At 37.1% G+C, this 72,089-nt stretch overlaps 1 protein-coding gene across 2 annotated transcripts; it reads left to right on the top strand.

Annotated features, from left to right (window-relative positions):
* The first annotated feature begins 37,085 nt into the window (after positions 1-37,085).
* Positions 37,086-62,200, top strand: LOC127789161 (uncharacterized). Of its 2 annotated transcripts, XR_008020509.1 has the most exons (25): positions 37,086-37,694; positions 37,775-37,846; positions 38,623-38,666; positions 38,746-38,857; positions 38,951-39,022; positions 39,946-40,008; positions 40,348-40,425; positions 40,524-40,616; positions 41,039-41,158; positions 43,003-43,089; positions 43,745-43,954; positions 44,048-44,095; positions 44,887-45,132; positions 45,633-45,739; positions 46,260-46,504; positions 48,344-48,412; positions 48,488-48,552; positions 57,153-57,322; positions 57,420-57,498; positions 58,627-58,882; positions 59,124-59,169; positions 59,973-60,081; positions 60,861-60,923; positions 61,104-61,398; positions 61,589-62,200. XR_008020509.1 is itself a non-coding variant. In XM_052317963.1 (24 exons), exons 1-24 carry the CDS (start codon positions 37,371-37,373, stop codon positions 61,194-61,196), a joined length of 2,871 nt encoding a protein of 956 aa, XP_052173923.1. In that variant the 5' UTR covers positions 37,086-37,370; the 3' UTR covers positions 61,197-61,440. The 2 variants fall into 2 exon arrangements, 1 of the variants encoding a protein (XP_052173923.1); XM_052317963.1 differs by lacking the exon at positions 61,589-62,200 and having other exon boundaries at positions 61,104-61,440.
* The last annotated feature ends 9,889 nt before the right edge of the window (positions 62,201-72,089 follow it).

Below are 72,089 nucleotides of genomic sequence, written 5' to 3'. Positions count from 1 at the left end.
ACTCGCAAGCTCGAGTGGGGCAGAGCAGCAGCAGCAAGCTGCGACGGTGTGCGGATGCGGGGCTGAGGCAACCTTGTGCGGTGGCGCGCGGTGGTGGTGGAGCAGCTGGAGGGGTCAATCATGGCCGGCTGGAGGCGGCTAAGGCAGCAACCGAGTTGCTGTTGCAGAGGCAGAGGAGCGAGGGCCACGAGCAACGGGTCACGGCGAAATGGGGCAGTCGGAGGTGGTCGTTGGGGCGACCGGTGGCGAGCAACCACGGTAGTAGGCGACGGCAAGACCGGCTGCTCGCAGGCAGAGGTAGCTGGTACGCGTTGTGCGCGCATGGCAGCAAGCCGCGTGCAAGAAGGAGAAGGAGAAGGGAAGAAGGAGAAGAAAGGAGAGGGAAGAAGAAAAGAGAAGGAAGAAGAAGAAGAGAAGGAAAAAGAAAAAGAGAAGAAAAAGAAGAAAGAAGGAGAAGAAGGAAGAAGAAGAAGAAGTTGCAGGCGCAGTAGGCGGGAAAATGAGGAAGAAGAAGAAGGGAGGAGAAAAGAAAAGAAGAAAGAAAAATTAGGAAAAATAGAACAAAAAATGTTAAAAAAATTTCAGAAAAATTATAGAAAATAGGGAATTATGTTTCGGTGATATCCCGGAGATTTTGGTGAGAAAAACAGTCCGGGCACACGTTTCAAGGATAGGGCACGCATACCGAGGAAATTCGAGATGCTAAGTTAAGGTGAGTAAAATTTCTTAGAAAATTTCATAGATTCAAGAATATTATTTTATGAATTGTCGTAGTGAAATATTTGAGAAAATATTTTTAGAAATATTTGAAATTATGGAGGAAAAATAGGAAGAAATAGAGATAAAATTATAGAAAATGTTAGAAATTATGGAAAAATAGGTTTTAATGTTTATTTAAATAATTGTGGTGATTAGGATATTTTGAGGGTGCAGTTGAAGAGACTGGTACAAATTTTGAGGTTGGCAAGCAAATCGAGGCAAGGCACGGATATCGAGGTAGCCCGATAAGATTGAGAAGGTAAGTGGTACTCCCCAATTAAAGTTAGTTTTATGGAAAATGCTTGGTTTATGTTCCTCGAAAATGTTTACATCATATTGACATACCCTGATATGTATCCAACACGTAGACTGCATCCATGACATGACTATGAAATGCATAAATACACATTGATATCATTGATCACTCGCATTTGAGGCCGTAGGGAGTACAAACTAGCACCGCTACTTTACCAAGGGTGCACCCATACACCTCGGCTTCGAAAGAAGGGGGCCGCTAAAATGGTAGGTAGCATAAGGGGTGCAGTTGACACCTATGAGGTAAGACATTGCATACACACATGACATAGCATTATGTACCCTTACTTAGATGATTCATCATCTAATTTGGGTTTTGCCCTGGAATATTCAAACGTTCCAGGTGAAGATTGTAGCAGATTCAAGGATAAATGAGGCACGAAACGGCACTTAGTAGGGTGCATGAAGAATGAAATGTATGTAGCTCATGTATTCTGAACGTTTTGAGAAATGTTGAAGATGTAAGAATTTATTTATGATTTATGTTAAGATATCAGGTTTCGATCTTTGCTTCCGCATTTGATGTGTATAGTGATTCTCTTTCGAGATCAAAGTATGGGAATTCTAGGGCGAATTTGAGAAATGATGCGGTTTAGCTTTAGTGTTTGAAAGAAAAAAAAAATTATTGTCCCGGAATTGTCTCAATTTATAACGCGCCGGAGAAGCGGGGCGTTACAGTTGGTATCAGAGCTTATGATTATTGGAAGCCCTAAGTAACTCGGATGCAGTTGAAATCAAGAGTTAAACCCTATTTGGAGATTAGGGAATAGCGATTTGGAGACTTAAGTGGATCCGATATTGTCAGAACCAGTTAGTAGGATCCCTAAGTAAAGGCTTAAGGGAAAGAAATTCATAGTTCGTAAAACGAGATCCCTATTTGAAAATTTGGGGATTGTCGGTTGAAGGCTTAGAGATTACTGGATTTCAGTGTTGAGTAGTGGAAGTACATGTCTAGGCAAGTTCTGGCTAAGGAAAGACTTGGTATTTAAGTGTGTCCATTTGTGACCCACCTCTCTTTTCTGGGAACTTACCTGGTATACTATTCACGTACAGACACCATTCCGGTATACGATTACTATTCTCGGTGAATAGTAAAAGCCTGATAGGAGCTAGTACAATAATCTAGCTATTGAAGTTAGGATCCAATGAGATGATTCGAGTGTGAGGTTGACTCGGTAACCATGATTATAGATCCGAGAGATTCAGAGACTGTTGATTTGAGGTCATTAGTCGAAATCAAAGATAGGATAGCTGGTAGTTATCATAAATAATTAAGTCATAGATGATTAGTCTGATATGACATAGCCTAGATGTTGAGTTAGGATCAAATGATAAGTATTTCGAGGACCATTTAGTATCTCGGAAATAAGATGAGTAGATCAGGGATCCAACGAATTGGGTCAAGCAAGAGATCGAAGATGGCCAAGTGATGGCGTATGAGTTAAGTCAATTGATGAGGTGACGGTGGTACAATCGATGTGACTCACAAAGACGGGATAAGAACCCTAGCAACGTGATGACACTACTGGTTCGGTGTTCGCAGTGACATGTCTGGATCTAGGGACCCACGTGCAGATGGTTGATGGATGGCTTGCGATAAGGTACAGGAAGCCTGTCGATCGAAGCATCGTAGCAAACTGCCTGGGAGACGATTAGATGCTGAAGATCTGGGACAGCCCAGTAGGGTCTGTACCTTGTAAGGGTTTAAGTCCCAATGGTCTAGGAGCGAGGTGTACCACTAGCTGTGATTGATCGAGGCCGGAGAATCAACCCGAAATGAAAGGGATTGAGTATGGACTGAGAGTCCTATTTAAAAGAATTGTATCGGGGTTCGCGGTCATCTTGGGAGTGGGTGACACGACGAACAATGAGAAGCTTAAGGACTAGAATACTCGGTATCTAGTGAGATCATGATAGTCAACTGGATCTAAAAAACGAAATACGAGGGTCAGTGGATTCTCGATAAATGAGATTTCAGGTAATGGAGCATGGCTAGTCTAAAACTTTGACGATGAGTAGTGAGATGGAAACCTCGGTTCAAAGTAGAGTTTTGGTACCCCAAAAAAAAAAAAAAAAAAGAAAGTTGCCTGATAGGTTATATTGACCCTAAAAGAACGATGTCAACAGAGGTTGTAACTACGATTTCGTGTGCCAAGTGGGCTTGAGGATTCGAAAGTCTGTAAGAGAAGACTTGTGAATAAGTTATGCATTGTGCATCGGTATGGAGACCTGAATCGTTATTTGAGGTTTAAAGTATCCTTCGATAAAGAGTCCTTGGAGTTTGAGGTTCGGTTGTTTTTAGGAAATAATTGGAACCAGGTAACGTGATTTAGGGTTTTCGAGGAATTTCCCTAAGGATTGGAGTACCGTAGGTGACGAAAATACCTACCCACTGTAGCTAGCAGTATAATTATGGATTGCTATCTTGAACATTATGCAAATCTTGGACGTGATCAAGAGAATCAAGTAATGGCAGATGTGCTAGGATAACGGATTGCAATAGGAAATGCTATAGGCCTAGATCGATTTGAAATCCAAGATTTCGATTTTGAAAAATGAAACCCTCGTATGACTAGACAGTTAGTCTAGATAGCCCTGGTAGGCAAATTAGGAGATATATAGCTGAGTGATGTCAACAAGTTATAAGGAGTCTGTTGATTTGTGGTACCGGCAATTGCGACCAGTGAAAAGCCGTAAGAAAAAAATAGAAAATACCAGGAGATATTCTCAGAAGGTTTTTCAAATTTATTATTAATGATGAAATTGCCAATAATAGATTGGGGTTATTAGATGCTTAGTTATGAGTGGTTTGATTGAGGACGTAAATTATCAGGGTTTGAAAATGGTGATAATTAAGAGTCAATATCTTTACCTCGAACTTGATGAATTATTAAACAATTGCAAGAGGCTATAATACTTTCTAGGATTGATGCGCAATCAAGGAGTAGAGTAGACCCTTGTAATATTAAGGTTACGTGTGACACTCTTCATTGTGATGCTTGAGGATAAATAGTCTCGAGATTTGATTGGATAATAATGATGTCATAGATTGCGTAGACTAAGAGGTTAAAATAGTATGAATAAAGTTAATAGTGCTACTACCAAGGCAAGTAGACAATGGAGTTAATAAGCAAGTCTAGAGATTACGAGTTGGCAAGAGAACTTGTGTTACGGTTGATTGGCAGTCAAGAGAGCCGATGGTTAGATGTAAAGAAAGTAATTAGATGATTTCTTTATGATTAAAGTTAGTTGGCATGAAACGTTATTACGCGAGAATTAATTCAAACAAATTTGAGGATCAAATAATTAATCTGATGATATAAAATGTTATTTGAGGATCACGTCGAAAAGTACGAGAAGTTATGGATAAATGTTTGGCGACCAAGTAACAAAGGAGCAAGCGATACAAGGATATTAGTATTGCTAGACTTGGAAGACAACGTTAGATTCCGGTCGATATTAAAGGTTATGTTACGAAAATAATTTTTGGAGACAAATGAAATCTATTAATATTCTTTGAGGAAATAGTTACATGACATGATTAAAAGATGATTATGGGCAATAGAAGGAAACTTGAGGATATATCAGGTGATGAATACCTACGAGAATGAGGAAACAACTGTTATAGAAAACCTCGAATAGGTCGGCTCGAGTAAAGATTAAGCAATGACTAAGTTTGAGATGACCTAAGGTGAGGCATAGCTATTTTCAAGGATATATGATGACGTATATTTGTGATGTTTTTGGATCCAAGGGTACGTGAAATAGTTTGATGACATAAAAATATTTCATTGAGGATCAATTTGATAAAAGTCAAGATGTATCGAGATTAGTGACTCTTATGTTAAGGTTGGAAGATTATCAAAGCATGATTGATTAGTTCAAGATAAATGATGTCATAGGAAATCGGAATTAGAGAAGTGTCGTGATCAAGGATATCGATTGAATGACTTGGTGAAAAGCAAATTGAAAATTTAGGATGTGGATATGAGAGTTGTAGGCTCACTATGATGATGTGAGTACCGACTTAGATAGGAGCTCAAGTGGAGACTCGTGGCCCAATGACCGAGTTATGCGGTTATGATTTTTGGAAAGAGAAAAATTCGAAAGGTATGCATGGTTGACAAGTGAACTTGTCTATGAGTTGATGAGCATAGTCAGTTTAAGGGTTCGAGTTTTGATATGCGGATTGGTATTCACAAGTTTCGATCTTCTTTAGTTATTTGATCAGTCAGGTGTTAATTTCAATGATGAAATTTTGAGATTTAGGACATGTGGCAAATTTCGAGGATGAAATTTTTGTAAGGAGGGGAGAATGTAATACCCCATGTTCGTATGAGACTGCCACGTAATTTCGATAGGTTTAGAATACCAAAAAATTAATTTTATAGCAATTTTAGGTACCGAATAAACTACAGGGTATGCCTTGGAGTAAAATTGTCTAAAGAAAATTATATGGTCTCACGAGCGTTCCGAGATAAGATTTATGGTATTGAAAGAAAACGGATCGGCAATAATTTTCGGTACAACTAAAATACAGCTGTTATTTAGGCTGCTTAACCGAATCGTTGTAGGAGGCTCCCGAAAAATCAACGGAACCTTAGGGAGGCTCCGGTTTTGCGTAATAAGCAACCCTTCAGTGGTTTCGGGATGAAACAATAGCCCGGTCAGGACACTGGGATGAAATTGTCCTTTTCAACTAAGATTTAGATTATTAATTATATATTTCGGTATTAAAATGCAAATTTAATCTATATTTGAGGGCATGATTGTAATAAGAAAGTTACCCAAGTGATATTAAATGAATTATGAGAATTAAAAATGTAATTTCTCTTATATGTTGGTGTATTATATAATAGTTATATAAATATATATATGCATAGTGCGTGTGTGCAAGCTGGCTTCGCGAAGCTTCTGTGAAGCTTTAATGGCCGAAATTTGGGCTGCAAAATGGAAGATTGTGGCAGCGTGAATTGAGGAAAGAATTTGTCAAAGGTATGGAATGAGTAATGAAGCAATTAATGTGATCTAATATATATATATATATATATATAAATGAGTGGAGTAGGTGCTAAGGCAGTGAAGGCTATAAATTCGCAATGGCTCTGGCCGATTGAGGGGCATCCAAGCAACGAGAGAGAGAGGGGGAGAGGGAGAGAGATTGAGAGAGTAAGGAAGCCGGCCGATTGAAGGTGGCCTGAAGCAAGCAACCTCGGCCATGGCAGTGAGCTCCAAGCAGCCATGGCCGACGCGCAAGCTCGAGTGGGGCAGAGCAGCAGCAGCAAGCTGCGACGGTGTGCGAATGCGGGGCTGAGGCAACCTTGTGCGGTGGCGCGCGGTGGTGGTGGAGCAGCTGGAGGGGTCGATCATGGCCCACTGGAGGCGGCCAAGGTAGCAACCGACTTGTTGTTGCAGAGGCAGAGGAGCAAGGGCCGCAAGCAGTGGGTCGCGGCGGAACGGGGCAGTCGGAGGTGGTCGTTGGGGTGACCGGTGGCGAGCAACCACGGCAGTAGGCGACGGCAAGACTGGCTGCTCGCGGGCTGAGGTAGCTGGTACGCGCTGTGCGCGCATGGCAGCAAGCCGCGCGTAGGAAGGAGAAGGAGAAGGGAAGAAGGAGAAGAAATGAGAGGGAAGAAGAAAAGAGAAGGAAGAAGAAGAAGAGAAGGAAAAAGAAAAAGAGAAGAAAAAGAAGAAAGAAGGAAAAGAAGGAAGAAGAAGAAGAAGAAGTTGCAGGCGCAGTAGACGGGAAAAGGAGGAAGAAGAAGAAGAGAGGAGAAAAGAAAAGAAGAAAGAAAAATTAGGAAAAATAGAAAAAATGTTAGAAAAATTTCAGAAAAATTATAGAAAATAGGGAATTATGTTTCGGTGATATCCCGGAGATTTTGGTGAGAAAAATAGTCCGGGCACACATTTCAAGGATAGGGCACGCATACCGAGGAAATTCGAGATGCTAAGTTAATGTGAGTAAAATTTCTTAGAAAATTTCATAGATTCAAGAATATTATTTTATGAATTGTCGTAGTGAAATATTTGAGAAAATATTTTTAGAAATATTTGAAATTATGGAGGAAAAATAGGAAGAAATAGAGATAAAATTATAGAAAATGTTAGAAATTATGGAAAAATAGGTTTTAATGTTTATTTAAATAATTATGGTGATTAGGATAGTTTGAGGCTGAAGTTGAAGAGATTGGAACAAATTTTGAGGTTGGCACGCAAATCAAGGCAAGGCACGGATATCGAGGTAGCCCGATAAGATTGAGAAGGTAAGTGGTACTCCCCAATTAAAGTTAGTTTTATGGAAAATGCTTGGTTTATGTTCCTCAAAAATGTTTACATCATATTGACATGCCTTGATATGTATCCAACACGTAGACTACATCCATGACATGACTATGAAATGCATAAATACACATTGATATCATTGATCACTCGCATTTGAGGTCGTAGGGAGTACGAACTAGCACCGCTACTTTACCAAGGGTGCACCCATACACCTCGGCTTCGAAAGAAGGGGGCCGCTAAAATGGTAGGTAGCATAAGGGGTGCAGTTGACACCTACGAGGTAAGACATTGCATACACACATGACATAGCATTATGTACCCTTACTTAGATGATTTATCATCTAATTTGGGTTTTGCCCCTAGAATATTCAAACGTTCCAGGTGGAGATTGTAGCAGATTCAAGGATAAATGAGGCACGAAACGGCACTTAGCAGGGTGCATGAAGAATGAAATGTATGTAGCTCATGTATTCTGAACGTTTTGAGAAATGTTGAAGATGTAAGAATTTATTTATGATTTATGTTAAGATATCAGGTTTCGATCTTTGCTTCCGCATTTGATGTGTATAGTGATTCTCTTTCGAGATAAAAGTATCGGAATTCTAGGGCGAATTCGAGAAATGATGCGGTTTAGCTTTAGTGTTTGAAAGAAAAAAAAAATTATTGTCCCGGAATTGTCCCAATTTATAACTCGCCGGAGAAGCGGGGCGTTACACATCAAGTCAACCCCAATGGACAATTTCTTTTCCTAAAACACAGCTGGAGATGCTCCAAAAGTTAACCCGAATGCTCGTCTCTTACGACCCTTCTCGATTTGTCGGCGACCTTCGAAACCCACTTAAACCACCATGAAAACACTTCAAATTTTCCAGAATTAATCCTTTTGACACAAGGAATGAAAGCCCTCTATCCAATCCCTCAAACACACTCCCAAACTCTAGCAATTTGTGTGTTAAATCTCAGCCAAAACTCTTGCTATTTATAAGAAAAATCCAGCCATTCTTCAACCAATCATCGGTCATTGCTTCGCCCCTAAGCTTCCTAGGCCCATGCTGGCCATCCCCTAGCAAGATCCGATCATCCCATCGACGGATTTGGCTCCACATGCTATGGCAGTCAGCTACTTATTACTATGTTCACACAGTAGTTTTGGAAATTACACTACCACCCCAAGCTTCTTCCAAATGCCATTTTGGCTCTTTCCTTGAAGCTCCTGAGTTATCCAACAATTCCACTAAGCCCCATAAGTTCCAAACTCTATATTTCATCCCTGAAGATTTAGAAAAAACATCTTTTCAACCTCTCTCAAGTAAGATTAAGAAATTACACTTAGGCTCAAACGTATGTTTTGATCATAAACCCTTTTGTTTCATCCCGAAACTAGTTAAGGGTTGTTCCTTATGTTAAATATGAACCTTCTTCGGAATCCGTTGACTTGCCGAAAGTCCATTACGATCATTCGATTTTCCAGCCTGAATTATAGATGTACCAAAAACTATCTCTGATCCAATTTTTTTCTATGCTATAATTCTTGTCTCGAGATGCTCGTCGACAACATAACCTTTTTCTTAGATATCTAAGCTCCAAGGTACTCCTTGCAGTTGATTCGGTCACTTATTCAGGGTATTTTGATATCAATTTCCATGAAATTTCATATTTCCACCAAAACATTTATTCAAAAAATTTTGGGTATTACAATCTCTACTCTTGATGAGTTTCTTATCAACCGGATCATAAAACCTATACTCAAATTCATCTTGAGCATAGCCAATGAACACACACTGTTGAGACTTTACCTCAAGCTTGGACCTCTCATATTTAAGAATGTGAACAAATGCCTTACACTTAAAGACCTTTAAATGACCATACAAAACATCTTTACCTGTCCAAACCCTATCTGGAACATCACTTTGTAAAGGAAAGCTCAGTGACAAATTCAACACATGTACTACAGTGCTCAAAGCCTCGCCCCAAAACAATTTTGGTAAATTTGCATGTGAAAACAAGCACCGAATCCTCTCAACCAATGTTTTGTTCATCCTTTCTACCAACCTATTCAACTGAGGTGTCTTAGGTGGCATCTTCTAATGTCTAATACCATGCTCTCGACAATAAGTATCAAATGGTTCAGAATACTTTCCTCCATTGTCAGTTCGAATACATTTCAACTTCTTTCTCGTTTGTCTCTCAACCAATGTTTGGAATTTCTTGAAAATACTCAATTCTTGATCTTTACTCTTCATATTGTAGCCCTACACCTTTCTTGAGTGATCATTGGTATACATGACAAAATAAGATGCACTACCAAGAGACCTTGTCTTCATCGGACCACACACATCGGAATGTATCAAATCAAATATTTCTGATTTTCTTGTAAGAGAAGAAGATTTGAATGAGACCTTATGTTGTTTGCTAACCAAACAGTGACCACACTTTTTCAAGTGTACACTAGAGGTTCCTAGAATTAGCTCTTTCTTGGACAACGCAAACATTCCTTTCTCACTCATGTGACCGAGCCTCTTGTGTCATAACTCAACAGCACCATCATTCTCCATTGCATTCACAATGCCTCTAGAAAGTTTAGCCTCCATCATTGTTACCTCTAGCCACAACCATGGAACCTTTTGTAAGCTTCCATTGACCATAATTGAATGTACTGCAAAAACCCTCATCATCAACTCTCCCGACTGAAATCAAGTTCAGACGAATATCCGAAACATGCTTAACACCCTTAGGCACAAGTCTAGTACTATTACTAGTTTCTAAGTAAACATCACTTGTGCCAACAATATTGGCCATACCATCATTACCCATCTTGACAGAACCGAAATTAGCTGAGATCTATGTAGCAAAGAATTCCTGCCTTGATGTAGCATGAATAGAGGCTCCACTATTAATGACCCAACTGCTCTCATGGCATGCAAGATTCACAACATTTTCATCAAGAACAAGAAACTCTTCAGTAGTGGCTGCCACTCACGTTCCTCATTATCTCCCTAATTCTTTTCTTTTCCATTTTTGTTGTCTCTCTTCAGCTTCCAACAATTCTTTTTAATGTGCCCCTTTTTATGGCAATGGTAGCATTCTACATTGGCAAACTTGTTTAACTTTCCTCGACTCTTACTATTACTTCTTTTTGAATCCCGATTCAAACTCCTCCCCCTTGACTTAGTAACCAAAACATCATATTGTAAGGAACTAGCTTGTGATATTTTTCTCATTTTCTCATTTAAAACATTTCTCTTTGCTAAGTCCATGGAGATAACACTATTGGAGCAGAGTTAGAAAGTGACAATCTAAATGTCTCCCAAGAATCCAGTAGTGTACTAAGAAGCCATAGACCTTGAATCTCATCATCAAATTTCATTCCCATACTAGACAATTGATTGAACAATCCTTAAAATGCATTCAAGTGATCTGACATCGGTGTCCCTTCTACATATTTCAAATCAATCATCTTCTTGATCAGGAACAACTTACGATTTCCAGTCTTCCGAGCATATAATTGCTCTAGCTTCAACCACAAAGAACAAGCATGAGTCTCACTACTAACATGGTTTAACACATTATCATCCACCCATTGTCTAATCAACTCACACACTTGGCAATGTAGCAAAGTCCATTTAGTGTTAGATTTATCTGTAGGTTTCTCTTCGACAAACACAGGTAAATAGTAATCTTTCCCAAAAAGAAGATCTTCCATCTTACCTTTACATAGATGATAATTTGAACCTTTTAAACTGATCATTCAACTAGTATTTGTTTCCATAGTTTAACATAAGCAAACAGAAAAACCTGAACCAAGCTCTAATACCACTATGTTGGGATCAATATACCAAATCTCTTCTTGTGAAAACCTGTGAGAAAACAAAACAACTAGCCAAATACTAAGTGCAATCACAAAAGTAAAGAAGACAACCAATTTACGTGGAAAACCCCCTCGATATGAGTAAAAACCACGGGATCGAAGTCCACCCAAAAGTTCCACTAATATCACCAAATTCGAATTACAAAATCCTCTCAATAGTCACAAGAGGCTAGAGACAAAACTGAATCAATCTTATCTTAGATCAATAAAATAACTAAAGAGATAATGGAAGAATATACTGAACTAGGAGACAGTACAAAGACGACTTGATTTCCAAGGATCACAACCTTCAAAAAAAGATCTCCACCGTTCATATCTTAGAACCACAAGTCCATAACTTACCCTCTAAATTTCATCTCAATCAAACCAAAATAAACCGTCCGATCGCCTAGTTGATCACCGCTGCGCACGCAAAAATAGAAATCTGAGTCAAACCACAAACTAGAAAGAAAACAACTCGATTCTCAAGGATCCCAACCACCAAATAAAATGTCCACCGTCCAGATCTTAGAACAAGGAGTCTCGAACATACTCTCAAAATTTTAGATCAATCGAAGCACAAAAAATCATCTGATCGGCTATTCGATCACATCTGCATAGGCAAGAACGAAAATCTGAATTTCTCCCATAAGTTTGTTGTATTTCTTTTGTTCTTTTTTTCTATTTTCCCCACCTATTATGCACGAATTTTTATTAAAAAAAATCTTAATTCATTAAAGATATTTTAGTCCCGTGAATAAAGATATTAGTAAAAGAAATCGGGTCATTCTTTTATGAAATGCCCCAACCATTATTGGGCCATCCTCCAACTAGGAGGGAAATCTGACCCAACAGCTCCTGCACCATCCTTCATGTCAAACGGTGGTAAAAAATATAAGTATGCATATGTATTCTAAGCAATTATTTAGGGGAGTAATTGGGTGTCTTCATCACAAAATGTCGACATTCGCGTCAAAAGCCAAGGTTTATTTAAAAAAAAAAATTATCCCTATTACTCCTTATGTTTGTAGTAATGGAGAAAAATGATTACAAAAAAACTATTGCATAATTTAATTATGTCAATTGCAAGGTTTCATGAAATATTTTTGAAGTATGCATGGAAGCAAAAATGATGATTTTGCATGAGTAATTCTTTCAATTAATGCTACTGAATTTAGAGTTGATATGATAATATGAATAGTAACTTAGTTTGTGATTAATTATGCATTGATATGTTCTCGAATTTCTTGGTTTTGGCTTAGCATGAAAATAAAATTTTTATTTTTTAATTTTTTCTTTGTTTTACTTGAGTACAAGCAAAAGGTTAAGTGTGGGGATATTTGATAGGGTTTAATTTTATACATATTTTTATCTAATTTTTATCTTAATTTTGTATTATTATTCTTACTTAAAATGTGTATTTGTATGAATTTTATATTATTTTAATCTTTTTGTATGAATCTAATAAAAGATATTAATTCAAAGATTTGGAGTAAAAAGAAAAAATATTATAAATTAATATTATAATATAATATAAGACTTAATATATAATAAATTGAAAGCAAGAGGCAGCGGCATAAACTAAAGTTGAAATTGGAGATTTGGAGATGGGCATGGCATGCACCTCTCTCTCTCTCTATATGTTAAGATGGGAAGTGCAATTTAGAGAGAGCCTATGGGTTGCGTGAACACATATATAATATAATAATATTATAAAACAATTGGTAGATGCATATCTAATATATAATATATAATATTATTAAATTGAAATTTAAGGAGAATGAATTGAAGGAGATAGGGCATGCGTGTATTATATATATATATATAATATTATATTAATATGGAGGTTAGGTTGGCAAGATTGGAGGTGGCAGAGGAAGAACAGCGAAGCCGCAACACCCACGCACGTACCAAAGCGGAAGCGAACAGCAGCAAGATGGGGCAGTGTAGACCAGTTCGTGCAATGAGCAGGAAGCTCATTTTCTTCATTCAATTCAGTTTTTAATTTAATTTTAATAATGCATACATAAATTGTTTTAGCTAGAGTTTAAATGGATTTTAATTCTGATATTATATTATTATTTGTTTAATTTGATTCGAAATCCATTTATTATTTACATGAGAAATTTATATTATTATGTTTTATGTTTTAAAAAATTGATCATTTTTTAATAATTTAATGATTTATGTACGATTGATTAAAGGATTGCTATAAATTAGATCTATAAGCAATATAAATCATATGTTTGATTATAATATTGAGAGATGATAAATTCATGTGTGAGAATCAAAAAAGTTTAGGGAGTCAAATCCCATTCCAAGATTAAAAGTTTTTAAATAACTTAATGCTTATTTATTTTTTTGACATTCGCTCAAAAATTTGACAGTGAAATTAAATTAATAAATAATTAATATGATTTGAGAAAGTTTATTAATTAATTGAGAAAAATCTATCATCATATGCAAATAACTATAAAATACTGTAAGAGTAATTTTAGTTTTGAATCAGGCTGAATAGATAATTAGATAACCTAAATTAAATGAAATCTAAACCTTAGTGCATTCATTTATTAGCTTTTTCGATAAAGAATTCAGTTTTTCATTTATTTTTCTTTTTATTCATCCGATTAATTAATTAGTTTAACTTAGGTTAAATTAAAATTATTTTGGTATTGTGATATAATTCTTATAGGAGCGACATTCGTTTCATTACTATATGCATATTTGACTAGAGCACATTTGCTCGAATTAATTGTGCATAAGTCATACATCAAGATCTAAGGATCTGGTTCTTATTTATGGAAAATGATAACTTAAAGTTGAAGGTTACAGAAATTCTGATTTTCAATCAAATGTTAATGATAGAAAGCTTATATCTGGCTAAGTGTTTACTTGTAACAGATGAGTATTCAGTTGGAAGAGTTTCAAACATGATACGACTGTCGATTCCACTATAGAATCTGAGTATATTGTAGTATCAGATGCTGCAAAGGAAACTATTTGGATCAAAAAGTTTGTGACAGAAGTTGGGTGGTTCCTTCGATTGAGTCTGCCATACCCTTATTTTGCGACAACAAATGAGCTATAGCATAAGCTAGGGAACCAATGTCTCACCAAAAGTCCAAATATATTGAAAAACGTTTCCATCTCAGTAGAAAGATTGTTGGTAAAAGAGATGTAAATGTGCAGAGAATAGACACAACAAAAAATGCAATAGATACATTAATTAAGGCCATGTATGAGATACCACTTAAATAGGTGAGGTATGAGATACCACTTAAAAGGTTCTTAGTGCTAGCGGGAGATTATTGGATATGAGCCCTTAAGACTAATTCTAGTGACACACTAGGTTGCACAGAAACGGAAATGTGAAACGTTTTCAATACAAAACAAAAACGGGAAAATGACATTTTTCTAAAAAGGTAAGAAATAGAAATGCGGGGTAAACTATAAATTTTAAAAGTATAGGGTTTTTTGTAAATATAATTTTTAATATAGACAATTATAAAAAATAGTTCAAACATAATACATACAACATAAACAATAAACATAAATTTCAGAATGCATTATTCAAACAAATATAAACATAAAGTCCATAATGTATTCAAATAACCATCAAAGTTATATTATCTTTACATGACATGGTAATTAAAAATAAACAATAAATTTAAAAAATAAAATCAAATATAATACAATTTATAAAAGTTCATTCAATTCATCATTCACTGTCTCTACAGACTGATTAACATCTTCACCAAAAGAGTATAGACTCCAACTCTAGTTCATCTAGGGAGAGATTAACAAACTCAAGAACACCCACATATTTCATATTCCCAAATTCATCTCCACCTACATTCCACATCTTTGTCTTTTCATTATAATATTGGGAGGTGCTCCTTGATAAAAGACGAAGATTGTTATGAACAAAGACCAAATTCTCTACACATTTTGGAGTTAATTTATTCATTATAAATGAATGAACGAAGGAATAAGTACTCCAATTCCTTTCATAACAATAGAAAGAAGTAGATTGTCTAAACACCTTAAAAGCTAACTTTTAAAGCGAATGAGCACATGAACCATGGTATGCCCACCACTTCCTAGGTTCCGTGTCATACATGCTTTGAATAGAATCTGAATCTCCAAATCACTCACTTTTGAGAGAAAAATCAGCAAAGTCATCCTATGTAATGTCCCCCAACTTACCCATATATATATATATATATATATTTGGAGACCCGACTCTTACCAAAAACTCATGGCAACCTCTTCCTTGGAAACTTCGACCGAGGAATTCAAGGGGAAGTGTTAGATATTGGTTCTTGCCAAAGTCTTATTGAAAACATCACAGCTAGCACACACATTTCTTATAACAAAGCTTTATTATCGCCTCATACCTCATCTACCACATTCTTACACATACACCAGTCATTTACACCAAGCAACACCAATGCTAACATATAACCCTATTACAAAATATATTTAGGAAAGTGTCACTACCAGGACCTTGTAGTTGGGATCGCTCTGGACACCTCTAAACCCCCGCCTCAAGCACAGCCTAGCTTGCCATTATCCGGAGCCTTGCCTTTACCTAGGATGATGTAATCAAACATGAGTCGCAAGGCCCAACAAGCATAATAAAACAAAGGAAACAAAATGAGACTCAAAGATTATTCACCGAATCATAACTTTACACATTGGGCACATCGACTTAAGGAAGGGTTGGAAGTGACCTTCACTCACATACATCTAGGAAAGGAATCTAGCCAAGCACATTTACCATGACTCAGGTTTCTCTATCCCTCATGAGACTAGCATAGAAAAACCGTAACATATCTGATAACCATCACGGGTCAAGCATACAGCCACCTGAGCTTGCATTACTTACCACAAGTTCGACACATGGCCCACTCGAGCTTGAAACAAATACCACAAGTTCGGCACTTAGCCCACTTGAGCTTGAAACACATACCACGAGTTCGACACTTAGCCCACTTGAGCTTGAAACACATACCACGAGTCCGGCACTTAGCCCACTTGAGCTTGAAACAAATACCAGGAGTTCGGCACTTAGCCCACTTGAGCTTGAAACATATACCGCAAGTCCGACACTCAGCCCACTCGAGCTTGAAACATTTACCACGAGTCCGACACTTAGTCTACTCGAGCTTGGTAGGATATATCCCTATGGATCACTTTCGTTGCGCACAATAGAACCATGCAATGCACAAATAGAAAAGATATGGTATAGTAAGCATAAACGTGATACAAAGGCCCCCTATAAGCCATGCATCAGGGCATGCTTTGCCCATATAATACTGCACACATCTAGTGCAATGCTAATGCATGACACACCCTATACACACACATGCTATTAAACTTTAATACCTTAAACTTAGCATTTCACAAACTTGCCTATAACCCTTCATTCACATAGAAATATAACAACTAAAATACCATTCTTGTCCATTCTCATACATAGGAGCTTGTCTCCACATACATATCAATAAATATTTCTCGTACGGGTGACTAATTGTACCAGCTTTCCTGGATCATCTGCCATGTGTCATCATAGCTGATAGCCAGCGCTCATACATCCAATCATCGACAGCCACGACCCAACTGTCGATAGCCAGTAGGTTTGTACCCTATACCCTTAGACACACATAACATTTCCTTTGCAAGGAGATATAAATCATTGCATAGTCTAAACCTAACAATAACACATCATTCCTTAGAAACTTGAGGGCAATTCAAGACCCTCGTTAAGATTATGAGCATAACCCAACCGGATTTTACTTTACAGGGTAATAAATTAACTGAATCGGATTATTCAATACCATAAAGAATAGCGCAAGGAAGACTCACAATGGGAACTACACAGTAGCCAAAAGAGAGAATAGAAAAACTTAGAGTTGCACAGAGAGTAAAGAACTTGCCTTTTTAATAGTTGTTTCAACGTTTTTTGTTCACACATTGTAAAAATAATATGCACTACATAACAACATAATTCCACCAAAAAATTAATAAAACTGCATTCTAAATTAAATTTCAACTATACGATATTTTTAGTATATTCTTCCCACTTACTCAGCTACTTTAAACTTTGATTAAGCCAAATTTTTCCCCAAATTTTCTCAATTTCCTTCTCCTTCTAGCTGTTGGTTGTGCCTTCTTTTTCCACCAAATTCCTCTTTGCCTGCTACTCAAAATAGTGCCCAAAACATGCTGGAATAAGGGTTTAAATAGGCAAAAAAATGATCGGTTGTGCGTGAGCCACATGGTAGCAACAGCAACAGCACCGTCTCCCCGAAACGATGTCGTTTCAGGGGGCCCTTGCCAATAAAAATCAGCATTTACCCCCTCAGTCGCGCGCGCACCAGCCCAGCTCACGAACCCGCGACTTGTCACATACCCCCTCGCGAGGCGTACTGCTTATGCTACACGATCCCTCAACATATATATGCTCGAAATTTATTTTAAGAAGACTCGCGACCCACTTTACGAAATTGCACCAACACCCCAAAATTTTCGAAAACCAACACTCACACCCCATAATACAGTTATCCCTTATTTCACTTATACCTCAAAAATTCATAAATCAATTAATTTAATTTATTCATTTATGATTACCACTATCATTATTACCATTATTACCATTATTATTATTATTATTATTATTATTATTATTATTATTATGATTGTTGTTGTTGTTGTTGTTGTTGTTGTCATTATTATTATTATTATTATTATTATTAAGCAAAATGAACTAGCAGTTATATCACCTAAGACCCAAAATATAATGCATAGAAATTAACACCAAAATAAACTAAATCCATTATTAGGTCCTTACATCCTTAGAAAACGCACGCTAATCTTCATTAGGATAAAGTCTCCTAAAACACTTCATTCTTTCTCTGGAGACCTCTCCATCTATATGTGGAGGTATTCTACATTTTCTCTCTTAAAGTCATTTATCACTATAATATCTTCAAAAGACAAAATAAATAAATTTTTAAAAATAAAAAATAAGTAATACATAGAGTGAATTAGTAAGAAATGGAGATTAAATTTGAAATTACCTTAGGTTCAATGAATGAGTTAGGCAATGTAATGGAGTGCTATGTTTTGTCCAACGAGCGAGAAGAATACGATGAATGACATGATAAAATGATGAAAAATCACTTCGTAACTTTCCTTCATGATCATAAATAACCATCTTTATCTTTCAAATCATAGAATCGCACATCTTATAAACCAAAAGAAGGCATGGCTTGTTTCTATCCCAAATTCTAATCATGTCATAAATAAGTGTTGTGAAAGAAAGAATATAATTAATTTTTTCCCACCAATCCTCATTCACAACGAATTCACGAACAAATCGAGTTTTTCCTTGGTCATCATCTCGATATTGTGCTCATTCATCACTTATAACCATTACTTCAAGTTCACGTTTAAGAAGTTTAAATCTTTTAAGCATAACAACAATAAAAAACAAATCAAGTGTCAACAACTGCAAGCAACTTTAATGAACTAAACCAATTAAACATGATTAATCTCATTGACTGATTTATTATAAAAAAATTTATGACCAAAGCATTTCCATGCACTTTAGTAATCCAATGACACTCATCATATGTTTCTTGGAAATTCCTACCAGCATATGTATTCTTCAAAGCAAGATTGGGTGTATTGACAACCCAAAGAGTCAAATAAATATGTGGAAACACACCTTCAATGATTTTCCCAACTCCCCTGCAATTAGTAGCATTATCAGTAATGAGAAGCATTATCAATAATGATCTAGCATTATCAATAATGATCTATATAACTTTTTGGTCACCAACTTCATCTATTATCTCTTTCATCAAATTAGTAATAAATTGTTTATCTTTTAATTCTCCCGAACAATTAACAGATTTAATAAACATTGGACCACTTTCAGAAACAACCATGAAATTGATCAAGGGTATTCTTTGTGAGTCATTCCAACCATCAATAGCAATGCTGACACTTTTTTTCAACCAAGTGTTTTTAATAGGTTTCAACAGTTTTTCAACATTTGCCTTTCTTATCAAAGTAATGTGATCCTCAACTTCTTATAACCTGAAGGCACATAACCACCCAATGGATGCTTAGCAGCAAATGAAAAAGAACTCAAATAATATGGGTTTCTAACAAGATTAAAAGGCAAACCACCAGTATAAAACATTATAGCAATCTCAACATCTAATTGTGATATGCTTTGTATGTTAAAAACTCTAGCAATAGGTGAATCAATGGCTTTTCTCTTCTTTAATTGTTTTAAAACTCTTGGTTCATGTACAGACAAAGAAGGCACCAAATAAACACTATTAGTCGGAAATGAAACTTGGTTAGGTTGTAAATTTGATAGATTTTTTGCAACTTCTCCTTCAATTTTTTTCATCTCAGATAGAATTTCAGTCCTCACCTCTTTACAAGAAGCAATCCCTTTCCTACTGAGATTTAATAGATGAACCCCAACTCTTGTGTATATCCCAAATTTTTGTAAACCACAAAAGTTACAAATCCATTTCCAACAACCCTTTCCTTTTCCCATTTTCTCAATTTTAGTCACTTATTTTCATAATGGACTATCTTCTTCATTCTTATTTTTTGATGCAACACTACTGTCAGATCCTAAACTTGAAGTTGAATGAGCCATATGACCTATGAGATTTAAAAAAACACCAGATGATATGGAATTAATAAGTGCCATATCATTTATTCATCATTTTCCAACTCATGAGTTGACACCATTAAGTCAAAGTTTCCTATAAGCTGCAAAATTAATTTTATAATCTTCTCAGTTCACTATAATTTACAAATATTTGAGTTTTAGTAACAAGGTTAGTTAATTCTATCAAACTACAACTATCACATTTGATTCAATATGCAGAATTCACAAAATATATATCATTTCATGAATGAACATGAAAGGTTATCCAACAAAAAAAAAAAATTTAAAGATGTGGTTAAATGGAATTCATTGATATGTAAATATATATAAAAATATAACATATTAATATATATAAATATAACTTCATGCACTCCATTGCCATTGCCCAAATAAATAAAATAACACACACACACACACACATAGAATATTATCTCTAAAATAAATATAACTTCATGCACTCCAATTGCCATTCCGACAACTTGCCTGCCCAAATAAATAATTAGAGAATCATATGATGGGTGGAGCACTTAACATTGATTAATGCATGAACATAAAGAGATGGGGGTTACTTACAGAAGGATATGAAGGAATGACTGACTGTAACATCCTAGTAATTTGGGAATAATTAATGATTACTAATTTAATTGGGAATAGTTAATAATTGTTAAAGTAATTGGGAATAGGAAATATTTAGCAATTTAAATAAGGAATGGTTAATAATTATTAATTATTGTATTTATGGTAATTATCGAATATGTATGAGTTTAAGGGAAATATGAATTTATTTTATGTTAGAGTGGTGGGTAATTAATTGTTGAAAAATGTGGGTATAAGAGTTATTTTTATATGGGGTGTATGTGAGAACTTATGGAAGTGTGGGGGTCTAAATGTAAATCTTGGAAGTGGCTGAAGATTCCTTTAAGTTTATTTATGTGCATATGTAAACTGAAGATGCAGCCAGCTCGCGCGGTCACGCGCGCACGCATAGGAGCCGCAGGTCTGGGGATCGAGTCAAGCGCGCGAGGGAGTGGTTTTGGATGAATTAATTTAGCCATTCCTTACCCAAAATGATGCCATTTTGGGCAAGGCGATGGGGGGCTGCTAGGCAGCCACGCGACAGCTGCTAGCAGCCTTTCCTTTTGCCATTTTAAACTGCATTTTGCAGCAGAAATTGAAGAGGAATCGGGCAGCAACAGAAGGAAGAAATTGAAGAAGAAGAAACCACACACAGCAATGGAAAATTGAGAGGAAAATTTGGAGAAAAATAGGTAAAATGGAGTTCAATTAAAGTTTGAATATATAGGTAGGTTAATTAATTTATGTGAATAAATTTGTACGGTTGAAATTTTATTTTGGTTACGATTTTATTAATTTTTAGTTGAATAAATCTATTTTGCAGCGTGTATTAATCTGGCGACGTATAAGCATATAAACACTGAAATCGGTTAATTTAAGACAAGCTCTTTACTCTCTTTGTGATTCTCATTCGATTTACGAATGCTATATCCTTCCTCAACCTAATTTGGTTATAGAAATTAATTGTGAACATTATAGTTAATTATTATGCAAATTTTATTAAATTAAATTAAGTAGGAGATTTCTGGGGTTTAATTCGATAAGTGCTTACGGGGTATTGTATCGCCCTTATTTCCTCGGGAATGATGCTGAACCTGGTTTAGGTTAGGTTCTTAGTGAATCAATTGTAGTTGTGGGTACCCTCTAGGGTGAGTTGTTTTAACTGGGAGTCTTAAGGTTTTACTTGTGTGAGTCGTAGGGTGTGGGATATACAACTACTGATCGTCGATCGTTGGGTCGTGGAAATTGATGACTGGATGTATGGGCATCAGTTATCAACTGTTACGATAGACTACAGATGAGTCGGGCAAGTTGGTACTGCTAGACACCTACCCTTAGTGTTATGCCTATCATGATGTGGTTATGGTTTCCTATAGGTGTGAGTGGTAATAACAGGTGGTGTAAGTTGTCGACCGGTGAGGTAATGTGTTGACTGTTTGGTGATACTAGAGCGAATTATCATCGGGCCGAGGGCGGCTGTTGACCGGTTGTTCCTAGTCACAGATTGTCAACCGATACTTGATCACTATCGATCGGTTCTGCCATTATGTAGCATATTGCGTGACATTACAGTGTATGGGATTGGGCTTACATTTATTGGGGGTCATGCTTTGTATGTACGAGGAAGTGTGCTCATTGGCATAACCCGGTTGGCCTATTAAGTGCCAATTTGGGTACGATAGACAAGCATGTGCATTTAGAGCATTTTGCCTATGTGGGTTCTTATATGGGCGTAGCATGGCCTGATGCTTGGCTTATGGGGGCTTTGTCATCACGTTAATGATGCAAGAGCCATTGTATTTATTATATGTTGCATTGCATGGTTACCATTTGATTTAGTATATGATTGTGGTTTATGGTATGCAGTTGACCCTCGATAGTTATGAGTGTAAGCTGGTCTCTAGATAGCTATGACACGGGGACTCCGGTATGTGACTGTGATGAGAGCTTCAGGCTTGTGTGGATCGTGTTGTGAGAGCCTCGGGCTCATGGGCTTTATGCCATCCAGTTCATGGCTATGGCAGGTTTGTATGCTGGGACTTGGGTGCTAGGATGTGCATTTCTTATATGGGCCCTAAGGACTGTTATTTGTATTGTTATATTTATGCAGAGTAATGGATTCTCTGTTGCACGGTATGGCATGGCATTTTCATATGCAGCATTGCACTTTGTGCGGGAGTATTCTAGGTGAGGGATGTATTCCCAACATTGTCATTGTTATGTTGCGAGGTGTATTTCGATTGTGGTTTATTTCTGGATTAACTTTGTCTAGTGAGGCCTATGTCGAGTATGGTTATTTCTAGTTTTAGTCTGTCTTACCTGTTGATAGTGGGATGTGTTCCGGTGTGGGAGATTTGTGCCTAGCCTTACCTCCATTCTTTTATTATGCTTGCTGAGTCTTGTGGCTCATTTTGTTTTTACTATTATTCTAGGTGTGGGAGATAACGTAGTGGCTAGACCAGGAGCATTCCTTTATGAAGTGCGAGTTATAATCAGGGGCATAGTTATCGTGGTTTGTCGGATTTGATTGGTTATTGTGTTGTCTTGTATGATTGAGCCCCTGAGTGGTTTATTTCATATTCATTTAGCTTCCACTGTTATGGTGTGTTGTATGATTATTAGTGAATTGTAATTTAAATTGAAGGAAAATTTTTGGATCGTCACACTCACGTCCGATGGTGAGGAAGCTAAAACTACCGAACTAGAAACTAAAAGTGAGTGGCGCTAACGATCATCAATGAATGAACCAAAACGAGAAGTAACAGAGGTGAGAAGGAATGACTGACGACAAAACTAGAAGCGAGGGAGCAAAGGAACGGTGAGGATTTCTCCAGCAGAAAGGGAATGTCGGTGAGGAAGAAGAAAAATCGCTAGAAGAAAAAGAAAGAGGAAAGAATAAAGCAAACTAAAATCAAGAAAAAAAGGAAAAAAGAAAAAGAATAAATAAATAAGGGACTTTGAGATCCATGTGTGGGATGGCGCCAATTGCCGGAATCGCGTTTCCAACTTGATACACGTATCTAAAAAATTTGTAAATTGCAAAATGGTCCTGGAATGTTTCACAATTTACAAAAATAATCCAAAAATTGTTTCTTAACCCTTTTTTGCATTTCCAAAATGAGAAACCGTTCAGAAATGCCGAAACGGCTTCTTTGAGCCATTTTCGTGCTTTAAAGGTGACACAAAGAGACTCGTTTTTGTAATTCTTTAAATATTATTCAAATGACAAGTTTATGTTTTTATTTAAATTACAATATGATTTAAATTAAACATATATCCATTAGTATAATAAGGAGTAGATACCATTCTTAAGCATTAAGAATATAAGTAACGATTAATCCACGGTTCGTTATACTATAAACAAGTTTCTAGCCGTAGAGTTCATAATTTGGATAGTAGCAACTTGTAAATGCTAGCACATCGTCTTCCTCCTCGTTCAATATGAGATATTAAAAGTTAAGATTGATAAGTCTCGTGTCATTCTATATGAGATAGGAAGGAAGATGAGTGGGTGCTCATTAAAATAACAAGTTCACTGAACGAGACTGCTAACATTGAATCACACGGGTTCTTTCTCATTGGTCAATGATTTAGTGTTAACTGCAAATTGCAACTAGTCATTAGACTTGAGATGACATAGATATCTTTGTATTAGTGGATTAGGATATCAGTGATACTATATGGTTGTTCTAATCATGAATGATTATATGTATCTATGTGCCTAATTCAGTGGTGTATGAGGTATGTGTGCATCAGACATGGAATCTATCACCTCAAGGTTTGAGAGAAGGATATCCTATGCGATCCAATAATCACTTGACGATAAATCTTTGACCGAGATGATATGACGATGGAATGTGTGTTCCATATGTTGTATCATATTAGTCAATATTGATTTTGAATTTGGTCATATGACAAGATTAAGAGATTTTACATTATGTCCATGATCTCGTATCTTATCAAGATATAGGGTGATAGATGAACCATATTGCATGATATCATAGTAAAATGTTCACTATACCTGTTTCACATTAAATTGGGTAATCATAACATATTTTTAAATGTCACTCATGATTTACGAGAATTAATAATTGATTATTTTTGTTCTCAATTTAATTGTGAACCCAAAAAGTCTCACCAATAAGAAATCAACTTTTAAAAAGAAGAAGGATAAATTAGTAATTTTTTTGAAAATTACTAATTTTAGCACATTTATTTATTAGATAAATAAGAATAATTAAATAATTATACTATTGAATAAAATTATTTAATTATTAATAATTGAATTAGGCTTAATGTTAGCACATTAAACTCGACCCAATAGCGCTTAGGGTTTCATATGGTTTCCTATAAATAGGACCATAAACCCTAAATCAAAGTGTGTGAAAAACCATAATTCAGTTAGAAATTTTCAGAAAATTTCTACTTCTACTCTCGAGACATTCTTGGAAAGGTGGTTTTAAATGGACTAACTCGGTATCTTATAAGTGGAGGATTTAACAACGGGTGACCCAAGACAAAAATTTAATTTCGTCAATAGGTATTCTTCCATTTATACTTTGTTTTGTAAATCGTAAATTCTAAAAAATATGATATCTAAAAAATAAATTTTTATTTTGCTATGTATGATTAGATCTAAGTTTTCTAACACCTATGCCAATATCTAGAATGGTGTGATCGGATAATACATTGAAGCTCCTTTTGACATCAAAAACTCATGTCTAATCATGCGTACCCTGTCTCGGAGTTTTCCAATCACAACCAATCAAGACCGCATAGGATGTTCACCTAACGTTGGATGTTAATGGATTTAATTAGCGAACATTTGTCTCCATACACCATTGCATAGAGACCACACAGAGTGTTGTTTTTCTTTTTTAATTTTTTTTTATGATGAAAAACCTCATTTGATATTATATGTCTTCATCTTTTAATGATTCTAAATTATCTTATTAAGCACTAAATTATTTTATTATAAGTGCAACCAAATTATTTTATTAAGAACCATACTGAAGTTATACAATGCCAAAATATGTTTCCAATATCCTTGATGGCATTTGAAAAAATAAGTTTTTATTGTCAAAAAAATATTTTATATTTGATATATCAAATTTGGTCATATAGCACTTGAATATCAAAACCATGTTTTTAAAATTGAAGGCCAAACTATAGATCATTTCTTGTAAACCAGTCGACCGTTTGTTCTTGAGATGTTGATTGGCTTTCCAGGCCTGTGAACTGGTCTTATGTAGGCTCTCAACCAACTCTAGTCGTCCACTACTACATAAAAATTGATCAACTATTTTTGTCCATGTTGACCATTTTTCTCCCTCATGTTGATCATTTCTTGAGATTTTTCTCTAATTGGTTGACCATTTCTTTGAACCTGTTGACCATTTTCATCGCAAATGTCTTTAATGACTAGTTTTGCAGATCATTAAATGCAACTAATGGCTAATAAATTGAAAGGCTAAGAGAAACTCATAAATAGCAGCATGATGGTGCATTTGGTTGTGACATATTTTTTTATTAATGAGATAATGTGTTTGATGAAAAATCAAAATTAGAACCAAAAATTCAATATGTTGAAATCATGTTTCGAAACCTATGGAAAACCCAAATATGGTTTTGGTTTGAAAATTCAAAAGTTTGAAAAAATCTAAAGTTTGTGCATTATATTTAGAAACTTATGTTCTATATTTTGAAACTTCTCTTAATTATGTTTATGTGAATGTTTCGAAATTCAATTTGATAAGATTTCAGATGTTTCTTTGAATATGTATGTCATGTTTCAAAACCTTAACATTATGTTTCAAAAATTCTATAAATTGCATGTGTTTCGAAATGAGATTTTGGTTTATAAGTGCACATATTTCGAAACATATATGCTAGATTTTGAAACCTCTATCGTTTTTGACAGCAAGAGTAAGAAAATTTGAAATATATTTTTGTGGAATTTTGTTAAGTTGTATCTAAAAGCAATCAAATCTCTAAATTCTATTTTGGTGAAAGAAAATTCAAATTTGAATCTGTAATCATTGCAAATATTGATTAATAAATGTTATTACTTTGTATTAAATGTTATCCTCAGTCTGCAAGGCCAGCTGTAATGGTTAGATGTTTTGAAACATGGGGTATATTTCGAAACATCAGTGCAAATTGGGATGTTTCAAAACCCGATTAGTTGTGTTTTGAAACTTATTTTAAAATTTCGTGAAATCTTGTCTCTAACGGCTAGAAACGGCCAAAATTTTATATCTTCATATAAATTGTAACGACCCACCTCTTGGAATCTCCACGCGCATAGAAGATCCGTGAGAGAGTCATTATTTGAATGATACCGAACAATAACACAAACTAAACTCACACACAACCCTTTTAGAAATCATAACTTTTCACATCACATGACATTTCATAATCGTTCTTACATAAGCATTCACACCGTGAGCCCACCCGGCTTCCATAAAATACATCCATTTCAAACATATAAAACGTTACTTTAACACAATCACAAAGACACCTAGGACTTAGTCTCGAGAGGACTCTGCACTGGTTATCGTCTGGATCCAAACTCCACTGAACGAATCTGACAACTCAGATAAATCCCTAACCTGGATTGATGGAAAGCAAACGTGAGTCACAAGACTCAGGAAACTCTAGAAATGAAGGTTGTAGGTTAAAGACAAAACTCTTCCCATAACACCCTATGCAATTCATGTCAATGCAATGTCATACCATGCCATGTCCAATACCTACCTTATCTCTAGATGCATAAACATATAGTAAAATTCACATAAACAGTCATTGGGGCCCACATCAAACACACACTAGCGCCCAAGTCCAACATACAAACCTGTTAGTAGCCCACAATAGGCTACCATAACATCAATCATAACTTGTTTTTACCCAGTTATTCATCCATTGGCTTTTCATGTCATACCATGCCTTTTCCTGTCACTCATCGTAACATAACATCATATCATGCCCTTTTTTCCTGTTACTCATCATAACCTGATGTGGTCGTGGGCCACTTTCACGGCATACGTTCCGTGGTAGGCGCCACCCATCACCCATACTCATCATTTAAAACATCACATTCTCACCATGTAATGCAACAAATAGGAAATGCAATGTCTTTTGTAGCATAAACATGATGACAAGACCCCCATAGACCAAGCATCAAGCCATGCTACGCCCATATAAGAATTCACACATGTGATATGTTCTAAATGCACCAGCTCACCTATAGTACCCAAGTTGGCTCTTAGACCAACCAAGTCATGCAAATGCTCACACATCTCATTACACACAAAGCATGTCCCCTAAATGAATGCAACCCAACCCTTGCAGCACACACATCATGATATGCACAAAATCAGGGCGGGAATCTGGCAGTACTAGCTCTTCTGACCGGTCTAACGCTTATCGTAACAGCCGATGACTGGATCTCATACATCCAGCGATCAACTGCTACGATCCACGGTCAACAGTCAATGACTTTGTACCCCATACCCTTAAGACACACATACTTATCATTAAACTCAACATTTCATAGACTTTCCTCATGACTCATCATGCACTTGCGACACAATCATCAATATATCGCTCTTCTTCTCATCTATTATCATGTTAATGAAACATTCACTTTTCTCATTAAACCCTTTAACATAACCCCGTACTCCATACTAACTCTTCTAAGAACCTAACCCATCGGGTTCAACATCATTCCTAAGGAGGGCGGAGCAATACGAAGCCCCGTGACGAACAAAAGGAACAACACCAATATATCACTGCTTAACTTATTCCATTAACAATAAACCCATTAATAAAATATAAGCCATAGGGTGGTTGCCACGCGGATTATTATTATTAATACGTGGAACCGAGTCACGGTGAGGGAATGAATAAAATACGAGAAACCACAGAGACTTTCACAGGGGATAAAAGGCGTGAGGAAAGGGTTAGCAGGTTGCCTTTATTTAGCTGATTCCTGCCTTTTCTGCGCTCCCGCTATGAAGTAAAATGTTCTACAAAAAATAACAAGATTGTGGCTCAAATTAATTAAATCTAACTGCGTAGAATTTATAATTTAAATGTATAACGTTTCTACTAATTTTTACCCACACACCTGGTCACTTTTCATGCTAAAACAATCCCCAAACCCCTTTATTTTTCTCATTTTTTTTTTCTTTTTCTTTTTCTTTTTCTTTTTTTTCTTATCTTTTCTTTTCTTCTTCTTCTTCTTCGCTGCGTCTTCTCCCCTACGCGCACACTGGCAGCCACCCGCTATCGCCTAACTCCACCGGCCGCCGCCTCTTGCTAGCAACACCATCAACCACCCCCAATCGCTGAGCCACCACCGTCCGGGGTCTCCGCCATGAGCACTACCGCTCGCGCTCTCGCAGTGGCCTGTGCGCAACCAACCACAGCTGCCACCAATGGCCTACTCCAGTCACGGTGACTTCCCATGCCGTCGCTGAAGCTTCTTCAGGCTGCTGGAACTGCCGCTCCACGCCGCTACAAGGCCACCGCTATTGGCTGCCTCCCATGCAAGCTGCTACCTTACTCTATGTCGGTCATGGCCGCTCGTGATCGCACTAGCACGCTGCCACCACCGCCTCGCGCTGCAACCGGTCACCTCCGGCCAGCTCTCGGCCACCAGTTCTTTCTCGATCTCTCACTCCCTCCATCACTTAGTCGAGCTCTCTCCCTCTCCCAATCTCTCGGCTCCCTACTCTCGCGAGCTCTCCCTCTTTCTCTTATCTGTTTTAACTTCAGAGAAAAGGCCATTGTACAATACTTGGCCTCCAAGCACACATGCACAGCCACACACATATATACATATTAATTAATTTGATTTAATTTATTCCTTTATCATTATTATTATTTTTGTTATTATTATTATCGTTACTCTTATTACGACTATTATTACTTTTATTTTTTATTTATGTCTCTTAAATCCTCAAATACTCAATACGGACTTCAAATACTGGAATTTAATAATCATTAATTATCTCCAAAATTTCAGGCATGTTACATAAATAACAGGTGTTTGAAGATGAAGAAAAAGCAAAAGGGAACAAAAAGCATTTATTAAGCTCTTAAAGAAAAATTCTCACACATTTATTGTGCATTAAATGTGTAAAGAAGAAGCAAGTGGAACCAAGAAGTCTCATTACTTCTAGCTCTCCTTATCTCAAGCTGATATAAGAGATTTGTACAGCCATTGATAAAGCATTTATTGATATTAAAATTTTGTGGGCTGTAAACTCAATCTCTTTTATTTTACCATTCGTTTGTGAGGTTCTCATTGTATGTAAAGGTTTTGAGGTGAACCTTGGTAAAACTCTTGTTATTATCTAGTGATTGGGATTGAGAATCCTTCATGTGAGAAAACTTGAAAGTAGTGGACTAGACTGGGTGCCAAACTACTATAAAATACTTGTATACTCATATTTACTTTCTGTTTTGTTATTGTTTTTTACTCAAACCCTTAAAAGAATTTTTGTCATAAGCTAAAAAGGACTATTTTTTTTTATCAAAACAAACGAGCATCATTGATTATAGGAATTCTTGTTTACTTATCATTAAGAAGATTATCTTTTACAAAAGTGAGATTTCGAAACATAAGTTAAAAATTTCAAAATAGTTAAAATCAGAAACTTATATTTCAAAATTTATATGATATATTTTGAAATTTGATCAAACAGAAATTTTGATTTTGAAACATAACTAGAATATTTCGAAACCTACATTTCTTTCATTATATAGTGTTCAAAGAAGTCAATTTTTTTATTTATCCCAATTCACCCTCCCTCTTGGGATATAAATTGCCATTAATCAAACTAACACATTTGAGGGGTTAGAGAAACTATTAGAAGCTTAAGTTATAATAAACCTTTATGTGTAATTTTTGAGAGACATTCTAATAGGGAGATTTATCTCTCATATTATCTCCTTTTCAAAATTCATTGTATTTTTTCTAGCAAGGTTGCTAGTGTTGGATATGAGCCCCTAAGACTAGTTCTTAGTAACACAAGGATTCAATCTTTTAATTCTTTCATTATCAATAAAATGGCAAGTTTATGTTTTAATTTAAATTATAATATGGTTTAAATTAAAAATATATATCCATTAGTATAATAAGAAGTGGATATCATCCTTAAGAGTTAAGGATATGAGGGACGGTTAATCCACGATTCATTATACTATAAACAAGTTCCTACCTATAGAGTTCCTAATGTGGATAATAGCAATTTGTAAAATCTAGCACATCATCTTCCTTCTTGTTCAGTATGAGATGCTAAAGGTAAAGGTTGGTGAGTATGATGTCATTCTATATGAGATATGGAAGGAAGATGAGTGGGTGCTCCTTACATGAATGAGCTTGTGACGACCCAGAATTTTCTTGGATCTTTATTTACAACTGACTAATAATTTAAATGCATGGGTTAAAAATTTGCCCCATTATTATACAACAGAGGAAGCAAATTAAATATAAATATACATCTCAGGGGCATTTTCTTACTCAATAAAGTATCAATCAATCAAATACCACATATACATAATCAAAGCCCCGGATCACAACTCACACCCCAAAGATCTTTTCGGCCAGGATTACCCTGTACACACAGAATCCAAAGAAAAGAATAACAATCTCCATAACAACCATCCCTGAACACCATTTTTCTCAACCTGGAATGATGGTAAAAACAAAGTGAGCCACAAGGCTCAGCAAGCACAATAGAAGAAATATGGTACGGTTGGGACTAAATCTCCCACACTGAATACCACCCATCAAATGTTGTGATGGAAACCAAAGTGCCATACCATGTCTTGCCATGCATTACAACATGCAATCATCAACATAGATAAATAAACCAATGCACATAATGGTAGTCATTGGGGCCCACATAAGAAATGCACAACTTGGCACCCAAGTCTGCATACAAACCTGTCGTCGCCATGGACTGGCTAGCATGAACATATGAGCCCGTGGCCCTGGCTAGCAAAGATAAATGAGCCCGAGGCCTTGGCTAGCATAAATATCCAGTATCGTAACCATGCAATGCAACAAGTAATAAATGTAATGGCTTCTACAACATTAACATGCTGACAAGGCCCCTATAAGCCATACATCATGCCATGCTACGCCCACGTAAGAATTCACACAAGCGAATGCTCTAAATGCATATGCTCGCATAACATACACAAATCAGCACTCAACAGACCAACTGTGTCATGCCAATGCTCACACCTCTAACACATACAAGCATGATCCCCAATGAATGCAAGCCCAATCCCATGCATTGCAATACCATGCAATATGTCACATAATGGAAGAGCCGGTCGACAGTAACCAGGCACCAGTCGACAATCTATGACTAAGGATCAACCAGTTGATGACTGTCCCCAGCTTGGTCGACGGTTCGTTCCAGGGTCACCAAATGGTCAACACGTCACCTCACCGATCAACAGCTCATGCCTTCAGTTATCCAGAATCAGACATACGGGACACCATAACCACAACCAAATCTCGCCAACCCACTAGAAACCTAGCCCCGGATTAGGCTTGGTATCATTCCCAAATAAATAAGGGAGATACAATACCCCGTAGGCACACAACAAATAAAACCTCAACGAGTCTCATATTTAATTCAAATTAATTTATACTAATAAAATCCTTAACTCGCATAATTAATACGCAAAACCGAATTGAATTAAGGGAAGATATGGAATTCATAAAATAGAATAGGCTCACAAAGGAAATAAGCAACTTGCCTCTATTTAGCAGATTTTAGCTTTTTTACGCTCGCACGACACCAAATTAATACACGCTACAAATTAACATAATCTCCCAAAATTAATCAAATCGCACCCAAAATTAAATTCAAACCGTACAAAATTATTAATACATATTTCTCTACTCACATGCTAATTAAACCTCATTTAATCTTGAATTTTCCCACCTGGCGCGCCTTCTTCTTCCCTTTAATTTGCTCACTGGAATTGCTCGAATTGAAGCCTCGAAGATAGTCGAATTCGGCTTTAAAACAGCAAAAGAATTAGCGACTCAACATACACTACGTGGCCACTGCCCACCGCCTAGCCCCAAAATGATGTCGTTTTGAGGCTAGGTTGCTATTTAAAAATTAGCATTTCTCCCAGCCACGCGCGCTTTCAACCGAATTCGATCCTGCGTCCGCGCCCTAGCCACCACGCACGCCTACCGCCTGATCTGCCATCCACCTTATTGATAATAGCCACTTCATTAAATTTAAGGAGACTCCCCAAGCAAGTTTCAGTAATTACACCTAAACCCCATAATTTTCAGAAATCACCATAAACACCCTACTTAATAATAACACTTAAACTCTGAATTTTTAAACAATTACTTGCCCATCTCTCTAACACCAAAATGAATTAATATTTCCTTTTAACCCACAAATATTCAATAATCACCACAAATACAATAATTAATAATTATCAACTATCCACTAAATTATTCAATTTTAATAAATCAAAAATCACTTTAAATGCAGAATTTAATAATTATTTACTACTCCCAAATTATCGGGATGTTACAGAGCTCACTCAACGGGACTATTAACATTGAATTACATTGACCCATGAGTGGTCCTTACTCACGGGTCAATGATTTATTGTTAGTTGCGTATGTGCAACTAGTCCTTAGACTTGAGATAATATAGATGCCTGTGCATTGGTGGATTAAGAAATCAATATTGTTAAATGTCATTCATGACTTACGAAAATTAATAGGAGATTATTCTCATTGCCAATTTAATTGTGAATCTAGAAAGTTTTATAAAAAAAAAAAAATCACTTTACAAGAGGAGAAGGTAAATTAGTAATTTTAGAAATTACTAATTTAGGAGTGTTTACTTTAAAAGGGATAAGACTAACAATGAATAAAATTACTAATATTATTTAAAGTTGGATTAGGATTTAATGTTAACACATTAAATCCTAAACTAAATGCACCCTAGGGTTTTGTGTGCGTTCTTTATAAATAGGAACATAACACATAAGCCTAATTATATATATAAAAAAAAAAAACTTGTAGAAACTTTTGAGAAAAGTTTTTACAACTCTTCTTCCTTCTTGAACCTCTTTTGAATCAAGGTAATTCGGATGGACGGACTCGGCATCCTACACGTGGAGGATTATATGGCGGGTGAATATATGCTACAATCGGATTGCGGTGAAAAGTGATTTATTCGTTTTCTTTCTTGTTTAGTAAATCAGAAAAACATGATATCTAAAAATTAATTTTTTCGTTGCGTATGATCTTATCTAATCTAACAGTTAGAGGGCCTACTTTGTTAAGTAGGAGGTTGTAATCCTAGTTGTTATACTATAAGATTTACTTGGAATCAAGTAGGAGGTTTTAGTGATTGTTGAAAATTCTTAGTAAGAAGCTTAGGTAGTGGATTAGGTCATTTCCTTAATCTTTTTAAACATCACTCTATACTTGTCATCTTATTGCATTAAAACCTTATCAGCAAATTTTTTTTTTAAGCTTAATCAATTTTTTAAAACACTCAATTCACCTCCTATCTTGGGTGTATGGTGCCATTATTTACACAACCAAACACAAATAGCACTCACGTCTCACATAAGAAGGTTTCGCTCAAAGACAATTTTGTCCCCTCTAGTCTAAAAACCAGATACATAATCGAAAACTAGTAACATATCATTAATTCTATCAATCATGTGATCTGTTACAACCATCACATTCAGTAAATATTTAACCAACTCCTACTCACATGTCTACTATCTACATCTCATGCAATATGCATGTGACTCACTATCATTTATTATTAATATCTCATACTAATTAAAGGTATTAGCCCATATGCTAGTCCATAATCGATTAATCATAGTTCCCATATGAGAAATTTTAGGACTAAGAAGAACTTTAAGAAATCTTATGTTATAGATCTTTGTCACATATTTTTAGCAACTTAAGAATAAGATCATTATAAAATCTAGAAACTCATTCATATACAATTGGAGAACAATGAATAAAGATATGGCCATTTTATTGTTGGTCCCTTAAGGTATGGTCACTTAAGAGTAGGGGTGAATTAAGTGTTTAAAATTTTTCTTCCTTTTAATAAATATTATTAATTAATTATTTTCTTTTAATTAAATTCTTTTTATTTAATTTTAAACAAATTAAGATTTTGTAACTATGTATATGTGAGTTTGAGATTAATAAATTACAAGCCACAAGATATAGCAAGAATAAATAAATGAGGCACAAGACAATTTATAATGGTTCGGTGTCTCCATACACACCTATTCCACTCTCCTAAGATTTTAACCACCATTGGGGTTCTACTAATTTCATCAAGGTTTCCATACTAGCTCACCTTGGAAACTAAATACATTTCTAAATTACAACGGGTTCTAGGAAAACCACCAACCCTAAGGTTTTTTCCCTAACTTATCTTGCAAACTAAATTTACCTAGATTTTAACGGTTATATGAAACCTATACAATCCTCTATGATAATTTAAATGTTTACAACTAATTTGTCCACACTTGGACACAAATAATCAATCAAGAACAAATTATACAAGGCAAATGTAATATAAATAAAGTAAATAAATTTGTAACATCAAATGGAGAACTTCGAATTTATTGTAGAAGACTTGAAGAACGTTTCTCATTTTGTCTTGTGACTCTTCGGTGGATGTGCAATAATCTTTCAAAAGCCTCAAATTGCTTGGAAATTAGTTTGAGAGCTTTTGAGTGCTTGGGATCGCAATATGAGCAATGGATGATCTCCAAAATAAATCTAGAGCTATTTATAAGTATTCTGGAAATTACTGTAGCGATACTATAGCAACGGTCAAATTCACTGTAGCAACGGTCAAGTTCACTGTAGTAACGATAATGTATACTGTAGTAATGGTCAAAATTTTGACCGTGGGGATACTGCAGCGGTACTGTAACAATTGTGAAAAATCTATTTTTTTGTTCAAATTTTGTAAAATTATTTTTTATACACTTTACAAATAATTTTAATGAAAAATAATATTTTTGAAAATACATACACTATAAAAACTATTTTATAAATTAATCTAAAATATATTAAAAATATTTTTGACAATACATATGCTATAAAAAAATATTTTAAAAATTAATAAAAAATAATTTGATACTATAATTAATATATTTAATAAAAATAATCTTTTTGTTAATCACCAAAATACTATAATATGTATATTAAAAATTCTCTTTTTGTTAACCATCAAAATACTATAATTTGTATATTAAAAATTCTCTTTTTGTTAATCATTAAAACTTAATTAATATGAACAAGTTGGCTCAACATTTATTAATTGCAAGATTATCGTACAAGTATTCTTATTGTATACTATATGCCATCTAAATCTAGCATTAGAGCATACAATACTAACATGTGCCATGTGTCCCAGTCACCGAATGAAAGGCATAAATGCCCCTTAACCTTTCGTCTTTTAGATCTTTTTTCTGACCTTTAGACTTCCAGCACCAGCACAACTCTTATTCTTCTAGAAAAACCTCTTTCTCCCAGACAACTCAAAATTACATACTTGCACCTATATTATACCTCCATCCACACACAACATGACTTCTTCTGACTTAAGCATCAAAAGGTTTGCGCAGGAGAAATTCTCACGTGTCTTCTAACTGCCTTTTGTCTTGTAAAAGCTTTTCCTGAGAACCCATCAACTCTGTTGGACAATAAAGACTTTCCTGAACCATCACAATCATTGTTTTCCCAAACACACACCAGTTCTGCTTAGACAGCGGATCGAGCTTCTCCCAAACAACATTTTTTGTACTTCACTCCCCTAGACAACCTTATTCGTGTCCAAAGCTCTCTCAGACTATAAGTCTTAATTATTATATTCCATCAACAAGGACTAGATATGAGTTAGTCATGAATTTAAACCCAAAACTCTAGTAGACTGGTATGATATTTTTAGATGTTTTTCTTCCCTAAACTTGCCAGGAAAAACCAAATTCCTATCTAAATGCCAAGGACTGTTGGCTTGGATTTTTCTCTTGTCTCGACGCAATGATGTCTACAATAGGAATAGATTATCCATGAGGACTTTCATCCTAACCTCCCTTGTTGGTCTCCGCACCACTGCCAACGTGTTCCTCATAGTTTAAACGTTGACCCACCTTTGCCAACAACAGACAAAGTGTGCGTGTTCCATCGATGGTTTGGGCATGTCCAACGTCAATCCAGATCGTTTCTACCTCATAGAGGTTAGGATTAGTTCCTCGTTCGACCATCCAGTAGTTCCTCCCATCTTTGTAGTCAATGGCTCTCTGCAATCCTATCAACCACGGGAGGCTTGGAAATAACAAAATAATCTTCTCTTCTTACAAGGTCAAGGAGATTGAGAGAGAGAGAAGCTTTAATTTATCCCAAAGTTGATGAATACAAAACTGATGAAAAAAAAAAAGATTCTAACCAACCACATAGTTGATGCAGAAAGTACAAAGATTCCCAATGAACTGACAAAAACTACCGACTGATCAGCGGGGAGAAAAAAAAAAAAACATGATTTGCTAATTGCTTGTCCTCACAAACACAGCCTTTGGTACCTCAGTTAATTTATTGGATTAACAAATAACAAACATAAACATAAAGCCATAACACAACAAAAACAAAACAAAATTCCCAGTACTCCACACAGAAAAGACAGCTCTCAGCCGTCTGGATCGTTTTTCTTTCCACTTTAATATTCAAACCGCACTCATACTCATATGATCACTGCCATGCCTCCTTCGTTCACTCGCATTTCTTCGAACAGGTAGTCGTCACCTCAGTAACGCTCTCACAGTCTTTCTTCTTCTCCCATGGCTTCTTCTTCTGCTTCTCTGCTCTCTCAGGCCTCGCTCGCCCACAATTCGGGCCTGTCTAGGCGCCCGGCAGCTTTCTTCGGGGCTCGGAGGTCGTTGACTCCACTGCCGCTGGGGTTGGAGGTGCCGGCGGAGAAGAGGGCTCTGCTGCGGAAGCGGGGAGTTCCGGTGGCCAGCGCTGAGGTAGTAGTGGACGATCGACTTGTTGAAAAGAGGGGAGAGAAAGGTACGCTTCTGAGAGTTGGACTGATCTGTGGAGGTCCGTCTGCCGAGCGTGGAATCTCTCTCAATTCTGCAAGATCAGTCCTTGATCATATACAGGTTTTCAGTCGTGTTATATGATATGTGTTGAGTTCGGCTAAAATTCTGGGAGTAGATTTTGATTTTGTTGTTTATACCAGGGGGACGATTTGCATGTTAGCTGCTACTACATTGATTGCAATCTCAAGGCCTACGCAATATCCCCTGCTCAGGTTTGAACATTGTGCAAATTCAACAATTGATTACTTTTGCTACATGAAACTTTGATTTTGACTGGGACGTGGCACCTGCGGATATTATTAGTTTCTGCCAGTAGTTTTCAGTGCGCATGCTTTTGCAGTGTAAGTGGGTCTAAATGCTAACACGAAGAAGCTCAAAATTATTGTCTGCAGTGAGTGTCTAATTTCCTTGTTTGGCTGCGAACTTCTTTAAAAATACAACTTATAGATTATATCTCCGTTGTATGTCAAATTCATCTTAAACGTCAATTTTGGACCCCAATGCATCTGTATGTTATCATAATGGCTAACCCTGTATGGATAATGTAAATGAGATAGAATTAATCATTGATAATGAATAATGTCATAATTCCCATGGCACATATGAATATATGATTCCAATTCATGGTCGTTGGCCACGTACCATTTCAGGTGTTATTTCATTCTAAAATATCAGTGATATTTAAGTCTAAAATATCAGTGAATTTAGGTTCTAAACAGCTAATGGAATTCCACTTCCATTCTTCTTCTTTTTTTTTATCAAGTTATTTGGTTCATATTTCAAACTGATTTCTCTATAATAGTTTCCAATTTTCAGTCTTTGTTTATTTTCTGCTGTGGTATATGCAGGTGTCGGTTGTGCTTTCCTATTAACTGTTTATATCTTGTTTGCATGTTTTTAACAGCCTGAAATTATGGTAATTATAAGGGAACTATTGAAACGTGCTGCATTGAATTCTTTTAATTTTTATGTTAAATTCCACTTACAGGTATACTCAAATACTCCTGCAGATTTTGATTTTAAACTCGAAAGGTATAAATGGCTAAACTTAAATATGCTGCTCTGGTTTTTGTGATTGAGATCTGGAGGATGAGTAATTTATTGTTTTCAGCCTTGCCCAAGGATTCGAGTCATTGTCTGACTTTGCAGACCACCTTGCTGGCTCTGTGGACATAGTTTTTCCTGTTATACATGGTCGTTTTGGTGAAGATGGTGGCATTCAGGTCTAGTCCAGTAACTTTCAACAACTTCTTATTGCCTAGAAACTTTTGGAGCCTATCAATGTTAGTAAATACAAATATTTTTTGTCTTTCCAGGAGCTGTTGGAAAAATCAAATATACCATTCGTTGGCACGGGTTCGGCTGAATGTTGTAAAGCATTTGACAAGGTCATCTCTCTCTCTCTCTCTCTCTCTCTCCCTCTCAACTAAAAAGTATTGGAAAGAAAAACTTATCGATATACAAATCACATGTTAGCTAAGACTTGTAAAAAGAATAATTTGCTACAATTCAGTTAGTCTTGGTTTAGATGGGGAATGCGTTCAAATGAATTGCACATACAGAAATGACAAAAGTATGTACGCACAGCCACTAGAAACTTAAGAAAATTTAAAAATTTACCAAGATGCATCTTAGACGATAAATTTTCTGTTTGTTGGTCTTCTTTATCCAATTCCTAATGTTGCAGTTCTGCCAAACTGAAAGTCTGTGGTTTAAAAGTGCAGCAAACACAAGCTTGCTCTGATGCGTGGACTTGCAAAAATTTTAGCCTTTTTCCATCCAATTTAACTTCTATTGTTTAGGCTAATACTGAGATGGGCCTTAGTTAAATGCTGTTTGAAGTTTGAACTCTGAAGAAGTGGATTATCAAAATGTTTCTTGAATGAATATATGGCACATTTGTGGTACATAATTGCAAATAATATTTTAGCAGTAGTCTGAATTGGTTCAAAATCAAGGGAGATGGATTATTTTCTTTTTTCTGATTTCCATTCTTAATTTTGTCATATTGCTTATATGCTGAATGAAACTTCAGAATCATGCAATAAATGTGAAGGCATAAGACTTGATTTTTTTATTGTTTTCATATTTTATCTGAGGACATGGGCCATCTAATTTTTTATTTCACGCCCATAAATTAAAATACCTTATTTACTCTATAATCATCTACCCAAGAGAATTATCTATTTTTCTAAATATATAGTTTACATTTAGCCTCCCAAGTAAGCTTTATTTATTTATTTAATACAGTTCCAATTTTTTCTTTCTTAGTAAGCTAATACCAGTCATTGTTGATGTTAATTATTGGCAGTATGATGCATCCTTGATGCTGAACAGACATGGATTTGTTACGGTGCCTAATTTCTTAGTGCAGGTACTCTTTCAACCAGTTTAAGATTTTAGTAACTATTTTAATTGTATTTAGTTGTCCACTTCCCATTAGGACCCAACCCTTTACACCACCAGCAATAATCCCTATTGTTTGGACCATTTTGTTTTCATTTTGCTGCTCAATGTTGCTTGCCAAAATAGCCAGCTTAATTCTTTATTGCCAAATCCTGACACCTGTGTTATTTAACAAGCGGACTTGAGCAAAAAAAACCCCTTTCATTTCTTTACAAGCTCTCTCTGTCTCTGCGTCTCTCTATATATATTTAAACTTTTCTGTATCAGCTTTGATTTATTCATCTTATGTTTGCTAACTTGCTTATAGGGAAATGAGAAGGATGAATCAGATTTGTCAGAGTGGTTTGTGAGAAATCAACTGGATACTAACCTTGGCAAAGTAGTGGTACAGTTTAATCATGCCATCCTGTATAGAAATTTGGTAACAGTGATACTGAGAGCATTATTGACCTATTTAACATGTCATGAGTTCTGTAATTGCAGGTAAAACCAACAAAAGCAGGTTCAAGCATTGGAGTAACAGTAGCTTATGGTGTTACTGATTCGCTTAAGAAAGCTAATCAAATAATTTCAGAGGTAAGAGTTTCTTTGTGCACTTATCTCTATATAGCCACTCTCTTTAAAATTGTGTTAACTCTGAAGAGAAATTCAAGCTCCTAAATTTAACTCAGGAAGTTTGGGCAATATGATCTCAAGAGGATACAGCTAAACTAGTAAAATCTATGAACCATACAAATTTCTGATATTTAAATGAGAAAAAGTAGCTAATTCTAATTATTCTTGTAATTATCATGCATTTGATTTTCCGAACTGTGTTAAGAAAAAAAAAAGGTCAAATAAATATATATAAAATCATGAGTGGATCAACTAGCAGCCAAGGGACCTAATATCTCTGAGGTTTGGTGCTAGATTATTGTTTGGGACTGGAAAGCTGTGCTCAGAGGTTCCAGTGGCATAATTTCTTGTGAATTATTAGATGTTGTTTTGATGATTGGCAGGGAATTGATGACAAAGTCCTTGTTGAAATTTTTCTTAACGGAGGGAGTGAATTTACTGCAATTGTTCTTGATGTGGGTTCCGGTTTCAGTTGCCAACCTGTTGTACTGCTTCCAACAGAGGTACATGCACTTTCATAGCTGTGCCTTTTGATTCATTTTACTGCCACACTAAGCCTTGATTTCTTGGTAACCATGTATTTGGGTCTTGAGATGCTTGTCATACTGAGTAGTTAACTTGCAAAAATATCTTCCTGGATTCAGCTAACTCTTCTTGGATATCATAAATGTCATACTTATGTGCATTAAGTTCAACAGCAATGTGCTATCCGAACTGGTTAGCTTGATCTCTTCATGCATTCATGTCAACACAATTGGGTGTATGCACATTATTTTTATCATAAACTGGTAGGTTCTCAAGCAAGAATTAATGTGGGTTTAATTTCATCTTTATGCTCAATTGGTGGCCCACAACTACTTATGATGGAATTAAAATTGTACCATCCTTTTCAAAATGGACTCTTCTGGCATCCTTAGTTCCTGGTGAATATTTCTCATGCATTTGGTGGTCTGTGATCCTTATTGTGAACTTTTAAAATCTAGAGCTGCTTGTTACTGTAATATGGTTCTCTTGGGTACTGGAAATGCCGCAATTAGTTCCATTTGAGAAATGGAAGCAATATAACCCTTTACCACACTGAGCATTCCCTAGAAAGCTCAATTCTCTATCTCACTACTGCTTAAGCACTTACTAGACTGCTCTATTCATTGTCCCGTCAGTTCCTTATCCCAATTCAAGTAAGCACCATGATCCTGTGTACTGGACATTAAGAGTAAGAACTCCTTTTAGTCAGTGATTTCTCATGTACTCAGTACTCACCCCCCCCCCCCCCCCTTTCCCCACCCCCAACACACACACCACACACACACACACACACATCATGCAGGGAAATGCCGATGATGTTATGGTAGATGTTTATCATTCACATTGCTGATGTCTTTATAATCCTGAAATGGTTCAAAGTTGGCATATGAGGCAATTCAAGCCAGTTTTTGGATAGAGTGTTGGATTTAAGCAGTGTAATGTGAAATTAACAGCTTTAGTGAAACAACTTCGGGAGCAAGATAACCTTTCTGTGATCATGGAATAGGTACTAATGCCAGAAGTACTTGTGATTGAACAATGAAATACTTACAATTAACTACAACTTGCATGCCACAGAGATGACAAAGGATCCTGCTAATTCTTGATGTTCTTAGAAAGACCATGAGTTATATTAAATCATGAAATTTGATTCATTTGATGACCTAGATTGGGAATAGTCAATCATTAGCTTTGATCACTCAAATTGATTGTAGGATCACTCACTTTTAGCTTCTATTCTGATTCAGACAGCATCATGTAACATGACTTTGCATTTCATTTTGTTGAAGTAGGTGTAGAACTTATGAATTAAGAATTTTGGTAATTGGTTTCCTACTATTACAGATTTTTTAATTTTTAGGATGAAATTACAATTTTTTGCTTTTCTCAATTTGAATGCTTAGTATTTTTTTTTTCAAGATTGAGAAGATAGATATTACATGCCATCTAGAAGTAACATCTCTCCATCTATGTGGTTTGTCTTAAAGAATTTCTGTTTAAATAGCGGGGTATAGAAGCTGAATTGAGTACTTCCTTGCATATTTCTTACCAATGTCCTGCTAAGCTCTCAGCAATGTGTAAATGAACTATTCAGGAATTAAATAAAAGTTTGAGATAAAACTAAAACTTATTTATGCACGGAAGATGATAAAAGGTGAATGCTAGTGAAAGTCCGTTCCTACAGAGTTGATGTATATCATGCAATTCATGGAACTCAATCGATATAGTCACACTATCTTCATAAACTGAATTGGATTGTGGTTACTGTTTTCACTGTTGACTTAATGGACCTCTATTTGAACTGTACTGTATTAATGAGCAGGTAGAACTTCGGTTCCATGGCAGTACTGATCTAAGTGAAAAGGATGCAATATTCAATTACCGAAGGAAGTATCTTCCCACTCAGCAGGTATGGAGAACACACACTTTCTATACAGATCCTAATTTTGCTACCTTAGGTAAGATAGATTTATAGTTTTAAGTTTGCATGAAATTACTGCTGCTGAACATAAAGTACAGGCTATTGGTTGTCTTCTTTGTACTCTGTTGATTGGGTCTCTTTAGCAATGCTTTTCCTGATTCAGTTGGCTGGCTAATGTTAAGTTTCATGCTAAGTTTTCCTTGAATTCTTGCACCAGATGCACTATTGACACAATTTGACTTTGAGGAGAAAAACCAAAATGTGAATTTCTAAGGACTTGTAGAAGCAAATGGCTTGGGTTGTTGGGCCACCTTGGGATGTGGGGGAATAAGGACAGAGTTCTGCAGCACAGACCATCCATATTATTTAGGGTGACCTTACAACTGCAATATATATTGTTGTTTCTCTTTTCCTGTGTGTTAATAGACTTCAAGTTATGTCTGTTTGCATGCAATCACATGGTTGCGCATGGGGGCACTGTGTTAGAAGGCTTGATATATAATCTTGGGCCCTTTCCTAGTAGCTTAAGCTTTGAGACAAGTGGTGTCTTAATAATTTTTGAGTTGACTATATTACAATATGTTTTTCTTTCATGTTCTTTCATTTATCTTTTCTGTTTATTGAATTCATGCATCTATTGCAGGTTGCATACCACACTCCTCCTCGTTTTCCTCTAGATGTGATTCAAAACATTCGTGAGGGAGCATCTCTATTGTTTGAACAGCTTGGCCTACATGATTTTGCTAGGATTGATGGCTGGTTTTTGCCACCAACTACCTGTGTTTCATCTTCTTTGGACCCTAAATTTGGAAAAACTCAATCGGGTACAATAATATTTACAGACATCAACCTGGTATGAAGGATTTCTGATTCCTTCCCATGTCTAATTTTTTATTATGATTTTCTCACTTGTTGTAATATTCATAATTTCTTTATCCTTCTCTAGATTAGTGGGATGGAGCAAACGAGCTTCTTATTTCAGCAAGCTTCAAAGGTGCTTTGCAATTCTGCTTTGCACTGCGATCAAATTTCAGTATCTTGTAATGGTGCCAATTTTTCTTAATTAAACTCAGCTGAACCGGAATTATCTCTTGCATACCATTTTACCTCTAACTTTCATATGTTTTTTGTACAGTAGATGTGTATTTTGAATGTATAGCAGTCGACTGTCGATTTCTGATTCATACATGTGGTCACAGTTTTTATACTTCTCAGGTCTTTTACTTAACATTCTAAAAGATTCCAAAATTTATTTTTAGGACTCTTGATCTTTACTTTTGTAGTTTTCTACAATTCCTTAAATCCTGTGTCATGCTTCTCATGGGTTGTGCCATCAGATAAGGATATCGTTGCCTCACACTTTGAATCCCAACAGGCATATGCCAGTAACCAAAGCTGATTTTAGAAACTTATTGTTCCTGTCAGATCACACAATACAGAAGTGTGGAATTTACATTGTTGAACACATTTCAGTCTCTTTTCTTCACTTCATCAATTTTTGGTTCATTCTGTTTTGGAGATTACTTTCAATTGATCAAAATAGATTTGCAATTCTGATTTGATTTGTTGATAGATTTTTCAAAGGTTTTGTATACATTGAATTCCTCCAAGAATAAAATTCTTGTTTTTTAATATCTTAAAGTATATTTTCTCTTTCTTAAAGCTTTTTTCTTAGTCAAAAAAATGCACAAGGTACTTTACTGTTTATCGTATTGATCACTACTCATTCATTAGTAATGCACTATTGTGTCTGTTTTGATGAAGATTTTGTATGACTATTTTCAGGTCGGATTTTCTCATTCGAACATTCTCAGAACCATCATCCGACATGCTTGTTTGAGATTTCCTGGTCTGGCTTCATACAGTATCACCTCTAGTCACAGAAGTAGAAGATCACAGGTCACTAAATTGTTCCACAGACAGCAAGATGCTCACAAAGTTTTTGTCATTTTTGGTGGAGACACTTCTGAACGACAAGTATCTCTTATGAGTGGAACAAATGTTTGGCTCAATTTGCAAGCTTTCAATGATGTAAGTGTCCATGTTTGATAATTGCTTAGTTTATCACATCACTAACTTATTTGATATCTGGGCTATTGGCTGTCCTAAGTGGCAAGCATGAACCTTCTACTCTCAGTTTCCCCCCCTAGTTTTGGGTGTTAGAAAGCTTATTGGTTCATATTAACTGCAGAAGGAATTATATCCTCTTGTTACTTAAATTTTGATGATGTCTCATAAAATTCCAATGGTATTGTTGTTCTCCATATTATCTTTGAACAAATTTTATAACTTGCGTGCTTAAATAAAAGTTTTCCCATCAAATTCAGAACTTTCCCGTGTCTAAAGATCATTATTTTTGATTTCTTTGGATGTCACTTAATTACTCTCTTAATAACCTTTAACTGCTCCCAGTTTAGGAATTGTCTTCAACAGTTGGGCCTTTTGTATTATTATAACTACTACTATTTAAATTTCTAAACTGTAGTCTTGCTTCCCTAATTAAGTGCCATTGGTAATATTCATTGCTACAGCTTGAAGTAACACCGTGTCTGCTTGCCCCAACACAAGGTTATTCATCCAAGGAAGTATCTGAAAATGAGGAAATGGATGTGAGCTCAAGAGCAGTTTGGTCATTACCGTAAGTGTAGATTTGTATGGGCATGCTTTACTTTTTCTCAATGCTTTGTTGAATGTGCAGATAGCATGAATTGATGCTCATATATTATGCCTTACCTATGGTTCCTGGGTTTCTAGTGGGAAGAACTGAGACTTCAAATAGAGCTGTGCTCAAGAGAGATGAATTAATCAATTGGGTAGTAAACAAAAAAATTAAGGATGCCGACCAATGATGGTTTCTATGGAAACTTAAAGCTAAAAATCACAAATTAGATACATATATTGTTGAGAGCGAATGAAGATGAACCTGATGTATCATCACATCCTGGTAAAGTTTTGAACATGGATTATAGAAACCGGTGTATATGATTGGTGAGCTAGAATCCATATAGGCAGTTTCACTTAGTGGGATTAAAGTTTGTTCTTATACTCTTCATTGTTGTTATTGAAGTAATATTTTACCATATTTACTTTAACATGCATTCACTTCTTTTGTTTGCTGAGTTATTTGTATGTATATACTGCTATTCCTTTGGGTACAGATACTCTCTTGTGCTGAGACATACAACAGAAGAAGTGCTTGATGCATGCATAGAGGCTATTGAACCAACTCGAGCAGCATTGACATCTCAGTTACGGAACCAAGTGATGAATGAACTCATGGAAGGTTTGGAACAGCATAGTTGGTTCACTGGGTTTGATATATCTGATGAACCACCAGTAAAGTTGGCACTTGAGCAGTGGATCAAACTAGCTAAGGAAGTTCAGGCAACTGTTTTCATTGCAGGTTTGCTTCTGTACTGATGATGTGCTAGCCAATTAACACTTTCATTTGAGTTTAGTGCCTATCTTAACAGATTAAATAGGATATGTGCTAAGGTGGCATTTTCAAAATTTTCCTTCTATTTATTACTAGGCATGAAATTGTGTTGTACAAAAGTTGTTTTGCATGGATCAACAAGGATTCTCTTTGCCCGACTTGGATTAAAATTACTAATCATGTTGTCTTTTTACTTTTATGACATTGAAAATACTACAAATGAGAGATAATACCCAAGTTATAATTACTAATGGTCATAATACATCCATAAATTTGCAGTATAGGCAAAATGTTAACAAAAATTTGAGTTAAACGGTTCACCTTTTCCTAAATGTTTGCATACAACACTCATCAATCGCAAGCCTTTATTCCACTAGGTGGGCCAGTTGCCTAAGCATACAGCATAATAAGGAAAACATTTTGAATTTTTATTAATAGGAAACTTCATCAGAAGGCTTATTTGCCCCATGTGCGTCACATTTAGCAATGTCCTACATCATAGACCTTGTTCAACTCGGAAGCACACCTTGCCTCAAGGTGTTATGTCATGAATCCCAATTGGATGAGAAAGGGGATATTAGGTAAGAGACACCACCTAACAATTTAAGATTTTGGGTTGGGTGGCAAGCCCCCAATTCATAGTGGCATTAAGCAGTCTAGTTTTTTATTTGCTTCCATTCCAAGTGCTCCAGGGGGGCACTAGGTGGTCTCATTGGAGGAGATTTGAGTGAGAGTGTTACAGGTCCTACATGGGATATGAAAAGAGACATTTTTCCATGTAAGGGGAATGGATAGGCAGCTCTACCTGAAGTTTTAACTCTAGGGGTGTGACGCTAATAGTAGAAGCAGAATATATCGCAACTGAATTGCCATGTACACAATATTAATTAATATGCATTTTCTTAATTTAAGGCCTGCTAATTTAATGCTGTTAGCTCTTGCTGATTATTAGGAGTGTATGGTATTGACAAATCTTATTGCCTTTTCTTTTTGAGGTCTTTCTAATTTTTGCTACTCCAATTTTAATCTGACTAACAGTCATTTAATTTTAAAGGCATACGTTTGATCTTACATATGACTTTTCTCTGCTATTGGTTCTTGTTTTGGACTCTATGGGAAAAAGGTAGGGATATGTTGGTCCATTTTTTGGGAACATAGTTGGAGGCTTGTAGCCAACAAATTATTATCTGGGATTGAAAAATGTACTAGATGCAACTTTTATGGCTTTGTCGTAGAATTGATTTTTCTTGTGTTTGTAAGAACATTTGTGGAGGGTGAGCCTTGGTTGCAATGGTAAGGTTCTCATTTCTGACTAGAACATCATGGGTTTGAATTGTAGAAAGAGCCTCTTTGCAAAAAAGCAAGGGAAAGGCTGCATAGAGATACAAACCTCCCCTGGCCTTGTGCATTGGACACGGCCTTTTTGATAAGAACATTTGTGACAAAGCTTCTAGATGTCATAAATCTTATTTCATACTTTCAATCCAAAATTCCAATATTTTTAATTCAACTTCGTGCAGAAATCCATGCATAGTAGGACAAAGTACTACAATGTGCCACTGTGCTTCATTGTTAATTCTCTATGAATCTTGTCATCTTTGAGGTTCAAACCTTTAACATTGATCATAATTAGGCCCAGAGAATTATTTTGCAGATGGTTTTACTGACAAGTTGCCTATCTTTAGTGGATTCTTGTTAGTCTACTTGTTGAATACCTCAAACTCTATTTTAATAGAAGAACCAGATTAGCATGTTACGTACTGCATGTTGATATTTATGTATGATGTTTTATAATGTTATTGACAGTGCATGGAGGCATTGGTGAAGATGGTACACTTCAGTCATTGCTAGAGGCCGAGGGAGTTCCTCATACAGGTTTTTCTTTGCTAATGTGTTCTAAGTTTTTTCAATGATGCATGATTACTGATGTTTGTTTATTTTAAATTGAAGGTCCTGGTGTAATTGCTTCAAAGACTTGCATGGACAAAGTTGCAACATCTCTTTCTCTTAACCATGTAAGTTAATCAATTAATATGTACTATGTCCTTGATGGTAAATGAGACTTTTGTTCTTTTGTTATGCTCATAAACAACACTACTATTAAGCATATAGGTACGATTCTATCCCAATATTTTGTCTTGTGAAGCCAATAAGTAGGTTAAACATTGTTAGGCCCCCGGTTTTGCATACTTACTATAGGCGTCACAAGCATCCGAAGGGAGTTGAGGGTACAGCTGGAGGAAGCACCAATCAGCAGGTGCGCTAAGGGGTAGGATAGATATTTGGCTGGTTTGTGTAACAAACCAGCAGACACGCCTGCATAACCAAATACAGTTATGCAGGAGAGAGAAGGGAATAACAGCTTATAAAAGGGGTAGGAAGAGAGTGAGAAAGGTGTGAAGAATTTGGAGTGATTGTAGGAGAGTTCTGGGCCTCTCGAACGCCCAGTTGCTGCTGTTCTTACTTTCATTTTCTTGTAATTCCAATTCTGAAATACAATTCAATCCATTTCATCCATTGGAGATCCTTCCTATCGGTTGGATCACATCATTTTGGTATCAGAGCAATAGTCGATCGCCATGGTAAACTTAACCGAGAGAGTGGGGGACTTGGAGGGGAAGGTTGACACGATGAGGGGAGAGATTCAAACCATCAACCGGAACGTAGCAGAAATGCTGGAGTAGTTTGCTATCATGCGCACAAGGTGGGACGAACAGGAACGGGAGCGGAAGGCTAAGGCTCATGGGAACGACTGGCCACCGGAATTGACCCCAGATTCCGAAGTGACACCAGGAGGGGTATGAGTCACAGAATGGAGGGAAGCATGAGCGCTGCATGGCGATCGGAGGGGAGAGGTAGGAGGCTGGAAATGCCTACCTTCGAAGGAGACAATCCAGACGACTGGATTTTCAGGGCGGAGAGATACTTCACGATCAACCAGCTCTCGGAGGATGAGAAGATAGAGTCCGCTGCATTATGCTTCGAGGCAGGGGCCCTCGCTTGGTTCCAGTGGGAGTCTAGGCGCAGGGGGATCCGTAGCTGGGAGGGGCTCAAGCAGGGAATTCTTAACCGATTCCGCCCAACTCAAGAAGGGTCGCTGGAAGAGAGGTTCCTTGCTCTGCGACAAGAAGGCACGGTTAAGGAATATAGGCTGATGTTTGAGGCATTGGCGGTACCTGTGTCAGACGTCTCTGAGGCGTTCTTGGAAGGACATTTCATCAACGGCCTTAAGCCTGAAATTAAGGCTGAGATCAGGGTATTACAACCCAGGGGGTTGGATCGAGTCATGCTAATAGCGCAATGTATAGAGGATAAAAATGCAGCCGTCTTGAGCTGCGGTAGGGGGTTCGGACCAGTGGGAAGTAAAATTCCCACCTACTCTACCACTAACACCATTAGAATCCCTCCCACTCAATCCAGAAGCCCGACTCCTTATTCTCGAGTCTCGAACTAGGTGAGCAGTAAGCTACCAGTGGCCGAGAGTGGTAGTAATGTTCCTTTTAAACGGCTCAGTGAGGTTGAGTGGAAAGCCAAGAGGGAGAAGGGATTGTGTTTCCGTTGTGATGAGAAATACTCGATTGGCCACAGGTGCAAGAACAAGGAGCTGCATGTTATGATGATCTATGATGAAGAGAAAGAGAGGGAAGGATTCGAAAGGGGAACCACGGAGGTGAGAGAAGACGAGGGGGGAGAGGAAGTGCACCAAGGCAGTGAAATCATTGAACTCTCTATGAATTCGGTGGTTGGTTTAACAACACCGCAGACCATGAAGCTACAAGGCGTTATCGAAGGGCAACCAGTAGTAGTACTGATCGATTGGGGGGGGCGACGCACAACTTTATAGCGGCCGAGTTAGTTCAACAACTGGGACTGCCGCGAACAGAAATGACTGGTTATGGTGTTATCATGGGAACGGGAATGGCAGTGCAAGGGGCCGGGATTTGCAAGGGGGTAAAGTTGCATCTACAAAACTTGCAAATAGTGGAAGATTTTCTACCTCTGGAGCTGGGTAGCTCAAATGTAATTCTTGGGATGAAGTGGTTGGCTGCGGTGGGAAAAATGAGAGTGGATTGGAAGGCCTTGACTATGAAGTTCTAGGTGGGGGGATTAGCCGTGACCTTGCAGGGAGACCCTAGCTTGAGCAAAAGCTTGGTATCCCTGAAGGCAATGATGAAGGCTTTCAAGGAGAATGGAGAAGGAGTGCTGCTTGAATTGGGAACGATGGCATCTGATTACAGTGACAAAACGGTTGAGATCCCACCGTTCCTTAAGCAAGTGTTAGCGGAGTTCGAGGAGGTGTTTTCAGCACCTGAAGGGCTGCCTCCTTCCAGAAAGAAGGATCATGCCATCAACCTGCTGCCAGGCACAATTCCGGTCAGTGTGCGGCCCTACCGTTATCCCTATCTACAGAAAAACGAGATTGAAAAGATGGTAGGAGAGATACTAGCCGCAGGGATCATACAACCTAGTTCCAGCCCCTTTTCGAGCCCAGTTCTGCTGGTTAAGAAGAAAGATGGAGGGTGGAGGTTCTGTGTGGATTATAGGGCATTAAATAAGGTGATAGTGGCCGACAAATTCCCAATTCCAGTGATTGAAGAGCTGCTGGATGAGCTTCATGGAGCCAAGGTCTTCTCCAAACTCGACCTTAAGTCCAGGTATCACCAAATTCGCGTCAAGGCAGAGGATATTCCAAAGACAGCATTCCGGATGCATGAAGGCCACTACGAATTCCTCGTAATGCCTTTTGGATTGACTAACACGCCAGCCACATTTCAGTCACTGATGAATGACATCTTCAGAGAACAGATGAGGCGTTTCGTGCTAGTTTTCTTCGACGAGATCTTGGTTTTTAGCAAAGACTTTGAACAGCATGCACAACACTTGTGCTCTGTTCTGGAGGTGTTGGCAACTAACCATTTATTTGTGAATAAGAAGAAGTGTTCGTTCGGACAATTGGAAATTGAGTACCTAGGTCACATTATATCACATGAAGGAGTCTCGGCTGATTATAACAAGGTAAAAGCGATGTTAGAGTGGCCCTCTCCCGCCACACTGAAGGAGTTGCGTGGTTTTCTTGGTCTCACCGGGTACTATAGGCGTTTTGTTAAAGATTATGGCAAGATAGCTTGGCCACTCACGAACAGACTCAGGAAGGGTAATTTCTTTTGGGATGAAGCGGCTGAGTAAGCTTTCTGCCAGCTCAAAGCTGCCATGGTGTCACTGCCCGTGTTGGCTTTGCCGAATTTTGACAAACCATTTGAGGTGGAGACGGATGCTTCGGGACATGGCATGGGGGCTGTGTTAATGCAAGACCATCGACCTATTGCATACTTTAGTCAGGCGTTTGATCAGTTCGGTAGGAGGAAATCAGTGTATGAGAGGGAACTAATGGCCATTGTGTTCGCGGTACAAAAATGGAGACACTACCTCTTGGGACAGAAATTTGTGGTCAGGACGGATCAAAAAAGTCTCAAGTTCTTGATGGAACAGAGATTGGTGAGTCCAGAATATCAGAAGTGGATGGTGAAGTTAATGGGATTTCGGTTTGAAATCCAATATAGACCTGGGTTGGAGAATAAAGCAGCTGATGGGTTGTCCCGCATCAGCCACTCTGCTGCCCTCCTAGCTTTAACCGTTCCTCAGGTTCTCCAACTGGACCAGCTAGCTAAGGAGGTAGCTGACAATGAAGAGCTACAAGTGGTGGTCAAGGACCTCCAGCGGGATCCTACTTCTAGACCCCATTTTCAGTTGGTGGACGGTTTCCTTTTTTACAAAGGGAGGATATATCTACCGAAGGGTTCTTCTCTCATCCCATTGCTCTTACATGAGGGTCATGATGGGAGTGTTGGGGGGCACTCGGGATTCTTGAAGACTTACAAGAGGATCGCGGCAAGTGTGTATTGGTTGGGGATGAAGAGGGACATTCATAGGTATGTAAGCCACTGTGCGGTTTGCCAGCAAAACAAAGTACTGGCACTTAAACCAGGAGGACTTTTGCAACCCCTTTCGATTCCAAATCAAATTTGGGAAGACCTTGCGATGGACTTTATCGAAGGCTTACCCAGGTCAGGAAAAATAGACTCGATTTTGGTGGTGGTTGATAGACTCAGTAAGTATGGCCATTTTATTGGGTTGAAACACCCTTTTTCTGCTGGAGAAGTGGCAGGAGTCTTCATCAAGGAGGTTGTAAGGCTTCATGGTCTACCACGGTCCATTGTGTCTGATCGGGATAAGATATTCATGAGCAAATTCTGGGAGGAACTCTTTCGTCTCCAAGGTACCAAGCTCCAACGCAGCATAGCTTACCATCCACAAACGGATGGTCAAACAGAGGTGTTGAATAGGACATTGGAGACCTACCTTCGTTGCTTTGCTTCTTCCAAACCAAAATCTTGGTTTGTGTGGCTACCTTGGGCGAAATTGTGGTACAATACTTCATACCACATAGCCTCTAGAACTACACCTTTCCAGGCCGTCTATGGGCGCGACCCGCCAGCAATACTTAAAGTTGAAAAGAGATCCACTTTGGTTTCAGTGGTAGAGCAACAGCTTGTCGAGAGAGATCACATTCTGGAGGAACTGAAGGCACAGCTACAAAGAGCTCAAGCTATAATGAAGAAAGGGGCTGATGTGAAGAGAAGAGCAGTAAAGTTTCAAGTAGGGGATCTAGTTTACTTAAAACTAATTCCCTATCGTCGAAAGTCATTGGCTGGTCGTGCCAATGAGAAACTGGCTCCTAGATTCTATGGTCTGTTTGAGATTGAGAGGGAGGTTGGACCGGTGGCTTACAGGTTAAAATTACCTTCATCTTGCAGCATTCACCCAGTGTTCCATGTGTCTCAGCTGCGAGAGGCCAAAGGGGCATTGCAGGCCACGGTGGATATTCCCAATCAGTTAAGTGCAGAGCTGGAGATGCTGGTTGAACCGGAGGCAGTATTGGGAGTCAGACCAGGCAAAGGAAATAATGTGGGAGGTTTGGATGTTCTTCTGCAATGGAAGGGGTTACCCCCATTAGAAGCCACTTGGGAGCCTTTCAGCCTCATTCAGCAGCAGTTTCCAGGTTTTCACCTTGAGGACAAGGTGAAAGTTGGGGGAGGGAGTGATGTTAGGCCCCCGGTTTTGCATACTTACTATAGGCGTCACAAGCATCCGAAGGGAGTTGAGGGTACAGCTGGAGGAAGCACCAATCAGCAGGTGCGCTAAGGGGTAGGATAGATATTTGGCTAGTTTGTGTAACAAACCAGCAGACACGCCTGCATAACCAAATACGGTTATGCAGGAGAGAGAAGGGAATAACAGCTTATAAAAGGGGTAGGAAGAGAGTGAGAAAGGTGTGAAGAATTTGGAGTGATTGAAGAATTCTCGAGTATTACATGACCAGCTGGAGATGAGCCAGAGAAGGGTGTGTTTTCAATGAAAGTAACATCTTTAGAAACATGGAGTTTGCGAGAGGATTATAGCATTTATATCCCTTTTGTGTGGAAGAATACCCTAAGAAAACACACTTAACAGCCCTTGGATCAAGCTTATCTCAAGAGAGTTTGGAAATATGAACAAAGGAAACACACCCAAATACTATAAGGGGAAGAAAGGTGTGAAAATTAGATTCGGGATATTGAGTGGTGAGGCAATTTAAAGGGCTTTGTTGGTTTAGAACTTTAGTAGGCATACAGTTTATGAGAAAAGTCGTAGTGAGGACAACCTCCCCCCAGAAAGTTTTAGGGACCTTATGATGATGAAGTAGGGCCCGAGCCACATTGAGGAGATGTCTCATCTTCTGTTCAGCTACTTCATTTTGTTGTGGAGTGTCAACACATGAAGATTCATGAACAATCCCTTCTTGTTGGAAGAACTGATGCAAATGAGTATTGAAATAATCCCGAGCATTATCAGTACGAAATTTCTTTATGGGGGTTGCAAATTGGGTAGTTATCATTCTATAGAAATTGGGTAGGACTGTTTGGATGGCTGCCTTATCTTTTAACAAAAAAACCCATGTCATGCATGTACAATCATCAATAAAGGATATAAACCAGCGAGCTCCATAATAGTTAGGAATTTTGCAAGGGCCCTACACATCAGAATGAATTAATGCAAATGGAATAGGAAGGAGTTTATTACTAATTGGGTAAGACACTCAATGTTGTTTAGAAATAATACATACATCGCAATGAAAAATACTAGGGCCTAGAGAATGAAATAAAGTAGGAAACATGGTTTTTAACAAGGTGAATGGAGGGTGTCCCAATCGATAGTGATGCAGCCAGATTTGGTGATGATTGGCAGTCACCTGAGAAGAGCATGCCACTGATAGCTGGTTTTTAGGAGCCTTCCTTATGAAGCAATACAACCCATTTGTTCCTCTAGCAACCCCAATCCTCTTCCTGGTTCTTATTGCCTGAAACTCACACAGATTAGTAGAAAAAACAGCATAGCAGTGTAGTTCTTTGGTGAGCTAATAGATGGACAAAAGGTTGGCCGATAGTTGGGGAACATGCAGAACATGGTTAATGGTGATGTTAGGGCTTAGATAAACACTCCCATATCCAATTATGGGAACTGATGTACCATTGGCAATTTGGATTTGTTAAGAGGTCTTCAGGGGTTGATAGGTGGTAAACACATCGGAGTTAGGTGTCATGTGATCGGTAGCTCTAGAATCTAAGATCCAAGTATCATTCCTAGCAGTGTTTTAAGGATGAAAAAAATACAGAATGGGAGTCATTACCTGAGGTCTTACCAGAAGGCTCTTGATGTGCCAAGGAACAACCACCATCATCTTGTACGGTCTTCAATTAGTTTGGTGATCTCTTCAATGTTGAGGAGATTGAGGTCTCAATTGAAATTTTCTTTTGATTCTAACAGATTTCTGTCCTCTTCCTATTCCTTTTGAGATAAATATGATTGTGGGGCTTAGTGGTTGTTCTTGGAAATCCACCAATTTTGCTGAGGACTGCATCTTTCCCGTGAAGCTTAAAGTAAGTGTCTCGGGTATGCTGAGGTTTCTTGCAATATGTACACCAAAGCCCTTCTCTGTTATTCAACCGTCCTTGAGCACCTATTTTTCTAGATTTTGAGCGAGATACTTCCCTTTTATTAGATATCATGGAAGACCCATCAGTGTAAGAACCCTGAAGCATCACTGCCAGTCTGTTTTCTTCACTATGTACCATGGCAAATACCTCATTTAATGATGGTAATCACTCTCGGTTGAGAATCTGCACCCTTACTCGATCAAAAATAGAGTTAAGGCCAGCCAAAAATTCAACAATTCTATCCCTTTCCATAATCTGATTAAGAGTTGCAGCATCAGCACTACACACCATCTTAATATTTTGATAGTGATCCAATTCTAGCCATAAACCATTCATACAATTGTAGTACTTGGTGACTGTCATCCCCCCTTGTTTGATACTACTTAGTTTGGTTTTTACTTCATATATAACTGATACATCTTGCACTTTAGAATAGATTTGCTTAACTACCTCCCAAATCTCCTTAGCTGAACTTAAAAACATATAATTCCTACTTACCTCAGGTTGCATGGCATTCCATAGCCATGACATAATGGGGGAATCTTCTACATCCCATACCTGAAAAGTAGGATCTGTTGTTGCCAGTGGAAGGGAAGTAAGGTGGCTAAGCTTTCCTCGCCCCTTAAGAAAGGTCTGGACTAGCTGTGCCCATTGAAGATACTTTCTATCGTCCAATCGGTAGGAAAGTAGTGTTCCCCGGTAGCTCGCTTCGTACTACTCCAATGCTAGTACTTGCACCAGCAATCACACTGGTTACTTGATCTTCAAGTGTTCTGTCACCAGTGTTCTTCATGAATGATGGCAATTAAGGCTGATAGGAAAAAAAGAGGGACTGGCTAAGAATTGAACACGAACACGAACAATTTCGACACCAAGGGTGGGCTAAACAGACGTCGGAGGGCTGATCTGGAGTAGTTGGAGGTGAAAGGTCGACGAATGCACTGGCACGTAGGGTCGGAGGCAAACCGGCGACGGCGTGTAGGGCGGCGTGTGGGGACTTCGACTACGGTGGGCCTCCGGTGGTTGGTCAATTTGATGACGGCGAACCCAATAGTGGTGGCGGTGCTGGTAGGCAGTGGCTGAACAGTGGTGTTCCAACTTCGACAGTGATGGTGCAATGAAGACACTTGAACAGATTGAAGCGATAGTGCAATGAAGGCACTAGGGTTTACTGTACCAACCTATTAATGAGACTTTGATACCATGTAAAAAGGGAGAAAAGCGGTATTCCCATACACTTTATTGATATGAATCAAAATTATTTATACAAGAAGTTTCCTAAGAATTCTCCTAAGATTTAGGACTAGATTACAACACTAAAAGATAATAGAAAGATAATCTAAGAAATAATACAAGATAATACAAAGCAAAATAACAAAATAAATAGAAAGATGATAATGGATGAGTCTCTTGGAATCTTCAAGGCCCAGCCCGATCTTATTTTATTTCTTCAACAATAACATATACCTTATTCTAAAAGATGGCTATAAAGCTATTTGATAAGGAACTATAGTTTTTTTCATTATATTTCATTTGATCCGTGTTGTTTTATCCCAAGCATTAAATCCCCATGACCACAGCTTGCAGATCTGGGAGTTCTTACCATCAACAAGGATGTACGAAGAAAAGAGGACCTGCTGAATACACCTATTGTTGATAATTGGAAAGAGCTGACCTCAAACCTTAAGTGTGAAACATTATGTGTTAAACCAGCAAGAGATGGATGCTCTACTGGAGTGGCAAGATTATGGTAGATCTGCAGGAATTCAATGCCCATAAATTTATTCTTGTTACTTTGTGTCCTGCCTGTGATGAAATACTGTTGTTCACTTTTCCTTTTTGTGCAGCTGTTCAGAGGACCTTGCAGTGTATGTAAAAGCATTGAAGGATTGCCTTCGAAGAATTCCACCAAATAATTTGTCAAGGGTATGGACAAATCAAATCCGTGTGCTTATTCTATACAAAATGTTGTAAAGTGCCTTTAGGGCAAGTCACTCGTGATGCATCCGTTCACAAATATGTTTTCCTCAAACTATATTTCATTACATTTGTGGATGATTCTTCTCTACGTTTTACATTTGGGTCTTTGTTGTGTGGTAAAAGTTAGATAATAACATGGAAGGCAGTGTGATCACCTATAGATGATTTAATCATGAGCCAAATGCAAACAGTAGAAATATAAGGTACTGCCTGGGACTTGATTGTAAAATTCATTAATATGTTTGCAAAATGCGGCTCCAGCAGGGAGTGAATGCATAAGAAGGATAAATATTGATTTTTTTCATTTTTAATTCTTGCATAATTGAGTATTAATATTTCAGAAGAAACTACTTTAATCAGTATGATATTTGGCTTTTATTCTTTGTGGGTGCCATTTCAACCTATAAAGGGGTTAGGAAAATTTGCAGTAGGTGGACCTTTTTGACTTTCTTGTATTTTGATTCATCTGAAGGTCACCGGGTGGACGTTCCATGTGTTTTAGCCATTCTGATGATGTAACTGCTCACAAATTACACAATGGACCATTATGCCCCATTTTTTCCATTGTTTCAAGTTCATGATATGTGATATATGAGTATATTGCCTTCTAGTGCATGGAGGGAAGCAATGCAGGGGATTTTCACAATTTGAGAGGTGGACATCAGTAAAAAAGATTTATGATTTGTAGACAGCTAGTTAGGGAATACTTGTTCTTTATTTGTCTCATGAGTACACATAGCAATGTAATGGAAAAAATACTATCCTTGCAACAAGGAAATTGTTTGTCCAGAATAATTGTTGATAGAAGTACCAACTTGATAAGAGATACTATTCCATACATGTGCAATGCTAGCGAACATTTGTTACCCCAATATGTATTCCATGCAAAATGCTTTTGATAAAGATATAGATTTCTTCCGCACAGAAACAGGGATTGTCACATGCACTGGATAACATATCTTTATTTTGGAGGTCTATATTATGTAGTGGCATGTGAATTTAATCATAGGATCATATGTTTTGTGGGAACTGACATTTTTTTCCAATATTTATGTCTTTCCTTTTAATGTGCAGTCACATGGAGTGATTGAGATGCCAAATCCTCCACCAGAGCATTTAATTTTTGAACCTTTTATTGAGACTGATGAGATAATTGTCTCGTCAAAATCCTCAAGTGATGGTGCACGTCGCCTATTGTGGAAAGGGCATAGTAGATGGGTAGAAGTAACTGTTGGTGCACTAGGACTGCGTGGATCAATGTACTCGTTAACTCCTAGTGTTACTGTCAAAGAAACTGGTGATATTTTGTCACTTGAGGAAAAATTCCAAGGTATGTCTTTTCCATTGTTGTATAAAGATGGTAATGCATTCCTATCTCGTTCTCAATCCTTGGCATAGAGGTGGTTCTAATTTTCAGTGTTGGTGCTAGTGGTTGTAGGGCAGCTCTTCAAACATTAAGAATGCTCACTTCAGCAAAGCTTTCATGCTTTTTTCTTCTTTTTTTTGTTTCTTAATTGTCAGTTCAAAGAAATACATTTATCCTCTATAATCTAGTTGTATTTTCCTGACAGGTGGAACTGGCATCAATTTGACTCCGCCCCCATTATCAATTGTTAGGTCAGTTAAGAACCTTTATATTTCCTTCACACTCAAGTCATTTTGCATTCAACAATTGCTTCTATGAGATATCATATTCTTCTTGATGGGATACTGTCACCTTATCCATTTCTTTTTTCATCAGTACTAGTCTTTTGGCTTTATTTGGACCCTGAGTAAGAAATTGTATAATTTGCGTATTCTTTCTATTTTATTACAGGGATGCCCTATTCTTCTTACCAGATCATGAAGCTTGAAAATTAATTGTTTGAGAAACTCAGGAGTTAGTTTGAGAAATAAATCATTTGACAAACTCTGGAATAGTTATCTGTTAAGATCAAATTTTACTGTCATGGATAAGTATTGATAAATTACTTACTAATGTGCTTGGAGTAACTTTATCAAGTTCTCACACTAAATGTAGAAACTTGATTTATTCCATTTGTCAGACAAAGTACCAATCACACACACACACACACACATCATGCATCTAGATAAATGATTCCCATTATTCCTTTCTATTAGCTTGAAAGAGGATACCTTTCAAAGGAAGATTTCATAAAAAGTGCCAGCTAATCTAACTGGTATAGTCTCTAGATTGTTGTCCAAAGATCCATTTTTCGTCTTGTTTCTTTCTTTTTTTTTGGGTTTTTCTTTCTTTGTGTAGGAGCAGCCCATTATAGGCAACAGAGGTCCATCCCCTGTTCTCTTTGGGGGAGGGAGGACAGCAAGAACTTTTTTCTATTGTGTTTTCTCATGCATGAATCCTTCTTGTAGAACTTCAACACTAAACACCTCTTTTCTTTTTTTCATTCCTGCAACAGTAATGATGCATTGGCAAAATGTAAACAACGTATTGAACTCATAGCAAACACTCTGCAATTGGAAGGATTCTCACGCATTGATGCTTTTGTTAATGTCGACAGTGGCGAGGTATGTTTATTTCTTGCTGTTGCTGGACAAATCAATCCATTGTTACTAGGGAAATGAGAAACATTGTGGTTAATCATTTACATACAAGTAAAATGAATAATGTATTCCTTGAAACCAGCTGATGACTATGTGCTTCATTGTCCCACATGGACATGTAACAAAAAGTAGGTTCCAGTTTTTCTGCTTGTGTGGGAACAATGCAGGTATAGGGACTGGTGTACGAGGTGTTGTACAAAGTGCATTAAGGTGGATGATGAGGACATTTTTGCTGTTCTTGCATTCTTTTGTAACACTATGACTGGAAAATGTTATGTTGAACATTTGCCTCATGCAGGCAAATGTGAGAGGGCGGGCAGGGCCCCCCCTCCCCTGCTAGCCCGTGTCGGGTTAGCCCAACGTGGACAACAGGATAGATCTCCACTATGACCAGCTGAGATATTGGACAGGGGGTTATTTAGTGTTGATGCATGCAATTTCTGTCCTGTGAATGGTTGGTTGAAGCGTCAACATAGGTTTGGTCATTTCTTTGGCGGACACCTGAACTGAAGCCGGGGTGGTGCAATATAAGAATGTTAATCTTCGAATATGGACTAGGGTGCCCGCCCCCGTAATTGTATAAATTAAAAGGAGGCTTAGCTTCGGAGGGAGGGAGGGAGGTTGGCTCTCGTCAAACCTTGGTCTTAGGACTCAATGGAGCAGTTGAAAACTGAGGACATGAGTGGGGTTTTTTTCTCTAAGTTTCTCCACAACTAATTAATGTTCCCATCATTTATTTTCAGGTTGTGATCATAGAGGTTAATACGGTGCCTGGAATGACGCCATCTACGGTTTTGATTCATCAGGTACCGGTAATCACGAAAAGATTTTGAATTGCATTTTCATGAAGATTTGGAATTTGATTATGTTGGCAGACAGCATGCAGAGTTAAAATTGATTTGATTTGCATTAAGCCATTGCATCGCCTCAGAGTCAGATTTTTGTTTTATTTTATTTATATATGGTGGTTGTCGTATGCTTGTCAGGCACTGGCCGAGCAACCTCCCGTTTATCCTCGCGATTTCTTCCGGAAACTGCTTGATTTGGCATCAGAGAGAGGACCGGCAGTGCTGGCGTAAATTAAATTTAATTCTCTTGCTTGTTACGAAGCAGTTTGCTTCCTTATATTAAATTGCCAATCGTTTTGGATTTTCTCGATCGCGTAAAGTTCAATTCCCAAGCTTTTCTTTCTTGGCAACTTTTATCTAAATAAATGCAACTCTTCAATCATGGGGTGGTGGTTGCAGCTTCTACGCTGCGCATGGCCTTAAAAATGCAATGGTATGTTTATGATTTTTATCAGACCAACTAATTAAAATGTGATACTTTAATTAAATTCGTGAGGTGGGTTGGGTTGGTGGGTGGGTTTAGAAACTCACTCCATTGATTCTTGCAGATTTTTGTGTTTATTTAATAGACGTAATTCTTTGGAAAATATTCTAAAGCTATGTTTAACGAATTGTGATTGAAGATTTCGTCGATACTAGAGTGATGATGGTTTTTGGGACCGACCACCACGTGCCACCTCTGCGACTGGACCTCGGGAATGGAATCTCGGACTTGGGGATGTCGGACCTCGGGTGTAGAACCTGCAAGACAATGGAGGGCAGGGGCTTGGATCTCCCGGGGTGGACTCCGACGCTCAAATCAGTAGAGTAAATGTAAGTAGTAGTAAATGAGAGAGCTGTAGAGCTTGAATATACCTGGCGAGAGTCCTTGTCTTTTATAGGCGAACCCGTTTTGGGTACCCGAAATGAGCAGGCACGACTTTCGAGAATCTTGGTCAAATTGAAACGGGTCTTGCGGTTCGACCCGGATTTCCTGGGCTCCGCTCAGGAGTATTGACTTGCCACGTGTCGGTCTCTCCGGTGATCCACGTGGCAGGTGAGATTGAGACTATTAGCGCGTATGGGTATTCTAATAATTTTAGATAATGCCATATCATAGAGTGAGTTTGTTTGGCTGCAAAAATATTCTTTGGAAAATGATCTCTTTATGTTTTGGTAATGGGAGGCTTTGGGTAGGAATTATCCTCTCTCCGCCTATGTATTGTATTGTATCCCAATTCGCATCTTTATTGTTATCCTCGTCTCCTAATAAATATTTTATTTAACTGTCAAATCCTTTACCCTTTTTAATAAGGTTAAATATATATTTTAGTCCATGTATTTATATATTTTTTTCATTTAAATATTTAAATTTTTTATTATTTTAATTACAATTTTGAATTATATATTAATTTTTTCTTAAACATGACACTTGCCTTCTAGGGATTACTGCTTTTGTGCGGTCTCCCATCTCAATTTCGACAAAAAATATAAATCATAAGTGGATTTTTGGCCCTGCTTAAGTCAAATATTGAATTCGTGACCTACTAATATTAATTTCATATAATCACTTACCCACCACTTGACTTATAACTTGGGACTACACTTGCCTTCTTTCAAATTACAAATTATGTAACACTTTGCCCTCTTCTTCTTGCTAGTTAACCTTCTCTTTCCTTCACCTTTTTCTTGCTTTAGAAAGCTCAAATTGAACTTTCTAAATTTTGGACTTCTCAACAAACAGTCAGAATCGTCAATTGATGTTCAAGTTAGTCCGTAGCCATCTTGTATTGCCACCAAGAGGTAGTCTGTGAATCACTGGCTTGAAAATTTAAGATTTGATGAGAGTAGTCAAGAAAGAGTAGTCAAAATTTAAGATTTGATTGAAATCATGCGCATGAATTTTTGGTAAGGGCAATAACACAAATAGAGATATATCGTGAATAATTATCATAATAGATAACCATTCAAAAGGATAATATTAAATGTAACCACAGGATCACTATTGATCTTGATCATCTCATCTATCCAGAAGGTGAACTATATATTATAAATAAGGTTATGCCCATGGCTTATTGATATCATTCAAGAGATCAAGGAATCTCTACATATAGAATCTTGTTCCTCTTTTAATCTCTACTTAGATTGAAGTACAGAGATTATTTTATATTCTTCAATCAAGATATGTATGATTTAAATACTTCGAATAAAGAAAATTACTTGATGATGTCCAAGGAAATAATATAACACATCATCATGGCAAGTCGAGTCATCAAGCCATGTCACCAATCAATGACAGGTTCTAGAAATTGACTTTGACCATGATCAGATCCTTTATCTAAGAAAAGATCAAAATCAATTCCAGATAAGGACTTAAATCAAGCTTATCCATAAGGAAACCAAGGAGATGAATGATAAGTTGACCTAGTTGAAATATAAAAATCAATCAAAGTACACACCAGCCTAAATGTTATCCACATAACATTAAAATTACAATCCTAGGAGGAGAAGACTCCAAATAAACCCTCATCTAAAGCTATCCTAACATCTGGGGAGATGACAACCCATATCTAGTCAATGAAAAGCTAGAGGTAGGTAGTCTAGGTTCCACTAGTTCCAAATGTTTTTGCTTCCATAATCTAAGGTCAAGATAACAATTAGTGATTTTGTAATATCCTAAATTTGTTAAAGAGTTCAAGAATAATTTTAACTTGAACCATAAGTGGAATTATTAAAAGATTTAAAATTTAAGTATAATTTCTTACAGTTATTAATACCAAATCAACTGTAGGGAATATCTTAGAATATAGATATCTAAGAAAATTGATATGGTATTGACGAGCATTCTAAGATAGGATTTATAGTATTAAAAGAAATTAGAATCGGAACAGTTTTTGGTACAGTTTCGATTCAGGCTGAAAAATCAAATCATTGTAGGAGACTCTCAGAAAGTCAACGGAATCCTAAAAGGGCTCCGGTCTTGCGTAAGGATCAACCTTGAGGTGGTTTCAGGATGAAACAAGGGTCCTGTGAGGGCGCAAAGGCGAAAGCGTTCTTATCGAGTAAACTTTAAGTTATTAATTTTGGATTTTCAGTATCGTAATGTAAATTAATTTGATGTTTAAGGATGTAATTGCAATTAGAGAATTGCTTAAGTGAAATAGAGATAAAATTGGAGTTTAAATGTGTAATTTTCTTATTATTGATGTAATAAATAGTGTTATATATATATGTGGCTATGCACGTGTGTGTGTGTAAGGCCATGCCTCTACATCTTCATGCTCGAGATTTGCGCAAGATTGGAAGGATTTGGCAATGAGATTTGAGGAAAGAATATGTAAGGAGATCTGGGGCAATTGAAGTAAAGGATTGAGATTAGATGTGATGTAAAGTATATATATATATATATATATATGTATCATAGAGTGGCAGTGCGCTGCCTATAAATTGGCAGAGATGCATGGCTGAGAGAGAGGGAAGAAATGGAGGGAGATTGAGAGAGAAAAAAAGTGACTGGAAGCTACAACGGAGGTGGGCAGTGGGCAGTGGGCAGCAGCAGTGGAAATGGCCAAAGGCCACGGCTATGGCTACAGCTGGGCAACACGAAGGAGTTAAGGCAACGACGAGTTGGGGCGTGCGGTAGTTACGCAATGGCTGGTGAGGCCGGTGGCGGCTGGCGAAGACCCAGGCTGGGTGGCTGATGGACTGGCGTGCATGGCAGTCATGCATTATAGGAGGCAGGGAGGAGAAGAAGAAGAAGAAGAAGAAGAAAAAAAAAAGAAAAGAAGAAAGGAAAAGAAAAAGAAAGAAAAGGAAGAAAAATAGAAAAAATAAAGGAAAATAGGAGAAAGCTTTCGAAAATTCTAGGGAATTAATTTGGGCCTTGAGGAGCATACCTGAGGTCAGAAAAATATCTGGGCATGTGTTTTGAGGTTATGACACACATATCGAGGAAGCCTGAGAAACTAAGTTAAGGTGAGTAAAATTTTCTACAAAATTTCATAAAATCAAGAAAGTTATTTTATGAATTATTATAGAGAAATATTTGAGAAATATTTAGTTTGGATTTATTGATAAAAAATAGGAAGAAATAGAGGAAAATGTGAGAAAATTAGGAAAAATAGAATATTGATATTCTTGAATAAATACGATGGCCAGGGAATGTTGAGATTCCGAATTGAGTTCATTAGAAGTCTGGCACCAGAATCAAGATATGCTGAGATACGTTCGAGGTAAGTGGTTTGACCTAAAACTCGATTTTATATAAATGGTTTTATCATGTTGTTATGTCTTGATGTGAATGTCATATAGATTGCATTTACATGTTATGATGAAATGTGCATACATTCATGATAATTTTTTGGTCATGCATTGCATAGGGTTTGGGATTATGGACTGGCACTGCTGCTCTACCAAGAGTGCACCCATACACCTCGGCCTAGTGAGGAGGCTGTAAAAAGAGGAGCAACAATTGGGTGCGGTCGACTCAAACTGAAAGAATGATGATATTTTACATATTGCATCCATGCACGAAATATGTTAATTGTACCCTTACTTAGATGATTCATCATTTGTTATGGGTGCTTTCCAGATAGAGTTAAGCGGGTTGGACTCAACCCAGCAGGCCGGTTCAATCTCTTGAAGCCCAACGAGCCCAAGGCCGAGGTCGTCAGAGCAAGGTCGCAAGTCACCGAAACCCGAGCTCAAACCGCGAAACCAAGCAAGCTCCAATGATGCTTTCAGCTCACTGGCCGAACCGTTCAACTTGCATAACAAAAAAACCATGGAATAATCAGAAGCGATATCCATCTACCTTATTTGAGGCAAATTAAATCCCTAAAATCACGGTGTTCGTTCTTGATAATTCGAAGACGATAAGGAAATGCCATCCACGGAGCATAATCCTTCTACGTTTAGAATTCATTCAAATTGTAAACACCCCACTCTATAAAGAAGGGTCAAGATCATCACTGTAAATGGGGACATGCAATACTATACTGTTACTCTGTCAAAATAATCAGAGAAATAGCCGTGGATTAGGCATTGTTTAGACCGAACCACGTAAAAATTCTCTTGTGTGCTTTTATTCTTTGTTTCATTTTGTTCTTTCCTTTAGTCTCGTGTTTGTTGCTTCACTGTGGGTTCTCGAACTCCGGTCGACCAATTCGGAACGTTGACATCATCTAACTTGGGTTTTACTCTTGGAATATTCAAACGTTCCAGATGGAGATTGTAGCAGAAATGAGGATGAATAAGGCCTGAAATGACACTTACCAAAGTGCATGATGTAATGATTGAATGTTATGTAACCCATGTATTTAAGTTCTTCTACTTTGAATTCTGAACGTTTTGAAGAATGATGATGTATAACCTTTTTATTGGTTAATGTTAAAGTTAAGGTTCGATTCTAGTTTTTGCATTTGATGTTTATGATAATTCTTATTCAAGATAGATGGAAATTTTGGGATAGATATAAGGAATGATATGGTTTGCGTTAGATTTGAAAGAAAAAAAAATTATTATCCCAGAATTGTCCTAAATTATAACATGCCTGAACAACAGGGTATTACAGATTTCATAGTTAAAATTCAACTACATCTTAAACTATCATAATAAGGGGAATAACTAATCCCTTATGATAAGGGTAGGGTAGACCACACTTATATCCTCACCCAAAGGGTATATAAACAACCTAAAGGAAGGACTAAAATTATCACCATCTCAAATCTCTATCCAACCCCTTATTAAGTATCAAAGTGACAATCTCGATAAATCTCAAGGCAGTCTTCACTTTTCTTTTTCTTTTTTTTTTTGTTTATTTATGTAGGCCTTTCCAAATCCAACTCAAAGTAGTTCAGGATCCAAGTTTCATGTAAGTTATATAAATTCAAATGGTGATTGGATCTTAGAGACATTAATTTGACAGGGTTTGCAAAAATTGAGGGTTCTTAACTGATTTCATGGGATGGAAGATCTCTCAACTAATTCCAATGTGAATCACCAAGAAGAGTAAAATATCAATCATAGGGAAACAGTAAACTTGTTAGAATGCTCATGCAACTAAACGAGATGTGAGGACCAATCCAAGTCTTGGTAAATCAAAGTAGAGGCAGCAACACTGTAGGGAACAATTACACCAATGGTCAATGTGGCAATGGCAATGGAAATATCAACTAGAATAACACTAGAGAAGGAGGAGATCAAACGAATGGAAACAACAATTGAAGGAATACTAATGGAGGCATTAGTAGAGGTTTGAGTCCTTGGAATAAGAGATCACCTAATTAAAGGAGAATAAACCATCATTATTAGTGTTATAATACCCCATATTTTTGTGAAGTTGCCACGTATTTTAAGTGAGTTTAAAATATCGAAAAATATGCTTGAAATGGCAACAAGTGACCGAATCAGTCGTAGGGAGTACCCTAGAACTTAGATACCTAAGGTTAAAGGTATATTTTTGACGAGCGTCTCGAGACGAGATTTATGACGCTGAAAGAAATAAAATCAGAAATGGTTTTTTGGTTAACCTAAGTTATAGCCTAAAAAGACCGAATGATGGTAAGGGGCTTCCGAAAAATCGTATATATTGAGTAATTTTGAGTTATTAATTTTGGAATTTTAAGTATCTCGATAAATTTGATGTTTGAGGGTGTAATTGTAATTAGAGAATTATCCAAACAAAATAAGGATAAAATTAAGAGCTTATGTGGTAAAATATTGAAGTTGAGGACTTGAAATAAGGGCCAAAGTGTTATTTGAAAGAAGTTTGGGGTTTTAGCTTAGATTTCAAAAGATCAATTCATTCTAGTTTTGGATTTCAAAAGCCACTCAATTATGGCTTTGAGTCTTTGGAGTCCATGGCTAAGATTTTGACAAGTGGCATAATGTGATTGGTTGGAGAAATCTATAAAAAGGCACCATGGGTTCTTCTCAAATCATTCCAACTAAGTTTGAGGAGTGAAGCACTCTAAGAGGAGGAGCTTGCTCTAGAGAGAGAGAAGGAAGTTTGGCAAGGAGGCGGGAAGAAAGCGGCGGAGAAGCGGCGGAGAACGAGCCTCGTCAGAGTTACGATCCTTCATCGGAATTTGCCAAAATCAGTCAGAAAAAAAAGCGAGGTAAGTCCGATTTGTTTTGATAATCTTGTAGAGGGGGAAGAGAGGGTCGCGTAGGTTCAAACGGGGGTCGAATCAGAGTTAAAATGAGGAAGTTATGGTCAAAATACCAACCCAAGGCGAAGCAGTCTGAGACTGCTGTGCAGCGCATGAGATACATGCGCCGGATAATAGCTGCGTGTGAGGGCGTGTGGCTAAACTTCTTGGGGCACGTGAGGGGTCCTTTTTTCATGAAATTTTCCAATTATGCCCCTACGTTAATGCCCCTCAATCCTATGTAAAAATATTTAAGGTTAGGTTTACCGAAACACATGTTTTCTGCAAAAACCTAGGCCGTTTGCTGTGAAATTATACCGTCGAAGAGATAAACTAACAAAGTGAGACTCCTATACTTCAAATCCTATTTTTTATTCTCTTATGAGAGACTTCTATTGCATGAGACGTGTTTCGTGAAGTTCTTATACGCAAACTCTTGTTATTCTTTTCGTGAAATCATGTTGCATATATGAACTGTACTTTCCTGAAAATTATATGCTATTGGCTTTTTAACTATTGCATTTATAAAATTCGTGTGGCCATACTATTGTACCTATTTGTTGTTGGCCGAGGGAAAAGGTCAGATATCCCCCGAGAGGCGCTATGCGTGCGCCATCGAGAAAGCTCTCGTGGGGAAGACCGTGAGCCTAAGGAACAACGGATGTGGTGCTTGCATGAGTGCTATGAGGTTGGGCCGAAGTGACATGGTTAGGGACCTCCCGAGAGGCGCTATGCGTGCGCCATTGAGAAAGCTCTCGTTGGAGGAGGCTAACGTATTCACGAGGCACTTCGGAGTAGTTCTCGTTGTCTTCTCATACATTTTATACCTGATCATGTATCGATATAAACTATTTTTGGAGTTTCTCACTAGAAGATTCATCTTCTAATTAGACTATGTCCCTGGAATATTCAAACGTTCTAGGTTCGACAAGCGGCTCTAAGGGAAAGGAGGTAGCTGAAGAATAAGTTTAATTTACTGCTGTTGTATGTTTAGCATATTTTTGCTTATGTGCGAACCTATGTAATTTTGGATATGTTTAAGATGTTCGGTTATCATTTGCGAGAGATGATGTAATACATTTTGTAGACGTCTTGAACAATTTTATGATAAATAAAGTATTATGGTTGAGAACCATATCAGGTTCGATCTAGCTTCTGCATTCTAGATTTTAATGCCTGTCTTAGCTATTCGATTATTGGGTTTGTTAAGCTAAGAAGGTGAAAATTAGGGTTTTTGGGATATTGTGTGATGTATGACAGCTTTTGAGATATGAAAAATTTTATATTCCCGAAATCCTAAGTTATAACACGCTCAAGAAATTTGGGGTGTTACAAGTGTAAAGATCTTCATCGTGAAAAGCAAAGGTGAGAGGAATGGGATTATCGGGACAAACAAAGATCTCAAAGTCAATAATCTAAATTGTTGTATCGCAAAAATTCATTAAAAAAAATCAAAAAAAGGCCAAAAGCACAAAATGATTTTTTGGGCTAAAATGTATAAATTTTCTCGTAGACGGCACACAATTTACAAACTAGATAACTCCAATATTAGAAAATCCCTCCAAAGATGCTACACAAGGGATAAATGATTATTCACAAAGAATTCTAATTTTAAAAGGATTTTGAAATATAGGGATACACATTATCTATAAGAATCTTAATCCTAATGGGTTTCAGAATGTCAAGATAGATGTTATTTGTAAGAATGCTAATCCTAAACTAATTAGGATTACTCCATACCTCTTTATAAATAAGCAATCACTTATTTCAAAAAAAAGGTACGTCTCTAATAATGGTTTCAATATGACATTCATCACTTTCAATATTTAACTTAAGTATCAGAGTATTTGCATGGGGACCTCCCTATGCCCTCTAACTGTTTTCTTTCTTGCATGCTTAAGTAGCTTGACGATAACGTTTATCGTCAAATAAATTCATCACCGTATTTTGGAAACAACAATTGGCTATCAAATAAATTCATTGTTGTATTTTGGCAATAACAATTGGCGTCGTCTATAAGAAATGTTCAAAAAACCTAAGGATACTAAAATTGTAACGACCCATTAGAGGGCCCAGTATTTATTCAGGAATTATTTAATTAATTATTGAAGTATTGATTAAGAGATTTTGTCAATTAATTATTTAATGTGGCAATTTAGAGATTTTGAAGGAAAAGAATAGCATTTATTTCTTTTTAATGTTGGAGTTAAAGGAATTTGCCAAGGTGGCAATTTAGATTTTTAATGGAGAGAATAATATTTAAATAGCATTTAAATGGCATTTATTTTGTAGAAATTAAATGCAAGGGCATGAAGGTAATTTTGGAGTTTGAGAGTTTTAATAATAATTTTTGTATTATTATTAATTAAGTGGGACTATGTATTTAAAGAAGAATGAGAATCCATGTATGAGATGGAATTGGATTAAGAGTCTCCTAGTCCCAATAGGAGAAGGTTTTGAGAGTCTCAAAGTTCAATTGGGAGAGGGATTCCAAGTTATAAAAGGAAAGGGATCTAGGACTTTATGTCTATATATAGAGCCCATAGCTTAGCTTTTCTTCACATTATGTGAAGAACAGAAAGGCTAAGAGATAGCAGAGGCTTGCTAGAGTCTTCAGGATCGCTCCAGGGTTCGATCAGAGAGTTCTATCAGGCAAGTATTCTTCCTGTAATCCCTTCCATTACAGGTTCATATCAGTTTTTCAGATTATTCCAGTTCTTCATTGAGTTCTCAGATTTTATATCAGTAAGCAGAGATGTATATACATATATATATGCATATAACAGTGAAATTATGAGCAAGTTTTATTAATCCTGATCCATTTTGGATTGCAAGTTCCATTAATTCTCATCCATTTTGGATTGCAAGTTCTATTAATCCTCATCCATTTTGGATTGTAAGTTCTATTAATCCTCATCCATTTTGGATTGCAAGTTCTAGTAATCCTTATCCATTTTGGATTGCAAGTTTCATTAATCCTTATCCATTTTGGATTGCAAGTTCTATTAATCCTCATCCATTTTGGATTGCAAGTTCCAGTAATCCTTATCCATTTTGGATTGCAAGTTCTATTAATCCTCATCAATTTTGGATTGCAAGTTCCAGTAATCCTTATCCATTTTGGATTGCAAGTTCTATTAATCCTTATCCATTTTGGATTGCAAGTTCTATTACTCTAAGTTCTAATATCCGGATACCTTGTATCGTATCCGGATGTATCTAAAGTTCTTCAAGTATGATATCAGAATGGTTTGTTTATACATCCGGAAAGGTCAAGATAATATCCAGATGTCTCGCCTGATATCCGGATGCCTCCCTCAAAAGTTGAATTTTTCATTCGAATAGTCCCCAGTTATATCCGAATGCATCAGTGAGATATCCAGATGACCAGAATCATATCCGGATGTCCTAGTTCATATCCGAATACTTCCCAGCATATCCGAATAGCTTCTTCTTTGAATGTCAGTGTATCCGGATGAGCCTTCTTCATATCTGGATGTCTTTCTTCTTATCCTGATATCCTTTCTGATATCCGGATGACTTTTCCAGAAATCTAATTTAGCTTCCAGTGAGTCCTAATTCAAGTTTAATTCAATCAACGTATTTAATACCTTCCAACATTGAATTCATAAGCCAGAACATGACAAGTTAATCATACCCATACCATAAATCATAATTCATAGAATCTTTGTATTCCAATATATAGATGAAGATCATATCATGTTCAGCATTATTTTATTTTGACATGATCAGCATTATTTTGTGAGATTATGTGCATACATTTTGGTATGAGCATTGAGCATGACTTTATATGGAGCACTACATATCGTGTGCCAGCATTTATGTGAGCATTGCATTGCATTATGCGCGCTAGGCGGCTTGTCCGCGGGGATCCCATCAGTTTCAGTTTCAGCTCAGTTTATGAGTTGCTCGCCTGGTGACAACCAGGGGGCTAGGGGCTTGCCCACAATATGTGCTTACAGTTTTTATGTAT

This window comes from Diospyros lotus, chromosome 13 (genome assembly GCF_014633365.1).
Source record: "Diospyros lotus cultivar Yz01 chromosome 13, ASM1463336v1, whole genome shotgun sequence".
NCBI classification, from domain to species: domain Eukaryota; kingdom Viridiplantae; phylum Streptophyta; class Magnoliopsida; order Ericales; family Ebenaceae; genus Diospyros; species Diospyros lotus.
Note: the sequence above shows the minus strand (reverse complement) of the source record. Positions and strands in the feature narration are given on the sequence as shown.

Bases quoted from the DNA above. Each gene is read 5' to 3' on its own strand.
- LOC127789161 (XM_052317963.1), top strand. From the start codon at position 37,371: ATGGCTTCTTCTTCTGCTTCTCTGCTCTCTCAGGCCTCGCTCGCCCAC. The intron at 40,617-41,038 runs GTAAGAGTTTCT...GATGATTGGCAG, and splicing joins CTAATCAAATAATTTCAGAG to GGAATTGATGACAAAGTCCT. The intron at 60,924-61,103 runs GTACCGGTAATC...TATGCTTGTCAG, and splicing joins CTACGGTTTTGATTCATCAG to GCACTGGCCGAGCAACCTCC.